Source organism: Boleophthalmus pectinirostris, unplaced genomic scaffold (assembly GCF_026225935.1).
Source record: "Boleophthalmus pectinirostris isolate CB_2022bp ecotype Guang Dong unplaced genomic scaffold, ASM2622593v1 HiC_scaffold_13, whole genome shotgun sequence".
NCBI lineage: Eukaryota > Metazoa > Chordata > Actinopteri > Gobiiformes > Gobiidae > Boleophthalmus > Boleophthalmus pectinirostris.
In genome coordinates, this window is record NW_026571036.1 from 2,806,122 (window position 1) to 2,878,210 (window position 72,089).

A 72,089-nucleotide genomic window follows, 5' to 3' on the forward strand; every position below is an offset into this window, starting at 1 on the left:
AGTCTGGTTTAAACCTGGTTTAGTCCTGGTTTAAACCTGGTTTAGTCCTGGTTTTAAACCTGGTTTAGTCCTGGTTTAGTCCTGGTTTAGTCCTGGTTTAGTCCTGGTTTAAACCTGGTTTAGTCCTGGTTTAGTCCTGGTTTAGTCCTGGTTTAGTCCTGGTTTAGTCCTGGTTTAGTCCTGGTTTAGACCTGGTTTAGACCTGGTTTAGTCCTGGTTTAGACCTGGTTTAGACCTGGTTTAGTCCTGGTTTAGACCTGGTTTAGACCTGGTCCTCTGTTCTGTTTCAGATTTATTGTTTCTTCTTGTGAGTCTGAAGTTCAGTTGCAGCTCGTTTCATTTTCAGACTCAACGGAAGGAAGGAAGTCGTTTCATTTACAACGTCGAGGGTTTTCAGACGCTCCAAGTCCTCCGGTTCAACTCAGGTCAGTCCGGTTCAGCTCAGGTCAGTCCAGTTCAGCTCAGGTCAGTCCGGTTCAGCTCAGGTCAGTCCGGTTCAGCTCAGGTCAGTCCAGTCCTTGGGTTCAGCTCAGGTCAGACCCAGACACTTTCCCTCATCTGGACTTCACATGGATTTAAAAAAACTAAAACAATAAAAAAAAAAAAAAACCTGAGATCATAAAAGTCCAAAATATTTCACCAGGGTCAGAAGAAATTTAAAAATAAGAATTTAAAAACATGTTTAAAAGTTTAGATTTAGACAAACTTTATTGACCCTTAATAAAAAAACAAAAAAAAACTTATTTGGACGCAGAAACATAAGGACGAGTGTACAGTTGTAGGGAGTATTATCTGTTACATAAGAGTGAGTTGTTGTACAGTTGTAGGGAGTATTATCTGTTACATAAGAGTGAGTTGTTGTACAGTTGTAGGGAGTATTATCCAAATGATTCTAGTGAAGAAGTAGAGACCAGGACTAAACTAAGACTCTAAACCAAAACTAAACCGGAGCTAGACCAGGTCTAAACCAGGACTGAACCAGGACTAAACCCGGACTAAACCCGGACTAAACCAGGACTAAACCAGGACTAAACCAGGACTAAACCAGGTCTAAACCAGGACTAAACCCGGACTAAACCTGGACTAAACCAGGACTAAACCAGGACTAAACCAGGGACTAAAACCAGGTCTAAACCAGGACTAAACCCGGACTAAAACCCGGACTAAACCAGGACTAAACCAGGACTAAACCAGGACTAAACCAGGTCTAAACCAGGACTAAACCCGGACTAAACCCGGACTAAACCAGGTCTAAACCAGGTCTGAACCAGGTCTAAAACCAGGTCTAAACCAGGACTAAACCCGGACTAAACCAGGACTAAACCGGACTAAACCAGGACTAAACCAGGTCCTAAACCAGGTCTAAACCAGGACTAAACCAGGACTAAACCAGGACTAAACCAGGACTAAACCCGGACTGTTCCTGAGACTCTTCAGGTGAATCAGAGACGAGACGTTGGATTTTAAGAGAATAAATAATTTAATATTAAAGTTTTAGTGTTTTCATGATTCAGAGGAATGTTTTTACACAAAGATCCTGAACGTGAAACAAACACGACACACGGAAATAAACCGCAGTCACACGACGAAGGCCTCGCGAGCAGGAGCCTGGAACAAAAACACAATATTTAAGAGTAAATTAAAAAATGCAATAAAAAAAAAAAGTCATCACTCATTAGAAAAAAACGACACAGAAGTTTTAAGAAGGACTGAAAAAAGAAAAAAAAGGATTTAAACAAAAACATTTAAATTTTCCTGTGATGAGTCTGAGCGTTTATGAAGACTAAACCAAGACTAAACCAGGACTAAACCAGGACTAAACCAGGACTAAACCAGGACTAAACCAGGACTAAACCAGGACTAAACCAGGACTAAACCAGGACTAAACCAGGACTAAACCAGGACTAAACCAGGACTAAACAGGACTAAACCAGGACTAAACCAAGGACTAAAACCAGGTCTAAACCAGGACTAAACCAGGACTAAACCAGGACTAAACCAGGACTAAACCAGACTAAACCAAGGACTAAACCAGGACTAAACCAGACTAAACCAGGACTAAACCAGGACTAAACAGGACTAAACCAAGACTAAACCAAGGACTAAACAGGACTAAACCAGGACTAAACCAGGTCTAACCAAGACTAAACCCAGGTCTAAACCAGGACTAAACCAGTCTAAACCAGGTCTAACCAGGTCTAAACCAGGTCTCTTGTGTTGATTTCATGTTCTGTGTCTGTGTGGTTGTGGCGCCCTCTTGTGGTCTTCAGGTGTTTTCACGTCTCCCTCACGCTCTCCTCGGGGTCACACTGATCTGAAGAAATGTTTTTTTTCCTTCCGCTCTCTGGGGCGGGTCAATCAAACCCAAAAATTTATTTTCAAAAAATTCTCGCCAGGTGAGAAAATACATTTTTGGGTCTGACCGAGAGAGGGGAAGGAAAAAATCATCAATCAAATCAGGACTAAACCAGGTCTAAACCAGGACTAAACCAGGTCTAAACCAGGACTAAACCAGGTCTAAACCAGGTCTAAACCAGGTCTAAACCAGTCTAAACCAGGACTGAACCAGGACTAAACCAGGTCTAAACCAGCACTAAACAGCACTAAACCAGTCTAAACCAGGTCTAAACCAGGACTAAACCAGGTCTAAACCAGGTCTAAACCAGGACTGAACCAGAATAAACCAGGACTAAACCAGGACTAAACCAGGTCTAAACCAGTAAACCAAGTCTAAACCAGGACTAAACCCGGACTGTTCCTGAGACTCTTCAGGTGAATCAGAGACGAGACGTTGGATTTAAGAGAATAAATAATTTAATATTAAAGTTTTAGTGTTTCATGATTCAGAGGAATGTTTTTACACAAAGATCCTGAACGTGAAACAAACACGACACACGGAAATAAACGCAGTCACACGACGAAGGCCTCGCGAGCAGGAGCCTGGAACAAAAACACAATATTTAAGATCAAATTAAAAAATGCAATAAAAAAAAAAAAGTCATCGCTCATTAGAAAAAACCACACAGAAGTTTTAAGAAAACTGAAAAAAGAAAAAAAAGGATTTAAACAAAAACATTTTAATTTTCCTGTGATGAGTCTGAGCGTTTATGAAGACTAACCAAGACTAACCAGGACTAAACAACAGACTAACCAGGACTAAACCAAGGACTAAACCAGGACTAACCAGGACTAAACCAGGACTAAACCAGGACTAAACCAGGACTAAACCAGGACTAAACCAGGTCTAAACCAGACCAAGACTAAACCAGGATAAACCAGGACTAAACCATAAAAAACCAGACTAAACCAAGACTAAACCAGACCTAAAACCAGGACTAAACCAAGGACTAAACCAGGACTAAACCAGGTCTAAACCAAGACTAAACCAACTAAACCAGGACTAACCAGGACTAAACCAGGACTAAACCAAGGACTAAACCAGGACTAAACCAAGGACCAAACCAAGGACTAAACCAGACTAAAACCAGGACTAAACCAGGACTAAACAAGGACTAAACCAGGGACTAAACCAAGGACTAAACCAGGACTAAACCAGGACTAAACCAAGACTAACCAGGACTAAACCAGGACAAACCAGGACTAAACCAAGGACTAAACCAGGACTAAACAAGGACTAAACCAAGACTAAACCAAACCAGGACAAAAACCAGACTAAACCAAGACTAAACCAACTAAACAAGACTAAACAAGGACTAAACCAGGACTAAACCAAGGACTAACCAAGACTAAACCAAGACAGGACTAAACCAGGACTAAGGACTAAACCAGGACTAAACCAGGACTAAACCAAGGACTAAACCAGGACTAAACCAGGACTAAACCAGACTAAACCAAGACTAAACCAGACTAAACCAAGGACTAAACCAGGACTAAACCAAGGACTAAAACCAGGACTAAACCAAGGACAAAACCAAGACTAAACCAAGACTAAACCAGGACTAAACCAGGACAAACCAAGACTAAACCAAACTGAACCAGACTAAACCAGGAGTAACCAGGACTAAACCAGGACTAAACCAGTAACCAGGACTAAACCAAGGACTGAACCAGGACTAACCAGGACTAAACCAGGACTAAACCAGGACTAAACAACTAACCAGACTAGACCAGGACTAAACTAAACCAGCTAAACAGACTAAACCACTTAAACCGACTAAACCAAGACTAAACCAGGACTAAACAGGACTAAAACCAGGACTAAACCAGACTAGACCAGGACAAACCAGACTAAACCAGGACTAAACCAAAGGACTAACCACCCAGGACTAAACCAGGACTAAACCAGGACTAACACTAAACCAACTAAACCAACTAAACCAAGACTAAACAAGACTAAACCAAGACCTAGACCAGGACTAAAACCAGGACTAAACCAAGACTAAACCAGACTAAACCAACCAACTAAACCAAGGACTAAACCAAAAAACCAAGACTAAACCAGGACTAAAAGACTAAACCAAGGACTCCAAGGACTAAACCAGGACTGGACCAGGACTGAAGGACTGAACCAAGACTAAACCAAGACTAAACCAGGGACTAAACAGACCAGGACTAAACCAAGACCGAACCAGGACTAAACCAAGACTAAAAGACTAAACCAGGACTAAACCAAGACTAAACCAGGACTAAACCAGGACTAAACCAGACTAACCAAGACTAAACCAAGGACTAAACCAGGACTAAACCAGGACTAAACCAGGTCTAAACCAGGTCTAAACCAAGGACCTAAACCAAGGACTGAACCAAGGACTAAACCAGGTCTAACCAGGACTAAACAGGCTAAACAGGACTAAACCAGGTCTAAACCAGGACTAAACCAGGTCTAAACCAGGTCTACACCAGGGTCAGACCGAGACCAGGATCAGGACTAAACCAGGGACTAAACCAGGTCTAAACCAGGTCTCTTGTGTTGAGTTTCATGTTCTGTGTCTGTGTGGTTGTGGCGCCCTCTTGTGGTCTTCAGGTGTTTTCACGTCTCCCTCACGCTCTCCTCGGGTCACACTGACCTGAAGAAATGTTTTTTTCCTTCCCGCTCTCTTGGTGGCGGGTCAATCAAACCCAAAAATTTATTTTCAAATAAATTTCTCGCCAGGTGAGAAAAATACATTTTTGGGTCTGACCCGAGAGAACGGGAAGGGAAAAAATCATCAATCAAATCAGGACTAAACCAGGTCTAAACCAGGACTAAACCAGGTCTAAACCAGGACTAAACCAGGTCTAAACCAGGTCTAAACCAGGACTAAACCAGGTCTAAACCAGGACTGAACCAGGTCTAAACTAGGTCTAAACCAGCACTAAACCAGCACTAAACCAGGTCTAAACCAGGTCTAAACCAGGACTAAACCAGGTCTAAACCAGGTCTAAACCAGGACTAAACCAGGAATAAACCAGGACTAAACCAGGACTAAACCAGGTCTAAACCAGGACTAAACCAGGTCTAAACCAGGACTAAACCTGGACTAAACCAGGACTAAACCCGGACTGTTCCTGAGACTCTTCAGGTGAATCAGAGACGAGACGTTGGATTTTAAGAGAATAAATAATTTAATATTAAAGTTTTAGTGTTTTCATGATTCAGAGGAATGTTTTTACACAAAGATCCTGAACGTGAAACAAACACGACACACCGCAGTCACACGACGAAGGCCTCGCGAGCAGGAGCCTGGAACAAAAACACAATATTTAAGAGTAAATTAAAAAATGCAATAAAAAAAAAAAGTCATCACTCATTAGAAAAAAACGACACAGAAGTTTTAAGAAGGACTGAAAAAAGAAAAAAAAGGATTTAAACAAAAACATTTAAATTTTCCTGTGATGAGTCTGAGCGTTTATGAAGACTAAACCAAGACTAAACCAAGGACTAAACCAAGGACTAAACCAGAACTAAACCAGGACTAAACCAAGGACTAAACCAAGGACTAAACCAGGACTAAACCAGACTAAACCAGGACTAAACCAGGACTAAACCAAGGACTAAACCAGGACTAAACCAGGTCTAAACCAAGACTAAACCAATAAACCAGGACTAAACCAGGACTAAACCAAGGACTAAACCAGACTAAACCAGGTCTAAAACCAAGACTAAACCAAGACTAAACCAGGACTAAACCAGGACTAAACCAAGGACTAAACCAGGACTAAACCAAAGGACTAAACCAGGACTAAACCAGGACTAAACCAGGACTAAACCAGACTAAACCAGGACTAAACCAGGACTAAACCAGGACTAAACCAGGACTAAACCAGGACTAAACCAAGGTAAACCAAGACTAAACCAAAACCAGGACTAAACCAGGACTAAACCAAGGACTAAACCAGGACTAAACCAGGACTAAACCAAGACTAAACCAGGACTAAACCAGGACTAAACCAAGACTAAACCAAGACTAAACCAGGACTAAACCAGGACTAAACCAGGACTAAACCAAGGACTAAACCAGACTAAACCAAGGACTAAACCAGGACTAAACCAGGACTAAACCAGGACTAAACCAAGGACCAGGACTAAACCAGACTAAACCAAGGACTAAACCAAGGACTAAACCAGGACTAAACCAAGGACTAAACCAAGACTAAACCAAGACTAAACCAGGACTAAACCAGGACTAAACCAGGACTAAACCAGACTAAACCAGGACTAAACCAGGACTAAACCCTAAGGACTAAACCAGGACTAAACCAAGGACTAAACCAGGACTAAACCAGGACTAAACCAAGGACTAAACCAGACTAAAACCAGGACTAAACCAGGACTAAACCAGGACTAAACCAGGACTAAACCAGGACTAAACAAGGACTAAACCAGGACTAAACCAGGACTAAACCAGGTCTAAACCAGGACTAAACCAAGGACTAAACCAAGACTAAACCAGGACTAAACCAGGACTAAACCAGGACTAAACCAGGACTAAACCAGGACTAAACCAGGACTAAACCAAGGACTAAACCAAGGACTAGACCAGGACTAAACCAGGACTAAACCAGGACTAAACCAACTAGGACTAAACCAGGACTAAACCAGGACTAAACCAGGAGGACTAAACCAAGGACTAAACCAGACTAAACAGGACTAAACCAGGACTAAACCAGGACTAAACCAGGACTAAACCAAGACTAAACCAGACTAAACTAAACCAGGACTAGACCAGGACTAAACCAGACTAAACCAAGACTAAACCAAGACTAAACCAGGACTAAACCAGGACTAAACCAGACTAAACCAAGACTAAACCAGGACTAAACCAGGACTAAACCAGGAACTAAACCAAGGACTAAACCAGGACTAAACCAGGACTGAACCAAGACTAAAACCAAGGACTAAACCAAGGACCAGGACTAAACCAGGTCTAAACCAAGGACTGAACCAGGACTAAACCAAGGACTGAAACCAGGACTAAACCAAGACTAAACCAGGACTAACCAGGACTAAACCAGGACTAAACCAAGGACTAAACCAGGACTAAACCAGGACTAAACCAGGACTAAACCAAGGACTAAACCAGGACTAAACCAAACCAGGACTAAACCAAGGACCCAAGGACTAAACCAGGACTAAACTAGGGTCAGACCAGACCAGGACCAGGACTAAAACCAGGACTAAACCAGGTCTAAACCAGGTCTACACCAGGGTCAGACCGAGACCAGGACCCAGGACTAAACCAGGGACTAAACCAGGACTAAACCAAGGACTAAACCAGGTCTAAACAGGACTAAACCAGGTAAACTAAACCAGGACTAAACCAGGTCTAAACCAGGTCTAAACCAGGTCTAAACCAGGGTCAGACCAGGACCAGGACTAAACCAGGGACTAAACCAGGTCTAAACCAGGTCTCTTGTGTTGAGTTTCATGTTCTGTGTCTGTGTGGTTGTGGCGCCCTCTTGTGGTCTTCAGGTGTTTTCACGTCTCCCTCACGCTCTCCTCGGGGTCACACTGATCTGAAGAAATGTTTTTTTTCCTTCCCGCTCTCTTGGGGCGGGTCAATCAAACCCAAAAATTTATTTTCAAATAAATTCTCGCCAGGTGAGAAAATACACATTTTTGGGTCTGACCCGAGAGAGCGGGAAGGGAAAAAATCATTTCCTTTGGGTCAGTGTGACCCTGAGGAGAGCGTGAGGGTTCAAACTGTGTCCATGTTTAAAATCATCAACATTTATGAAACGTGAGGACATCTTCTCTATCACCACCCGATGACATCACAGAGTGGAGCAGAGCGTTTGGGAGACTGACCTTACTGAGCTCGGGGAACAGCTCCTGCACGGCGATGTCCAACAGAACGTACGTCATCTGAAACGCACAGGGGCAGGAGTTAAAGCCGCACTGTGGAACTTTACAAACGCTTTTCTCCATGGAGATGTTACGGCTTCGTCTGGAATGTTTCTCAGTGTGGCTTTAAACATTTTTTATCTTCAAACCAGACCAAGTTACAGTCAGAACGTCCGTTTGTCGAGGTATTTTTAAGTTATAAAACCTCCTGTAATTGAATAAAAGTAAAGTAGAGCTGTTTAAAGTCACACTGCGGAACATTCCAGACAGAGCAATTTTCATTTGAATAAAAGACAAAACTGAAAGAGAAGAGTTTGTGGACCTGTTTGTTGAGGAGCGGCTGCTGGATCATGTCAAACAAAAGTCTCACTCCTTCGTACTTGGACTCGTCCCCGATGAGTTTAGACACAAAATCTGAAAAACAAAAGAACGAACGGAAGAAACATCAGGAAAATCTGACGGGGAAAATTAAAAAAGAAATACAAGAACTGAACCAGAACTGAACCAGGACCAAACCAGGACTAAACCAGGACTAAACCAGGACTGAACCAGGAACTGAAACCAGGACTAAACCAGGACTAAACCAGGACTGAACCAGGACTGAACCAGGAACCAGAACCAGGACCGACTGAAACCAGGACCGAACCAGGACCGAACCAGGACCGAACCAGGACTGAACCAGGACCGGACCGAACCAGGACTAAACCAGGACTAAACCAGGAAACCAGGACTAAACCAGGACTGAAAACCAGGACTGAAACCAGGACTGAACCAGGACTGAACCAGGACTAAACCAGGACTAAACCAGGACTGAAACCAGGACCAAACCAGGACCAAACCAGGACCAAACCAGGACTAAACCAGGACTGAACAGGAGCCTTGGATAAACGTCGGTCAGAACAGTTTGAGTTTGTTTGTAGGTGTAAAAGAAGAACACTTAAACTGTACTTAAAAGACTAAAAGTGGTTCTTCTTAAAAGTTTTGTAGGGAATCTTAATTTGACAGATGGTGTTGAAGATGACTGAGATTATCCTGTAGACCTTTTTTTATTTTTATTTATTTCTATTATATTTTTTTATGTATGTATATGTGTATACATCTTGTATTTTTATGGTGTGTATATATGTTTATATATATGTTTATATTTACTGATATTTGGGTTGGGAGAAAAAAATGTATGAATGTCTATAACTTAATTTTCTAACTGTTAGGTTGATCTGGATTTGTTTTTTATGTTTGTTTGTTTTTTATGTACATGACTGATAGATGGTCTGGTTGTGCTTTATAATGTACAAAACAAAATAAAAACATTGTTAAAAAAAAAAAGTATTTTTCAGATTTTGACGTCTGATAAAAGCTTCAGATTTTGAAAAAGGTTTTTTCTGTATATTTTTGTTTGCTCAAATATAAATGCAGTAAATCCCCGTGAGATTCCCGCTTCGCTGTAAAACGGAGAAGTTTACCGACACGAGTTTAAAGTCGGGTGGAGTTTAAACGAGTCGGACCTGGTAAATACTTCATCATCTCCTCAAACGTTTTCTTGGCTCTCAGCTGTTTGTCCTCAGAGCTTCTCTCCTCAGAATCTTCACAGAAAACAGCATCTGCAACAAAAACAGACAGAATCAACACGACCAAGAGGAGGAGGAGAGGAGAAGAGGAGGAGGAGGAGAAGAGAGAGAGAGGAGGAGAGAGAGAGAGAGAGAGAGGAGGAGAGACAGAGAGGAGGACAGAAGAGGAGAGACAGAGGAGGAGAGAGAGAGAGGAGAGGAGAGAGGAGGAGGAGGAGAGAGAGGAGAGAGAGAGGAGAGAGGAGGAGAGGACAGAGGAGGAGAGAGAGAGGAGAGAGAGACAGAGGAGAGAGAGGAGGAGAGACAGAGAGGAGAGAGAGAGGAGAGAGAGGAGAGAGGAGGAGAGGACAGAGGAGGAGGAGAGGAGAGGAGAGACAGAGGAGGAGAGGAGAGGAGAGAGGAGGAGGAGAGGAGGAGAGAGGAGGAGAGGAGAGAGAGGAGGAGAGGAGACAGAGGAGGAGAGAGGAGGAGAGGAGAGGAGAGAGAGAGAGAGGAGCAGAGGAGAGAGAGAGAGGAGAGGAGAGAGAGGAGAGAGGAGGAGAGAGGAGAGAGGAAGGAGAGAGGAGACAGAGGAGAGGAGGAGAGGAGAGAGGAGAGGAGCAGAGGAGGAGAGAGACAGAGGAGAGAGAGAGAGGAGAGAGAGAGGAGGAGAGAGAGGAGAGAGAGGAGGAGAGAGAGGAGAGACAGGAGGAAGAGACAGAGGAGGAGAGAAAGATGAAGAGAGGAGGAGAGAGAGGAGGAGGAGAGGAAGAGGAGAGAGAGAGAGAGAGGAGAGAGAGAGGAGAGAGGAGAGAGAGAGGAGAGGAGGAGAGAGAGGAGGAGAGAGACAGAGGAGGAGGAGAGGAGGAGGAGAGAGAGAGAGGAGGAGAGAGAGAGGAGAGAGGAGGAAGAGAGGACAAGAGGAGGAGGAGAGGAGAGAGAGAGAGAGGAAGAGAGACAGAAGAAGAGGAGAGAAGAGGAGGAGAGAGAGAGGAGAGGAGAGGAGGAGAGAGACAGAGAGGAGAGAGACAGAGGAGGAGAGAGACAGAGAGAAGAAGAGGAGGAGAAGACAGAAGAAAGAGAGGAGGAGGAGGAAGAGGAGGAAAGAGAAAGGAAAGACAGGAGAGAAAGAGGAGGAGGAGAGAGAGAAGAAAAGAGGAGACAGAGGAGAAGAGACAGAAGAGGAGGAAAGGAGGAGGAGAGAGAGGAGGAGAAACAGAGGAGAGGAGGAGAGACAGGAGAAAAGAGACAGAGGAGAAGAGACAGAAGAGGAGGAAAGGAGGAGGAGAGGAGGAAAGAGAAAGGAAAGACAGGAGAGAAAGAGGAGGAGGAGAGACAGAAGAAAAGAGGAGACAGAGGAGAAGAGGGAGAGAAGAAAGAGAAGAGGAGGAGGAGAGGAAGAGGACAGACAGAGGAGTACAGACAGGAGCACAGACAGGTGCAGCAGACAGGTGCAGACAGGTGCAGACAGGTGCAGACAGGTGCAGACAGGTGCACAGGTGCAGACAGGAGCAGACAGGAGCAGACAGGAGCAGACAGACAGGTGCAGACAGGAGCAGACAGGAGACAGGAGCAGACAGGTGCAGACAGGAGCAGACAGGAGCAGACAGGAGCAGACAGGTGCAGACAGGAGCAGACAGGTGCAGACAGGTGCAGACAGGTGCAGACCTCGGAGTTGTGTGATCAGGGACACGAGGCGATGTTCCTGGAGGATCTGTCCCAGCTTCAGGTGCATCAGCTGATCCACGTACGCCTCGAACGAACGCTTCGCCAAGATCCGCACGGCGCACAGGAAGTGATGTAAGGGGGCGGAGACTCGGAAAACCACGCGCGCTGGAACAAAAAAAAAAAAAAAACGGAAAAATTAAACGGAAAAAATAAACACAACTGGAATTTTACAGGAGAATCTCACGTAGCAGCCTCGGGGTTTTTAACTAACACGACACATTTTTAGATCAGCCTGTTCAAAAATCTATGTTCATCCCAAACAAAGTATTCACATGTTTAATTTAAGCTAAGTCGCTCCCCCTTCAGAGCACGAACACAACAAGTCCCACTAACGAAACTCCTGCACATCACATCAGGTTTGTCCAGTCGTTTTGTTCAGTTTTTGTGTCATGTTTTTGTTTATTTATGGAGAAATTTTGCGTGGGAGCAAGATCTAAACCAGGACTAAACCAGGACTAAACCAGGACTAAACCAGGGTTGAGCCAGGTTTGAACCAGGTCTAAACCAGGACTGAACAAGGTCTAAACCAGGACTAAACCAGGTCTAAACCAGGACTAAACCAGGACTAAACCAGGTTTGAACCAGGTCTGAGCCAGGTTTGAACCAGGTCTAAACCAGGACTGAACAAGGTCTAAACCAGGATTTAGGAAGGTTTGAACCAGGTCTGAACCAAGTCTGAACCAGGACTAAACCAAGTCTAAACCAGGACTAAACCAGGACTTAGGACGGTCTAAACCAGGACTAAATGAGGTCTAAACCAGGTCTGAACCAGGACTAAAACAAGACTAAATCAGGATTAAACCAGGACTAATCCAGGACTAAACCAGGGACAAAACTAGGTCTAAACCAGGACTGAACCAACTAAACCAGGACTAAACCAGGGACTAAACCAGGGACAAAACCAGGGACAAAACCAGGGACAAAACCAGGACTAAACCAGGACTAAACCAGGACTAAACCAGGACTGAACCAGGACTGAGTCAGTGTCATTAACATAAATATATACACACCGCAACCACCGAGCCAATCACCAGGACTGAACCAGGACTGAACCAGGACTGAACCAGGACTGAACCAGGACTGAACCAGGACTGCACCAGATCTAAACCCGCCCGCCTACCCACATTAAAACTTTCAAAAAACCTAAACGTAACAGCCGATAGACACTGAGGTACTAATGTTTACTTGTCCTCACCGCGTCCACAATTGATGGATTTTTATAGTTTTTTTTTTTGGTCGTCATAATCACAAAGCTGCAGCGTCTCTATAACACTATTCTCAACTTTCACTGACAATTTGAAACTAAAATAATCGTCCCTAAAACCTTTAAACGGTCTTTGGGCAGAAGGCCGGTGTCACACTCACCCACAAACATCATGTAGTCGAACATCCCGTGGAGACGCTGCTGCTCCACGAAGTAGTTGTGCGGGTTCTTCCTGTCCGAGACGTCACCCAGAGCGGCGTTGTTTTGGTACAGATCTGTGAACAGCTGAACAAAAAAAAAAAAAAAAAAAAACAGAAACGTGACGACAGACTCTACAGGATCAAACTTTCTCCTGTGCGTTTTTAAATAATCACAGTGGGCGGAGTCAGGGGGAAGGGGAGAACTGGAATTTTCTACATTCCAGCCTCAGTCTCAGTAGTAAAAGTACTTTGGAGTGTGTACATTTGTATACACTGTAGTACCTTCTCGTTGGTGTGTGCTGTGTCAAAGTACTTTGTAGTAGTAGTAGTAGTAGTAGTAGTAGTACTACCTTCTCGGTGTGGGCCGTGGGGCTGAGCGTGGTGCGTCCTCTGTAGTAAAAGTACTCTGGAGTGTATGTATTTGCAGTAGTAACAGTAGTAGTAACAGTAACAGGATTAACAGCAGTAGTAGTAACAGTAGTAGAAAAAACAGTTGTAGTAGTAGTAACAGTAGTAGTAAAAACAGTAATAGTAGTAACAGTAGTAACAGCAGTAGTAGTAGAAGTAGTAGTAACAGTAGTAGTAGTAAGAGTAGTGGTAGTAAAAACAGTAGTAGTAACAACAGTAGTAGCAGTAGTAGCAGCAGTAGTAGTAACAGTAGTAGTAGTAAAAACAGTAGTAGTAATAAAAAAGTAGTAGTAGTAGTAGTAACAGTAGTAGTAATAAAAACAGTAGTAGTAATAGTAACAGTAGTAGTAGTAGTAACAGTAGTAGTAGTAGTAACAGTAGTAGTAGTAGTAACAGTAGTAGTAAAAACAGTAGTAGTAGTAGTAACAGTAGTAGTAAAAACAGTAGTAGTAGTAAAAACAGTAGTAGTAGTAACAGTAGTACAGTAGTAGTAGTAGTAGTAGTAGTAGTAGTAGTAGTAGTAGTAGTAGTAGTAGTAGTAGTAGTAGTAGTATAGTAACAGTAGCAGTAGTAAGAGTAGTAGTAAAAACAGTAGTAGTAGTAGTAACAGTAGCAGTAGTATTCATAGTTTTCATAGTATTTGTACCTTCTTGGTGGGGCTGAGCATGGTGCATTCTCTGTAGTAAAAGTACTCTGGGGTGTGTGTGTTTGCAGTAGTGGTGATAGAGGTAGCAGTAGTATTAGTATTAGTAGCAGTGGTAGTATTCGTAGTATTTGTACCTTCTTGTCGGTGTGGGCCGTGGGGCTGAGTGTGGTGTGTTCTCTGTAGTAAAAGTACTCTGGAGTGTGTGTGTTTGCAGTAGTAGCAGTAGAGTCAGCAGCAGTAGCAGTATTAGTAGTATTAGCAGTATTAGCAGTATTCGTAGTACTCGTAGTATTTGTATTTGTACCTTCTTGTCGGTGTGGGCCGTGGGGCTGAGCACGGTGAGCTCGTTGCGACTCGGTTTGGGTTTGGGAGATTCACACGAGTTAAAAAACGACTGAATGAACGGCTCCAGGTTCTGCCCCTTCTGTGGGAACAAGAGGGAGGGCATCTGACGTAATCTGACACACACGGGGAGGAGGGTGGGAGGGCATCTGGTGTAAATGTCTCACCTCTTTCATGAGTTTTCCAGGGACAGACTTGAATATTTTTCCTGTGGAGGAGCAGACGGACGATTATTTCACAAAACACTTTCAGAGCGAATATTAAAACAGGAAATAAAAGAGTTTAAAATGTCACAAAGAGAGTAGTTTTTAAGCAGTAGTTTCATACCCAGGTTGACGTCGGGGATGATTTTGTCGGTGAACTGAGACTCGATGCTGTGAGGAGACAGGAAGTCTGCGAGGAGCTGACTGTTACTGAGCTCCGGGACACGCAGAAGGTTCTGACAAATACAAGAAGTATACAAGAAATGTACCAGAAATACACAAGAAATGTACTAGAAATATACCAGAAATTGTTTTTGAGCAGAAAAACACCTGTAATTGAATAAATGTAATGTACAGCTGTTTATTGTCACACTGTGGAACATTCCAGGCAGAACAATATCATCTCCATAGAAACCAGCAGGTGAAGTCTAATCCCAGTCACACTTCATGATGAAGTATGAGTTCATTTAAAGGTGCACTGTGGAGCTTTTCTGGTCTGGTTTCAGCTGTGTGTTTGTCTCCATGGAGATGTAACTGCTTGGCCTGGAATGGTCCAGGTTCCATGGAGACCGGCAGAAAGGTTCCACAGTGTAGCTTTAGAGGAGATTCTGGTGTAATTGATTGGTGATAAAGTTCACTGATATAAAAGATCCAGATGTTCTCACCTGGAGATACTCCTCAAACTCCGGCCTCTTCGACTCCAGGAACTCATAATTCTTTGGACCCAGGATCCGTTTGGACGGAAGCTGAGCGTCCGGGAACGGACCTGAACCAGGACCAAAAAAGTACTACAGTAAATGTACTACATAACAGTAAAGTACTTCAGTAAATGTACTACAGAACAGTAAAGTACCATACTAAATGTACTGCATACCAGTAAAGTACTTCAGTAAATGTACTACATAACAGTAAAGCACCACAGTAAATGTACTATGTAAGAATAAAGTACCACAGTAAATGTACTGCATACCAATAAAGTACTACAGTAAATGTACTACATAAGAGTAAATACACTACACAACAGTAAAGTACCATACTAAATGTACTACCACACATCCTCTATACAGTAAAAGTACTAAAGTACTATAATAAAAGTACTACAGGGTCAGTAAGATGGACAGAGACAAAGATAGATGGAGACACAACGATATAGAACAGAATAAAGTACTACAGTAAAAGTACTACAATAAAAGTAAAGTACCGTGAAACTCTGTGAGTTTGGATTCCAGAACGTAGAACTCCATGTACCTCCTGAGAACACACCAACTCTCAGCCTCATGGCCCACTGCAACACAAAGACCCAGTTAAGACCTGGACCTGGTTTAGTCCTGGTTTAGTCCTGGTTTAGTCCTGGTTTAGTCCTGGTTTAGTCCTGGTCTAGTCCTGGTCTAGTCCTAGTCCTGGTCTTGTCTAGTCCTGGTTTAGTCCTGGTTTAGTCCTTGTCTAGTCCTTGTCTAGTCCTTGTCTAGTCCTTGTCTAGTCCTTGTCTAGTCCTTGTCTAGTCCTGGGTCCAGTCCTGGGTCCAGTCCTGGGTCCAGTCCTGGGTCCAGTCCTGGGTCCAGTCCTGGGTCCAGTACCTCCTCTGCGGTCATTTCGTTGGACTTGGATGAGGAAGGCCGGGACTCTCTCTTTCCGGACCTCGTCTTCCATCACGTCAATGAACGGGATCCAGGCGCTCCACTCCGACAGGTTCCTCCCAGACCCAGAACTCGCCCCGGACCCAAGACTAGGACCGGACCCGGACCAGGCCTGAGGCTCTGACAGGTAGTCCCCTTCCTGGACCATCGTGGCCTCCTCCTGGGAGGGCATCAGGTGTAAAACAGCAGGGTTAGAGCAGAGTCTGAGTGGAGATAATGTAAAGCTAGAGGAACCATGGACACTGTTGTCATGACAACTGCGACGGCCATCTTGTGACTGGATGCAGAGAGAAACACTAATAAAGAATCACGTAAACATTCATCCATCCATTAGTTTTGGATCCATGTACCATTCATTCTTTTGAATTTCAATTAAGAACAAAAACAAAATAGGAAAATGGTTATTGTTATTTAATTTTTCAATTTTTGTATCAAACAAAAAAAAACAGATTTCGACTTCCATTTCCAATATTTAATATAAAGTTTATTTCAAATGCTTGTTTTATTTTGGTGTTCCACCTTGTGATGTCATGTGGTAATACAGGAAGTGCTCCACCGTGTTTTAAACTCCATAAACCTTCACTAGAATAATTTGGATCATTTCAGACCTGGAATTGCCAATATTTACTGAACTAAAGGTAAAAGGAGCTTTTCACTTGAAAAATACCGCTTCATGACATCACAAGGTGGAACAGAGCATTTTGAGCTTTGGAGATGTAAACACACTATTAATTAATTAAGTGTTACTCAAAGATGTGTGAAAGAAACAAAACATAAAATCCAGGTTTGTTTTTGAGGAGGGAACAACATTAGAACACAGATAAAAGTTCGTAAGAGTAGTCTCATATGTAACATTAGTCTCATATGTAACATTAGTCTCATATGTAACATTAGTCTCATATGTAACATTAGTCTCATATGTAACATTAGTCTCATATGTAACATTAGTCTCATATGTAACATTAGTCTCATATGTAACATTAGTCTCATACGTAACATTAGTCTCATATGTAACATTAGTCTCATATGTAACATTAGTCTCATATGTAACATTAGTCTCATATGGAACATTAGTCTCATATGGAACATTAGTCTCATATGTAACATTAGTCCATATGTAACATTAGTCTCATATGTAACATTAGTCTCATACGTAACATTAGTCTCATACGTAACATTAGTCTCATATGTAACATTAGTCTCATATGTAACATTAGTCTCATATGTAACATTAGTCTCATATGTAACATTAGTCTCATATGTAACATTAGTCTCATATGTAACATTTCTTTATGTATTTACTGTTCACTGTAATATTATCCCACAAACACTCCAACAAGACTTTCATTTAATTATGAAGTTTTAATATTTTGTGTAATATTGGATGTAATAGTAATATTTCACAATGACCGGGGGGCACTGACCAGGTCGTCGTCGGGGTCGGCCATGGCGCTGGGGGGCAGCATGGTGCCCTCTAGTGTGCTGCTCTTGAACACTCCTTTGATTTTGCTGCCGATGCGACTGATGCCCGACGCCTTCTCCACGCCGCGTCGCGTTTCTGCGGGAAAAAAAACCAAACATTTTAATAATTCCTCTGAGCATTTCTGTTTGTGTTAAACATCTGAGAAGAGTTAGATTTAAACCATAGACTGTGTAAAGAAGCGGACTGAGGGACTGTGACGTCAACTACAGAGTTCAGCTCCAAATGAAGCTCATCGAGGCCAGCAATTTTATCTGGAGTCCAGTTCCACTTTTTTATTGGCTTAACGAGGACTAGTGGAGTTAAGTAGAGCATTATTTTTTATATTCCTATTGTATATGTTTTATTTATTGTGCAGCACTTTGGAAACTGTGAAATAAAGTGGACTGGATTGGTTATCATATTGGAGTATCATAGCAACCAAAGAGCCAATCAGGAGCAACGCTGCCAATCAAAACTGCTGTCAACGCTAGGGAGTTCAGGGAAAGAAGCCGTCTGATTGGTCTGTTATAAATGTTCATGTCTTGATTTGGGGCAATATAGTGAAATAAAAACCCCAGGATCCTGTAGAGCGGGTTCAGACCAACATTTGAAGGTCGGAATGAGGAGCCTGTGAAGTGACCTGGAGCCGATGGAACCAAATCGGCCTCCGTGCAGTCAAACACAAACCCACACAAAAACTGTCAATCGTTTGTGCTGCAAGAAGTTTTGTTTGCGCTGCTTTACTTTTTGAGATATTAATGATACTTTTATAGGTCAAATTGTGGTCAGGAAGCTTCAAAATGCTTTAAAACGCACAAAATGGAGTCAATCATTTGTGCTTCGTTTGTGCTGCAAAAAGTTTCGTTTGTGCGACTCTGGTTCAGAATCACACAATTTTATTTTGGGCCGGTGACATCGTCCAGCCCCTCAAAATGTGAAACAGCCTCCAGACAGCAAGAAACAAAGGTTTGTATTTGGTTTGTGTTGTTTTGTGCTGTGACTGTTTTCATTTGTGTGAGTTTATTTCTAAAATTATTAATTATTATTTTTCTGGAAATTATATGAGCTCAGCTGACGTCAGTGGCTTTAACAAAACTCCACAAAACTAGTGAAGAGAAATGACCTGAGGCTGTGGAAAAGTCTGTATCAGTCTTTAATAACTCACTTTTGATTCATATTTTATAGAATAACACAGACTTTTCCACAGCTACAGATTGTTTCTCTTCACTAGTTTTGTGGAGTTTTGTTAAAGTCGCCGTCGTCAGCTGAACAGAAATGACCTCATGTAATTTATGCAAAAATAATAATGAATAATTTTAGAAATAAACTCGCACAAATGGAAACAGTCACAGCACAAAACAAATACAAACGTTTGTATAATTTTCTGTTGTTTTGAGGCTGTTTCACATTTTGAGGGGCTGGATCATCGACCCAAAATAAAACTGTTCATATCTCAAGAACCAGAATGACACAAACCAAATTTTTTGCAGCACAAACAAGGCACAAACGATTGACTCCATTTTGTGTCGTTTTATTTCATTCTGAATCTTCCTGGAGGCTTCTGAGCCCAATTTGACCTGTAAAAGAATCGTTAATATCTCCAAAACTAAAGCAGCACAAACGACTGATGTAGTTTTTGTGCAGGTTTGTGTTTGACGGGGGCCAACTTCACGGAGGCACCAAATCGTGCCCGTGCTCACTTCCTGTTTGGAACACAGCGGCTGGCGGATCAGCTCTGTCCATTTCTATAAACAGTCTACGGTTTAAACAAATAAACGTGGGCGAGCTCAGGCTAATTCAGACTAAACATGCCATGACGCTTTTCACATGCACATCACATGAGCTCCATACACATGCTCAAGGACACGGCTCAGAGTTTACACGCACATCACATGACCTTTACACATGTCACATACAGCAGTAGCAGATTCCACATTTTAGACACAAGCCTCTAGAGCTGAAATCTTCTCGTATCACAACTAAAATGACAAAAATCTCCAAACGAAAAGTCAGTTTGGTAATGATCGTGACAGGCCGTTTACACGCACATCACATGACCCTAAAGAAGTCACATACAGTAGTTTTTATATTCATACAGAGGTGGACATGCTTCATACAGTTTACACGACCTTAAACATGAGGAGCAGGAGAACATGCCCGAGGAGACACTCACCTGAAGCTCTCATCGAAACTGAAGCTTCTGAAACACCAGCCACAAAAACACATTTAAGCCTAAACTTTGCTGTCGCTCTCCCCCATGAACCAGGTCTGAGGAACCACAGGTCTGAGGAACCACAGCTCTGAGGAACCACAGGTCTGAGGAACCACAGCTCTGAGGAACCACAGGTCTGAGGAACCACAGCTCTGAGGAACCACAGCTCTGAGGAACCACAGCTCTGAGGAACCACAGCTCTGAGGAACCACAGCCCTCTGAGGAACCACAGCCCTGAGGAACCACAGCCCTGAGGAACCACAGCCCTGAGGAACCACAGCTCTGAGGAACCACAGCTCTGAGGAACCACAGCTCTGAGGAACCTCTGAGGAACCACAGATCTGAGGAACCACAGTCTCTGAGGAACCACAGCTCTGAGGAACCAAAGCTCTGAGGACCAAAGCTCTGAGGACCAAAGCTCTGAGGAACCACAGCTCTGAGGACCACAGCTCTGAGGAACCACAGCCCTGAGGAACCACAGCCCTGAGGAACCACAGCTCTGAGGAACCAAAGCCCTGAGGATCACAGATCTGAGGAACCACAGATCTGAGGAACCACAGCTCTGAGGAACCACAGCTCTGAGGAACCACAGCTCTGAGGAACCACAGCTCTGAGGAACCAAAGCCCTGAGGACCAAAGCTCTGAGGACCAAAGCCCTGAGGACCAAAGCTCTGAGGAACCACAGCTTTAAGGACCACAGCCAACTTGTGGGTGGAGAAAGAGCAAAATACTGATGTACAGTAATGTAAAAACAGGAATGGAAAAGTCCCTGATTAAACTGTCTAAATGCCAATTCTGGCTTAGTCCTGGTCCAGATCTGGTCCAGACTTAGTTCAGACCTGATCTAGTCTTTTATAAAAGATTAAAAGTTCAAACCTGCTGATTTTGGAGTTTCTCGTTGGAGACTCGACTCCTCGGAGCAGATGTCGGAAATACTGGAAAAAAAAAAACACAACAAAATACATTTAACGTTGCACTGTGTCAGACGCCCTCCCGTGTGTCAGATTGTGTCAGATGCCCTACCTCGTCGCTGTGGCAGAACATGGGGGTGAAGACGTTCTCCAGCAGAGACAGAACGTGCTCATAGGCCTCAAACAGACACGTCATCTTCTGCAAACGCACCACCTCCGTGTACGGGGACGTGGCAACTGGAGACAAAAGGAGGTTCATCATCATCATCATCATCATCATCATCTGATCATCACACATAACCGCAGATGATCGTCCTGGCTGTGAGGGGAGCCCCGTTAAACCTGCGTGTACACGAGGACTCACCGCTGCGGATCTCCTCGATGATGACCGGGTCGAAGCTGATCTTGTCGATGCTCTCGTCCAAGCAGTAGGTCTCGTACATGTGCTCCACCTCAGAGTGAAGCGCCAGGAGCTGAGAGTCGGAGAGCTCAGGCTGAAGGATCCGGTCATTAAACTCCTCTGAAACAAACGAACAAACAAATATGTAAACAAACAAACGACCACATGACCACAGGAGGGCGCCGCAGGGACGAGCTGAGGTTCTGTGTCAGTGTGACTGTTCATTTATTAAGGAAACAAACTCCAGCGTCCAGCAAAAATAAATGCAAAATAGGCTAGTAGTAGAAGTAGAAGCAGCAGTAGTAGTAGCAGCAGCTGTAATAGTAGCAGTAGAAGTAGCAGTATAAGAAGTAGTAGAAGTAGCAGTAGCAATAGAAGTAGTAGAAGTAGTAGTAGCAATAGAAGTAGTAGAAGTAGTAGTAGTAGTGGTAATAGAAGTAGTAGTAGAAGTAGCAGTAGCAGTAGCAGTAAAAGAAGTAGTAGAAGTAGCAGTAGTAGTAGACGAAGCAGTAGAAGTAGTAGAAGTAGCAGTAGTAGTAGTAGTAGCAGTAGTAGTAGTAGTAGCAGTAGTAGTAGAAGTAGCAGTATAAGAAGTAGTAGAAGTAGCAGTAGCAGTAGAAGTAGCAGTATAAGAAGTAGTAGAAGTAGCAGTAGCAGTAGAAGTAGCAGTATAAGAAGTAGTAGAAGTAGCAAGTAGTAGTAGAAGAAGCAGTAGCAATAGAAGTAGTAGAAATAGCAATAGAAGTAGTAGAAGTAGTAGTAGTAGTGGTAATAGAAGTAGCAGTAGAAGTAGTAGAAGTAGCAGTAACAGTAGAAGTAGCAGTAAAAGAAGTAGTAGAAGTAGCAGTAGTAGTAGAAGAAGCAGTAGAAGTAGTAGAAGTAGCAGTAGCAATAGAAGTAGCAGTAGTAGTAGTAGTAGTAGTAGCAGTAGTAGTAGAAGTAGCAGTAGAAGTAACAGTAGTAGAAGGAGCAGCAGCAGTAGTAGAAGTAGCAGTTGAAGCAGTGGAAGTAGCAGGAGAAGTAGCAATAGAAGTAGCAGTAGTAGTAGTAGTAGTAGTAGTAGTAGTAGCAGTAGTAGTAGAAGTAGCAGTAGAAGTAACAGTAGTAGAAGGAGCAGCAGCAGTAGTAGAAGTAGCAGTTGAAGCAGTGGAAGTAGCAGGAGAAGTAACAGAAGTAGCAGTAGAAGTTGCAATAGAAGTAGCAGTAGCACAGTAGAAGTAGTAGAAATGACAGTGGTAGTAGAAGTAGCAGTAGTAGTACTTCCAGTAGTTAATTAATAGTAGAAGAAGCTGTAGTTAGTAGTAGTAGAAGTAATAGCTGTAGCTGTAGTAGCAATAGTAGCAGTAGTAGTAGTAGTAGCACATGTAGTAATTAGTAGTAGTAGTAGTATACATACATACATACATACACAGAGTAGTACATACCGACAGTGAGGCAGAACTGCAGTACATGGACGGCTCCTTCTTGTTTGAGGAAGTTCATGAATCTGAAGAGAAGGTCCTGCTGCTCGCGGATGTGCTTCAGCTCCAGCTTCAGCACCTGAACAAAAAAACACCAGACGTCACCGCCACAGCTGCCCCGGGGCAAACAGACTCACGAGAGGCTGCCTTACGCCGCGTTCAGAGGGCGGCGGGTTTACGTTCAAAGTCTACGGGACTGGACCGACAAACTTTCGTCCTCAAATACAAATGCGCCCAACTGGAAACGCCACACACTACAGGATGTTTTGGTCTTAAACGAGAATCTTAAGAGAGTAGTAGTAGCAGTAAAAGTAGCAGCAGTAGTAGCAGTATTAGCAGTAGTAGTAGAAGAAGTAGTAGCAGTAGAAGTAACAGTAGCAGCAATAGAAGTAGTAGTAAAAGTAGCAGCAGCAGTAGCACTAGTAGTGGTAGCAGCAGTAGTAGTAGTAGAAGTAGCAGTAGTAGTAGCAGAAGTAGCAGTAGAAGTAACAGTAGCAGTAGTAGTAGCAGAAGTAGCAGTAGAAGTAACAGTAGCAGCAGCAGTAGCAGTATTAGCAGTAGTAGTAGAAGAAGTAGTAGAAGTAGTAGCAGTAGAAGTAACAGTAGCAGTAGTAGTAGTAGTAGTAGTAGTAGTAGTAGTAGTAGTAGCAGTAGAAGTAGTAGTAGTTGTAAAAGTAGCAGCAGCAGTAGCACTAGTAGTGGTAGCAGCAGTAGTAGTAGTAGAAGTAGCAGTAGTAGTAGCAGAAGTAGCAGTAGACGTAACAGTAGCAGTAGTAGTAGCAGAAGTAGCAGAAGTAGTAGTAGTAGTAGTAGTAGTAGTAGTAGTAGTAGTAGTATAGTAGTAGTAGTAGTAGTAGTAGTAGAAGTAGTAGTAGTAGTAAAAGTAGCAGCAGCAGTAGTAGTAGCAGCAGTAGTAGTAGTAGCAGTAGTAGCAGCAGTAGTAGTAGCAGTAGTAGAAGTAGCAGTAGCAGTAGTAGAAGTAGTAGTAGAAGTAGAAGTAGCAGTAGTATTAGTAGCAGTAGTAGAAGTGGCAGTAGCAGCAGTAGTAGTAGCAGTAGTAGAAGTAACAGTAGCAGTAGTAGTAGTAGCAGTAGAAGTAGCAGAAGTAACAGTAGCAGTAGCAGTAGCAGTGGCAGTAGCAGTAGTAGTAGTAGCAGTAGCAGTAGAAGTAGCAGAAGTAGTAGTAGTAGTAAAAGTAGCAGCAGCAGTAGCAGTAGTAGTAGCAGCAGTAGTAGTAGTAGTAGCAGTAGTAGCAGCAGTAGTAGCAGTAGTAGTAGTAGCAGTAGTAGCAGTAGTAGCAGTAGCAGTAGCAGTAGTAGAAGTAGCAGTAGTAGAAGTAGTAGTAGAAGTAGCAGTAGTATTAGTAGCAGTAGTAGAAGTGGCAGTAGCAGCAGTAGTAGTAGTAGTAGCAGTAGAAGTAACAGTAGCAGTAGTAAGTAGTAGCAGTAGCAGTAGCAGTAGCAGTAGCAGTAGCAGTAGCAGTAGTAGCAGTAGTAGTAGTAGTAGTAGTAGTAGTAGTAGTAGTAGTAGTAATAGTTCGATCTTCTTCCACTTTATTGAAAACTCGGACACCTGGACTTGGGGTACAAGTGTCAAAATATTGTTTACTTTCTGTAACTTGTATTATATTGAGCACCAGAGGAGAAAAGGTGAGGAGGCACAAAGATGGAGAGAGACACTGGACTTTTGGTCAAATTGTGCAGATTTAAGTAAAGCGCACAGGGTTTGGGTCGCACTCTCAGATTCAAACAGGGGAGGAGGGGAAGTGTGTTGCTCGAGGACACCACAGCAGCTCTCCGCACTGGGGCTTCAAACTGTTAAAAGAATCAAGACTCACGGAGGATTTCTTGTCTGTGGCGGTGGCGTATCTGTGCAGAAACGGGACCAGAGGAGAGGGGGGCTCCGAGGCCGCTTCAGGCTGAAACACAAACAGACGACAAGGTTCTAGGTTCTGTTTAAACGCAGATCCAGAAGTTTTAAAATAAGAACAAAGTGACATAAGAGACACGAAACTGACCGGAGTGTCGTCCACGAACAGAAGCACCATGAGGTTGACCGTGTCCTGGGGAAACGGGAGCAGAGTCAACAGAAAGACGATAAAAAATAAATTTAAAAAAGGGGGAAAAGGAATATAGAAGGAATATATAGGGGCTTTTATTGTGGAAGGATCACAGGAAGTCTTAGGCCTAGGATAAGTGGAGCCTTGACGTCTTAAAACAGCAGAACTTCGAGATGTTTTTGTAGTTTTGGAAGCTTTTTGTGTTGGATATTTAGAATGACGCCAGTGGATAGACCGCAGATTCTGTAAACGCGCTCTAGGATTTTCACAGAGATAAAATGACTCTGAGTTAACCTGAAAATAAAGCAATAAAATGAACAGCCCTAAAATCAACAAAAGGATTTCCTCACAGGATCGGCCATGAAGTCCATCGTGGGAAGAATGACAGATCCAGACATCACCTCCCTGAGCAGCAGAGACAGAGACCTGCACAGATGGAAAATAACAAGGCTTACACTTAATATTCAATCATTCATAATCATAAAATATTAATAAAAAGTGTAGGGATTTTGTCTTTGGTAGGTTTGGTAGCTGTAGGTTGAATAAACAACTACAGACTACAGACACAAACTAACGACTAAAGTATTTATTTAGATATTTACGTATGTTTGTTATCGATCCTGAACATTTAGAATAGTTTTGGGGGATAATTTTGCTCATGTTTTGGTTTCATTGTTATTGTTTATTGTCTATATTTATGTACTTTAATGATATAAGGAACTTCAGAATTTGTTTTTGTGACAGGAACTTGTTGAACCGGACTCGGCTCCAGTGCTGCTGCCTCGAAGTGTCCAATCTGACACATCTGACATCCAGGGAGGGCATCTGGTTCACCTGGGTCTGTTCTGGCTCACCTGCGGTCCGTGGGAGGGCATCTGACTCACCTGCAGTCCGTGGCCTTGGGGGGGAGGACGTGGGGGAGGAGCATCTCGGTGAGCGTCCGGAGGTACTGCAGTTCCTCTCTGCGACTGCGGAGGGCGACGTGGAGGTGAGAGCCGTACTCCACCAGAGCGGCTCTCTGCAGCTCCTCCACACGGCTCACTGTGTACAAAAGTACTATTAATACTACTACTACTGTGTACAAAAGTACTCTTAATACTATTACTACTACAGCATACAGTGGTACTACTGTACTGTTTGTTTATTTTATTCTTTGACAGTTCAAGCTACTCTCTGTACATAAGAAATGATGTGTAATTAGACCAATAGTCAAAGGTCTGGACACTCCCTCGTTTCCTCTCGCTCCCTCTCCTTCCCTCTCGCTCCCTCTCCTTCCCTCTCCTTCCCTCTCCTCTCTCCTTCCCTCTCCTCTCCCTCTCGCTCCCTCTTCTTCCCTCTCGCTCCCTCTCCTTCCCTCTCGCTCCCTCTCCTTCCCTCTTCTTCCCTCTCGCTCCCTCTCCTCCTCTCCCTCTCGCTCCCTCTCGCTCCCTCTCGCTCCCTCTCCTTCCCTCTCGCTCCCTCTCCTTCCCTCTCGCTCCCTCTCCTTCCCTCTCGCTCCCTCTCCTTCCCTCTCCTTCCCTCTCCTCTCCTTCTCCTCCCTCTCCTCCTCTCCCTCCCTCTCGCTCCCTCTCCTTCCCTCTCGCTCCCTCTCCTTCCCTCTCCCCCTCTCCTTCCCTCTCCTTCCTCTCCCTCTCCTTCTCCTCTCGCTCCCTCTCCTTCTCCCTCTCGCTCCCTCTCCTTCCCTCTCCTTCCCTCTCGCTCCCTCTCCTTCCCCTCTTCTCCTTCTTCCTCTTCCTTCCTTCTCCTTTCCTCTCTCCTTCTTCCTCATTTCCTCTCACTTCCTCTTGTTCCCTCTCATTCTCTCTCGCTCAGTTTTCATTTTCTAGAAGTTTACTCTTTTCTACATTTTCGACACAAACAGAAAACCTCACATAAATGAAGTAAGAAATGTGGAAATATGTGGCAAAGAGGAAAATATTTAACTTAAGATGTTTTGTTAAACCAAAGGAAGGATTTTAATGTAAAAGTTTAAAAGATAAAAAAAAATAAAAGTTGAAAGAAGAAAAGTGAAAAAAGTTGGCGTTGGTTATTTAACTTTAAAAACAAAATATATAATTAAATATATTTTACTTCATATATTTGGTGTCCTTTGTTTGGATAGAAAATGTAAAATCTAGTTTATAAAAAATAAATAAATAAAAATAAAAAGCGTGTGTCTAAACATTTGACTGGTAATGTGTCTCAGAAGACTGGGCCAGTAATGGTCCAGTCGTGGTCCAGTCGTGGTCCAGTCGTGGTCCAGTCCCGGTCCAGTCCCGGTCCAGTCCCGGTCCAGTGTCAGACCTCTGTTTCTGGCTGTGGTGACGACCTCGAGGTGCTTCATTGCAGCTTTCATCACTTTATCAGCGAACACGGCCGGAACATCCACCTGAAAAAACCAAACATCTGCTGAAAACACGAGGTACAGCTCAGATCTGTGGAGAGGCGACTCGTGCACACAAGTCCACAGAGGCTTATATTTGAGATTATATTTGTAATTCAAGTCTGGGATGGATTACTGGAACATTCAAGACAAAGCAGTCACATCTCCATGGAGATAAGTAGCAAAGTTCCACAGTGCAGCTTTAAAGTAAGTAAAGTATTTCACCTTCTGCGCTCTGCGAACCAGAACCGAGGCGAAGAATCTGAAGGTCATTCTGATCTCGTCCACACAGTCGTCATCAGAGGTGATGTCCCTGAAACACACAGGAGGTCGTGAGAGGAGCAGAGGAGGAGCAAAGGAGGAGGAGCAAAAAAGGAGGAGCAAAAAGGAGAAGTAAAAAAGGAGGAGCAAAGGAGGAGAAAAAAAGAAGAAGCAAAAAAGGAGGAGCAAAGAGGAGCAAAGAAGGAGGAGCAAAAAGGAGAAGCAAAAAAAGGAGGAGCAAAGGAGAAGCAAAGGAAGGAGGAGCAAAGGAAGCAGGAGCAAAAAAAGGAGAGCAAAGAAGGAGGAGCAAAGAGGAGGAGCAAAAAAGGAGGAGCAAAAAGGAGAAGAAAAGGAGGAGCAAAGGAGGAGAAGCAGAGGAGGAGAAGCAAAAAAGGAGGAGCAAAGGAAGAGGAGCAAAGGAGGAGCAAAAAAGGAGGAGGAGCAAAGAAGGAGGAGCAAAGAAGGAGAGAAGGAGCAAAGGAGGAGCAAAAAGGAGGAGCAAAGGAGGAGAAAAAAAGAAGAAGCAAAAAAGGAGGAGCAAAGAAGGAGGAGCAAAGGAGGAGGAGCAAAGAAGGAGGAGCAAAGAAGGAGGAGCAGAGGAGGAGCAAAAAAGTAGGAGCAAAGGAGGAGCAAAGAAGGAGGAAAAAAGGAGGAGCAAAGGAGGAGAAGCAAAAAAGGAGGAGCAAAGGAAGAGCAAAAAAGGAGGAGCAAAGAAGGAGGAGCAAAGAAGGAGAGAAGGAGCAAAGGAGGAGCAAAAAAGGAGGAGCAAAGAAGGAAGAGCAAAGGAGGAGCAAAGCAGAGGAGGAGCAAAAAAGTAGGAGCAAAGGAGGAGCAAAGAAGGAGGAGCAAAGGAGGAGCAAAAAAGGAGGAGCAAAGGAGGAGGAGCAAAGTGTGTGTGTGTCTCACCTGTACCAGGGGAAGACAAAGTTCTCCAACACCAACTCAAACACCTGCACAGAGACACAGAGACACAGAGACACAGAGACACAGAGACACAGAGACACAGAGGGACCAGGTTAAATCCCAGAGACGTCGACCCTGACCCTTCTGACCTCTGACCTCTGACCTCACCTCTGCGATGGAGGCGTCCACTTTAGAATGAACCTTCAGGTCTAACCAGGGCTGATGGTTCTCCAGGCGCAGAGTCGGCCTGAGGGAAAAAAAAACCCCAAACACCAGAATTAGAACTGATAAACGGGTCTTATAATGAGCTCAGAATAAAACACAGGTTCATTTGTGAGTGGAACATGACCAGTACCGGTGTCTCTTGCACTTGTTCTTCCCGCACACGGCGCAGCTGAGTCCAGACGGGAACAGCTCCTGCTCCTGACGCTGACCAGACACACACACACCAGAAAGAAGAAGAAGAAAGACTTTTATTTAACATTTATCATCACTCGTCCACGTTTATGGGTCTATAAAAGCTCTCGTCTTATCTGGGGGACGGAGCGTGTGTCACTGACCTGGCGGTGGGGCCTGGGGGAGGGCAGCACGCTCGGCAGCAGAGTGTCCGGACTCAGGGAGCAGTAAAACGTCACCAGTCCAGCCAGAAACGACCAGAAGAGCATGAGGACGTGCAGGTGTCTGAAGAGAACACAAACAAACAAACAAACAGGTTTAGACCTGGCGTTAGACCTGGCGTTAGACCTGGCGTTAGACCTGGCGTTAGACCTCGCGTTAGACCTGGCGTTAGACCTGGCGTTAGACCTGGCGTTAGACCTCGCGTTAGACCTCGCGTTAGACCTGGTTTAGACCTCGGGTTAGACCTGATTTAGACCTGGGTTAGACCTCGTTTTAGACCTCTGGTTAGACCTGGTTTTAGACCCTGGTTAGACCTGGGTTAGACCTGGTTTAGACCTCTGGATAGACCTGAGTTAGACCTGGGTTAGACCTCGGTTTAGACCTCGGTTTAGACCTGGTTTAGACCTGGTTTAGACCTGGTTTAGACCTCTGGTTAGACCTGGGTTAGACCTCGGGTTAGACCTCGGGTTAGACCTCGGGTTAGACCTCGGGTTAGACCTGGGTTAGACCTGGTTTAGACCTGGTTTAGACCTGGGTTAGACCTGGGTTAGACCTGGGTTAGACCTGGGTTAGACCTCACATTAGACCTGGTTTAGACCTGGGTTAGACCTGGGTTAGACCTCACAGTTAGACCTGGTTTAGACCTCTGGATAGACCTGGTTTAGACCTTGGTTAGACCTGGTTTAGACCTTGGTTAGACCTCGGGTTAGGCCTCGGGTTAGACCTAGACTTGCTTTAGGACAGCTTCCAGTTCAGACCTGGTTTAGACCTGGTTTAGTCCTGGTTTAGTCCTGGTTTAGACCTTAGTTTAGACGGGGGCTAGACCTGGTTATATTTACCGAATTATTCGCTTCACTCAAACATTTTAATATAGAAGTCACACCGGAGAATAAGTCACAGGAAACACAAACCAGGAAAAAAAAGTGACACTTATAGTCCGAAAAATACAGTAATTAACTTAAACTCCTTCTTCTACATTTTTCGCTATATTAATTTCTTTATATCTTTGTTTTAAACATTTTCATATTCACAAAGTTCAAAATTTTGACCCCACAAACTGAAATATAAAAACTTTTCCTTGTTGTACAGACTCTGGCCTTTCTCTTTCAATAAAATGTTCATGAATATTTTTGGCAGTTCTTCACTTTTTGCCTTAATTTTAGCTTTTTGTCTAAACACAATACAGTAAAATATAAATATACAGGAGCAGTAATCGCAGATCAGCAGTTAAATACTAATAAATCCACAGCCTTATTTTATTTTTTTAATCTAGAGATTGTAGAACAGCTGGATATATGGTTTATTTTGGATATGTTTATGTTTTTCTGTGCTTTATTTCACGTTCAAATTATTTTATTTGATTAATTTTATGTTTTATACATCGTAAAACTGTTCTAAGGTTCAGATTTTTAGCCTATATTTATTTTCAATTTGAAAGTTTTGCGTAAATTATTAATGACAAAGTGTTTTTTGAGAGAGAAATGCTGAATGAATGCATCGTGTGAATAATCGTGATTTCAATACTGATCAAAATAATTGTGATAATGATTTTTTTTCCATAATCGAGCAGCTCTATCAGTAACAGTAGTGTTATATTTCTCCAAAACCTGCCCGCGAGAGTCAATCCCCAAAGACTTTTTTTGTTTGCTTGTCAGTTCAGTTACTCCCGGACAAAAGTGATTAAGGCTTAAGGTGACTCAGATGTTTTTTAAAGGTGTGTGTGTACAGTGTTCTTCTGTTTTGTACGTTTAGTGTTGGATTACAGGGTCATTTTCTGATCTGTTCTAAAGTTGTTTCCTCGTCACAAACAGACCTGGAGTTGTGTTTTGTTTTATTCACATGTTTACCTCACAAACCTGCACATTTAGACTGAGTTCTTCTCCCAAACGGAAAACAATGCTCCACCTTGGGATGTCAAATTTTAATATTTGGTCAAATTTCAGCAGCAGGGCCGGACCTGACAAAAATCTAATGTTTGGCTATGTCAGACTTTGGCCCCAAGCTGCCTTCAAATGACAAACAGTGCTTTAAAACCCTCATGCTCTCCTCGGGGTCACATTGACCCGAAGAAATTTTTTTCCTTCCAGCTGTCTTAGCTGCTCTGCTCAATCAGACCCAACAATTTATTTTCTCGCCTGGCGAGAATTTATTTGAAAATTAATTTTTGGGTCTGATTGACCCTCCCCAAGAGAGTGTGAAAGAAAAAAATCATCTGCTGGGACAGGGGACACAGGACTCAAACCTGGGACTGTCCTGGTGTGGTACAGGATTTTGACCCCACAGTGAGGTGACCCGGGGTCAACATACTCTACAGTATTTTGACCCCGGAGTCAGAATCCTGTTATGGTACGTTGACCCCCCCATGAAAATCTATATTTTATTAATAAACAACTTGAATTCTATAGAAAAACTTTGAATATTAATACTATATCTGCAAATGAAAACATATTGACATATTTAAGTGTTTTCTGAAGAACTCAGATGCATTTTTTATGTCGATTATAACTTTTGAATGTTAGAAAAATTACTTAGTTGTTTAAACACATATTTTACTGAACATGAGATAAGTCGTTATTAATTCGTTAGGTAATCAAAGTGATGTATAATGATTTGGAATCTTGTTAAAATAGACAGGACTGATCAACTGAGTAGTTAAATAGGGGAAACCTCTGACTATGGTAATCTGACCCCCCAATGTGTTTATTATAACACAACATGACTAAATTCAAGGTCGTTATTCTTACAAACCATTGACTAAATTGACATTATGATGAAGGATTATCTGAACAGAGCAAACTAAAAACCATAACAATGTAAAATACAATATAAAAAGTGACAAGATTACTATGTATGTGCAATTTTAACAATACGTAACATTTACACAAAATACCAAGTCGTTATTCATCCAAACATTCCTTAAAATCCTTAAAAGAAAGTAAAGATGTAGCAAAATATAATAAAAGTAAATGACATAAGAAATAATGATCAGATAAGTAACTACTAAAGAAAAATGTAAGGGGAGTCATTTTACTATAGCGGTATGTTGACCCCGGGGTCAATTACTATGGGGGTCAAAATACTATCACACACCGGGTAAACTGGGACTGTCCCGGGTAAAGTGGGACAGCGTGTGGTCACCCTGTGCATGTCTCACCTGTTGAGCAGCACCGTGAGGGACAGCAGCGCCCCCAGCAGGAAGCAGAAGACCGGATACTGCCGCGTCACCTCCTTCAACAAGTCCAGCTTCAGTGCACTTCTCACGGGCTCCAGGTATCGCAGGAGCCCCGCCATGGCCCCACCGCCCTGGAGACACACGGAGAAACATGTCCCAAATCAAGGAGAAACATGTCCCAAAACCCGGTGAAACCACTCCCAAAACCCGCAGAAACATGTCCCAAAACCCGCAGAAACATGTCCCAAAACCCGCAGAAACATGTCCCAAAACCAGCAGAAACATGTCCCAAAACCCGCAGAAACATGTCCCAAAACCCGCAGAAACAAGTCCCAAAATCCAGAGAAACCAGCTCCAGAAACCCGGAGAAACCAGCCCCAAAACCTCCCAGGACATGGGTGAGACCGGACCAAGTTTAGTCCTGGTTTAGTTCTTAGTTAGACCTGGTTTAGTCCACTGTTAGACCTGGTTTAGTCCACTGTTAGACCTGGTTTAGTCCACTGTTAGACCTAGTTTAGTCCACTGTTAGACCTAGTTTAGTCCACTGTTAGACCTAGTTTAGTCCACTGTTAGACCTGTTTTAGTCCACTGTTAGACCTGGTCTAGTCCACTGTTAGACCTGGTCTAGTCCACTGTTAGACCTAGTTTAGTCCACTGTTAGACCTAGTTTAGTCCATTGTTAGACCTAGGTTTAGTCCATTGTTAGACCTAGTTTAGTCCATTGTTAGACCTGGTTTAGTCCATTGTTAGACCTGGTTTAGTCCATTGTTAGACCTGGTTTAGTCCACTGTTAGACCTGGTTTAGTCCATTGTTAGACCTAGTTTAGTCCATTGTTAGACCTAGTTTAGTCCATTGTTAGACCTAGTTTAGTCCACTGTTAGACCTGGTTTAGTCCATTGTTAGACCTAGTTTAGTCCAGAGTTAGACCTTGTTCAGTCCTGGTTTAGTCCTGAGTTAGACCTGGTTTAATCCAGATTTAGACCTGGTTTAGTTTGGAGTTAGACCTGGTTTAGTTCTTAGTTAGACCTAGTTTAGTCCAGAGTTAGACCTAGTTTAGTTCTTTAACTAAGAAGGCCTGGTTCACTCCCAAGTTAGACCAAGTTCAGTCCTGGTTTAGTCCTGACTTAGACCCAAGTTAGTTCTTAGTTAGGCCTGGTTCAGTCCTGGTTTAGTCCTTAGTTAGACCTACTTTAGACCTCAGTTAGGCCTGGTTCATTCCTGAGTTACACTTTGTTCAGTCCTAGTTCAGTCCCGAGTTAGACCTTGTTTACTTCTTAGTTTGTCCTGGTTTAGTCCGAAGTTAGACAAAGTTCAGTCCTGCTTTAGTCCTGAGTTAGACCTGGCTTAGTCCTGGTTTAAGTCCCAAATCCTGGACTCGGTTGACACTGGACCGGAGCCTAAAGCGCTTACCGAGCAGAAGCGGCTAACGGCGGTTCAGTCCCGTGTTTACGCCCGGCCGATGAGCTCCAGGGCCGGGCACATGCTGAGGGGAGAGCCGCGGGGGCTTCCGGGCAGAGAAAGTGCAGTTTTACAGACTTTGGTCCATGTTTGGGCGCAGTTTTACAGAGTTTGACGGATGTTTACGCGCCCGGGGCTGCGGCGCAAACTGACCCGAGACTGACAGGAGCGAAGTGTTTTTAATCCACACCGGAAACACCACACGCACACTTCCGGCAAAATAAAAAAAAAAAAAGTATATAATCTTTCATTCATTTATTTACTTTCTAAAAAACTATTCTGAACAGTTTCTGCATTTGTAAACGCGTTTTTAGTATTTTTGGATTTGTTTTAATTAACGCTCTGGTTTGAAAGTGACTTCTATTCTGAAACATAAACAAACAAACATATTTTTAACGCAGTGTTTTTAATCCACACCGGAAACACCACACGCACACTTCCGGCAAAAAAAAAAAAAAAAATCTTTCATTAATTTATTTACTTTTTGAAAATTATTCTAAACAATTTCTATATTTCTATATCGTTTTCATTTTTATTTATTTATTTTTATTAAATAATAATAATAATGAACTCTTTGGTTTGAAATTGACTTTTATTTTGAAAAATAAACAGATTTTTAGCAGTGTTTTTAATCCACATCGGAAACACCACACGCACACACAAAAAAACTTTCATTAATTAAGTTTCTGAAAATTATTCTAAACTATTTCTGTATAAGGCTTTTTTTTTTTCATTAACACTTTGGTTTGAAATGAACCTTTATTTTGAAAAATAAACCAATTTTTAACATCTTACTGATACTTAAAGGTGCATTGTGCAACTTTCATGGTGCTGGATACCAAACCAGACCAAGTTACGGGTCAGATCTGTGGAGAGGCGATCCCACTCAGTCAGAGCACCTGTTTTTCTAGGTATTTCTGAGCTATAAAACTACCTTTAATTGAATAAATATAAGTTAGAGAGGTTTAATGTCATACTGCGGAACATTCTATAGCAGTGACATCTCCATAGAAACAAGCAGGAACCTCAAACAAAAAAGTTATAGTGCAGCTTTAATCATGTGAAAATGCGTCACAAAACACATTTAAAGCAGGATTCAGTTAACTAAATACATTGTCATTGTTTTCTTTCATCACTACGTCTGCATATTTTAAAGCTTTTGTGTCAAGCCAAATTATATTTTAAGATAATTTATTAAATTAAAGGAGTTTTGACATTGTATTTCTAAAAAAAACATTTGGAAGAACCACCAGGACCACAGCTCATGTCAAAAACTTTATTAGAAAAATAACTTTTGTCTCTGTACAATATAAAACAGTCATTTGCGAGAATGCAAAAAACACACTTGTTATCAAAATAAAACATTTGACCCTTCAAAATAAAAGTCCATAAAAACTGTTAGAGTAAACAAAAGTACAAATATTCCTAAAGGAAAAACACGACACTTGAAAAATGAAGTTTAGAGACGTTCAGGTCTGAGTCGTGACTGAGCGGCTGCACAAAAGTCACAAACAGTAAAAAAAAAAAAAAAAAACAACAACATGGAGCTCAAGAGACATTTTGAGTTCATCGGGATTTTAAGCTCCTTTTTTACACAAAATTGACTCTTGTGAGCGTTTATAATGTTAGTGCATCAAAAACAGACCAGGAGTTGTGTTTTGTTTCAGTCACACGTTTGAGCAACACTTTATTATTAGTCAAAAAATGCTCAAAAGTGGTAATTTTTAAGTTGCTTTTCACTTTTAGTTTAGTAGAGATCGGCATTTCCAGGACCAAAATCATCTAAATTCAACCTCAAATCTGCAGGGTTTTTGTGTTAAACGTGTGTGAATGAAACAAAACACAACTCCAGGTCTGTTTACAAAAGAGGAACCAACATTATAAAAGATCAGCCAAAACATTATGACCACAGGGACACGCACTAGTCCTGGTTTAGACCCAGATCTAGACCCCAGTCCACATGAACAGGGTTTAGTCATAATGTTAGAGCTGATTTGTGAATGTAACTGGTCTAAACTTTCAAAACTGGGCCTGGTGCTGCTTTAATTCTTGAACTTTTTAGTGAGATGCATTTTCTTCTGAACTCAGAGGAAACGGCAAATAAGTGAAACCGTGTGTCGTTCGTTCCTTTGTTTTTCAAAATAAAACCAAAAATAAGAAAACAAAAAAATATATATACATTTTCTTCATTATTTGTCTCCAAAACCAAACCAAAAACAAAAACAAACAAAAAAACATGATTCATAACGATTCGTTTTTTTCGGTTTTCGATTTTGTTTTTAAATGAAAAATGGGAAAAAACAAATAACGACCGTTTCCCGTTTACGTGACTAAAACTGCGGTGCCGGACTTTTGCACCGCATACGGACTGAATCAGGACTAAACCAGGACTAAAACAGGTCCAGGAACAGACTGGAACCAGATCGGGACAGAGACCAGTATTTAGACCAGGAACAGGACCAGCACTGAGACCGGGACCAGACCAGAACTAAGACCAGGACTGAGACCTGGACCAAGACCGAGACCGGGAACAGGACTAGCACTGAGACCGGGACTGAGACTGGGACCAGGACCGGGAACAGGACTAGCACTGAGACCAGGACTGAGACTGGGACCAGACCAGAATTGAGACCAGGACTGAGACCTGGACCGAGACCAGGACTGAGACCTGGACCGAGACCAGGACTGAGACCTGGACCGAGACCAGGACTGAGACCTGGACCGGGAACAGGACTAGCACTGAGACCGGGACAGAGACTGGGACCAGACCAAAACTAAGACCAGGAATGAGACCGGGACCAGGACTAGGACTGAGACCGGGGACAGACCAGAACTGGGACCAAGACTGGGACTGAGGCCGGGAACAGGACAAGAACTGAGACCAGGAACAGGACCGGAAGTGAGACTGGGACCAAGACCAGGTCTGAAAATGTTTTGGTCCTGTTTTAGTCCCGTTTTAGTCCCGCATCGCAGTTTAAGTCACAAACAGGAAACAGTCGTTATTAGTTTTTTCCATTTTTCATTTAACCACAAAATCAAAAACTGAAAAAACAAATCGTTACCGTTTTTTTTTTCATTTTGGTTTTGGAGACAAATAATGAAGAAAATCGTTTCTTTAATTTTCTTATTTTTGGTTTTATTTTGAAAAACGAATGAAAGGTACGACACACGGATTTAAGTGCTTTCGCCAATTTAACTCTTTAATTTAACTTTTGCCTTTTCCTTCTGCATTTGGTACAAACTAAACTCTATATTTTTATTTTACTAAGTGACCTCTCGTTTGTCATAAGGTGCAGGGCCCGTTAAAGCCTTAAAGCTACACTGTCAAATCTGCCGTAAACTCAAACTGACGCGAAATGTTACGACCGCAGACCGTTTACGGAAATGGACATTGTCGGTTCGCCTTAAAATATCAACTCGCTCTGCACGATCTGTTTTTATTTCGCCATTTCATCACACTCTTCTCGTCCGCTTCTTTAAACGGTCTACGGCGATGACCTATAACTTACTTAAAATGTCGGTAATAAGTGCGTAAAAAATTAAAACACATTACGAACTGGAAGACGTTTGGATAATTCCATTTGTAGAGTTTTTTTTGTTTGTTTTTAAAATCAGTCATGGAACCTCGTGAACAGGTGAAGGCTCAAAGTGGAGTGAAGTGGTGGCCTGGGTTTAGAGTTTTAAAAAAACGGTGGCAGAGTGGTTAGCCCTTCCATCGCCAGTGCAGTGGCAGAGTGGTTAGCCCTCCGTTCTAGTTCAGGGATGCACCGATACGAGACCGATATACAACATTTTGATGGTTCAGCTGATCTTATTTCGCTCTATAAACTTGTGTACCGTATTTTTCGGACTATAAGTGTCACTTTTGTTCATGGTTTGTGTGTTTCCTGTGAGTTATTCTCCGGTGTGACTTCTATATTAAAATGTTTTTCATGAAGTGTGGAGAGGTTCTAGTCTTGTGTGTGAGGATCTGCTGCTCCTGTTCCTCCTGTACCACTGTCACTTGGCTCTACTGCGCATGTCTCCTGCAGAAAGAGCCTCTGTCCTGTCTGTATCATGTCAGTCGATCGCACCGTTGCTTCTGAACAATTTAACATTTAAACAACTTATAAAGACAAAGACTGAGAAGACTGAACACAAATGCCCCCGAAAACAAAATCTGATTTTTTGCAGATTACAAACTGCAAGTCGTGAAATCTGCAGCTGAAAACGGAAATCGAGCAGCAGAAAGAAAGTTTGGAGTGAGAGAGAAACTTGTGACAGCGGGAGGATGAACCATGAAACTTTCCTGAAGTCACTGGACGGACAAAGTCTGGACTTCAGTGACACAGAAACCATCCTGTCGGGATTCAGAAAGACCATAATAATTCGGTAAATATAACCAGGTCTAGTCCACGACTAAACCAGGTCTAAACCAAGGTCTGACCTGGAAGCTGTCCTAAACCAAGTTGAGGTCTAACTTGCATGCCATGATGAGAATCAGGACCTGGATTAAACCAAGTCAAAGACAGATCTAAACCAGGTCTAACCCAAGGTCCTTCAGTGACACCAAAACCATCCTGTCGGGATTCAGAAAGACCCGAATAATTCGGTTACTATAACAAAGTCTAGCCCCAGTCTAAACCAAGGTCTACCCAAGGTCTACCCCGAGGTCTAAACCAGGACTAAACTGGAAGCTGTCCTAAACCAAGACTAGGTCTTACTGGGGTCTAAACCAGGTCTAACCATAATCAGAATCAGGACCTGGATTAAATCAAGTCAAAGCCAGATCTAAACCAGGTCTAACCAAGATCTAACCCGAGGTCTAACCAGGTCTAACCAAGATCTAACCCAGGTCTAACCCAGGTCTAACCCAGGTCTAACAAGAGGTCCTTCAGTGACACTGAAACCATCCTGTCGGGATTCAGAAAGACCAGAATAATTCTAACTGAACTGATGCTGAGTCTGACGACAGCGACACAGAAGAGTTTGTGTCGCTCTGTTTACCTCCGGAGGTCGAGGTCGAGTTGTTCAGAAGTGACACGAGGATGAAGAATTGAATGGATTTAGTGATTTGGAGTGAGATGGAGAGTTTGATAAACTTGTTCTGTTGTTTATGTTCTAGTTTATCTGAAGAACTGTTCATATGTGACGTTAACAGTCTGTTGTTTTTACTACAACTTCACTTTACACAGGAAATGTCTGCTCCTGCTCTCTCATTTTATAAAATAAACTTCCCCAAGAAAGTGCGACTTAATTTTTTTTTCTTCATTAAGCTTTTTTTGGCTGGTGTGACTTATACTCCAGAGCGACTTACAGTCCGAAAAATCCGGTCTCACAAGTCTCATATTTCTCTAAATTTAAGTTCAGAACACACATTGGATTTCGTTTTTACTTCATGCTGTTTGTGTTTAACAAAAATTATACTTTCAGTTTGTGCCCTGGGATCAGCAGATACTTAAATAGGCAAAGTATCGACATCGGTATCAACGGAAAAACGTGGAGCGGTGCATCCCTGCTTCTATCACCTGTGGCAGAGTGGTTAGCCTTTCAGCCTCTCAGTGAAGATTCCAACTAGTTTTCTCCGTTTTGTGTCACGAAATTTGTTTTATGAAACCGCCGAAAATGAAAATTCAACTCTACTTCGAAACTCGTCGTGTAGAGCTGGCTCCTGTTCGCTTTCGGGACGGGCGTTTCCAGTTTAGAAGCTCAGAATGTCGTCTTTGATTTGTGAAGCCCTTAAACGCTGAAAGAACAAAGTGCCAACGACTCTGCAATATGGACTCTACTCGCGTTTACGTCACAAACCGAGACGACGTTCGGAAACATTCGATGACAACTTCCGGTGGGCTGTTTGCCGTAGTAAGTCTGACAAAAATGAGAAAATGTCAGTTCTCTTCATCTCCATGTCATTGTAGTGTTCAGTTATGTTTCGATAATAATTCCAACCACACCTCAGTTTTCGTCATTTCCCCACAGACACAAAACTCCGGTCAGAGTCAGTCGGCGAGTCGAGTCGGGAATTACACCGGGAGTTTCATCGCGTGTTTCCAAACGTCCTAAACGGGAGTAGAGTTTACAGAACAGCAGCTACAGCGGGTCTGATATTAAAGTTTCTTCGAAGATTCTCACAGGACGACGACGACTAGAAGATGTAACCTGCTTTATTATTATTTTTTTAAGTTTAAAGAGGATATTTTAGTTCTACGTCGTACTAGTATTATTTAGATCACCGTGTTTTCGTTTCATGGTTTTGAAAATGCTATCGTCGCACAAAAATGCGTATTAACATAAAAAAAATTAAATATACGTTTAGTCTCACTTTTGTTTTGACGCTCTGAGTTCCTCTTCCTTTTGCTCTCCACGCTAAGTCACTCCCCCTTCGGAATGCCATCACAACACAACAAATCCGCGTACCATTCGTTTAGTCATTTTTTAAAAAAAAAAAAAAACTTTTCTTCCTTTTTTGTCTCCAAAACCAAAATGAAAAAACGGTAACGATTTGTTTTTTTCAGATTTCGATTTTGTGTTTAAATGCATAATGGAAAAAACAGGTAAGATAACGGTAAGTGTAAGCTGTACATATACACTTTTCATGTAAATATTTTTTTGGAAATAGTGTTATTTTGTTCACACGATTGTCTAAAATGTTAAACAAGTGCAGTTCAAGTCACGGAAACGAGAAACTGCAGTTATCAATTTTTTCCATAAATCATTTAAAAAACAAAATCGAAAACTGAAAAAACGAATCAGTTTTTTTATTTACAAGTAATGAAGAAAATGGTTGAACGAATGATCATCAGTCCGTGTACCATTTGTTCTTTTGAATTTCAGTTAACAAAAAATAAAAAGAACAGTTTTTCATTTTTCCATTTTAGTGTCCAACAAAAAAAAACAACAACAGATTTTAACCTCTATTTCCACCATTTAAAGTTTATTTCAAATAACACCAATCAAAAAAAGTCTGTGCAAGTTTCAGTTTTGATATTTTATTCCCTCTGGTTTATTTGCCCTGGAAGTTCTGCTGGTAGAAGGATTTAACAGAAAAATCATTGCAGTTTTATGGAGAAACTTGTCTCTTCTTTTATAGCGACACATTTACTTTGAGGTCGTAGAAAGTCATTGAACTCCATGAAGAGAAACAGAAAGCAGCGATAAACTTTGTTCACTTGTCTCCATAGAACTATAATAAAAATAGTTTATTATAAATCCGGAGCAAATAAACCAGAGAGAATAAAATATCAAAATTGAAACAGGCACAGAGACCGTTTTTAATTGGTGTTATTTGAAATTAACTTTAAATTAAATATTGAAAATTGGTCGAAATCAGTTTTTGTTTGACATTAAAACGGAAAAATGAAATAAACCGTTTCCCCATTTTATTGATTTTCGTTCTTAATTGAAATTCAAAAGAAATGGAACACTGAGCTCACGGAAACGAGAAACATACGTTATCCATTTTTTCATTTTGGTTTTGGAGACAAATAACGAAGAATTGTTTTTTCATTTTATTATTTTTGGTTTTATTTTGAAAAATGAAAGAAAGATAAACGAATTCGCATCAGGTTTGTGAAGTTTTGTGTCACGTTTTTGTATATTTATGGAGAATTCTCGTGAGGGAACATGAGGCGGATCCTTCTTTATTTTACTGAGATCCAAATTCAGCAACTATGATTTTGGGGGGAGACAAACTGGAGCAGGCAGAACGTGCAAACTCCCGCGCGGGAATCAAACTCAGGACCCTCTTGCTGTGAGGCGAACGGGCTAACCACTCTGCCACAGATCACCACAGCGGCTGCCTCACCCGGACAGCGCCGCGTTGGGGCCTGACTGCACTTCACTGAGGTAGACCGACCATAGGACAGCTTTTCTAAAATGGCCGACAACGTCTGAGTCCGCCGTTTCACTCCAACTTTCAAACTCGTGCGTGGGCCGACGCTCGCTTCCCATTGGCCCACGGAGTCAGGTGACCTTACCCCTGGTCCAATGGCGTGCCGGTGCTAGAGGGCGCCACGCAGAGGGAGCTTCATAAGCAGTCCTCAGGGCAGGAGGGCACGGCTGAGTCCTGCTAGCCAGTGACAAAACACACAATTAGAACAACATTCAACACCAGGACACAGACAGGAGCAGAGCATGCAGGAGAAGCAGATCAGCTACAGCTACAGACGTGGAGATGTTCTCAGACGGCTCGAGGAAAACCAAATGTCATCGTTTTAATCCGTCAGGTTGTCACCATCGGCATGAGTCATGTTTGAAACTAAAATCAGGAGAAACTTTTGGATTCAGAATGAGACTCTTCTGGAGATGAATGGACCAAATGTGTCGGGACTTTTAGTGAAAATGAGCAGAACGTGTGATCGTGTCTCAAAGTGTTTCCGTGTAAAACGGCGTTCGACAGACCCCTTACAGAGGACGGTCTGACCCTCTGAGAACAGCTGCACAGATGAGATGAGCAAATGAAACGGGTTCATGCACATTAGTCCTGAGGCGCAGGCTCTTCGGGGACTAAGATTATCGTCTGTTTGGACCAATCTCACATGTTTTGGACGACACATGGATGCACGCTGCAGTGGACACATGCAGGACACTCCAGGAGAATTTGAGGAATTTGAAGAAGCCAAACAGGAATTTGAACACAATTTGAGTTTTGTACACGTGTGCGTGTAGTTTATTTAAGCAACAGACAGCAGAGAATACAAGCCAATGTAAAGCCCAAAGGACCTAAAGGTCCGGTTTAAAACATCACACTTTTTTTTTTAAATACATAAGGACAATGTTGTTACTACTCAACATGAAGAATGTAAAAACAGACACCTAGAGCCGACACACAGCCAGCACAGAATCAGCTAAAAATTGAACTTGTGGAAAATGCAATTTTAAAAAAGCAAAGTAAAATGAGGAGCAGTTCGGCAGGTGGAGTCCATATTAAAATATGTACAGAGGGGCCTAGCCCCATCACTTCCACTGCTGCCCAAACGAGTCCTGATAGAACTCCTGGTTGTCGGATTTGTATCCGGAATAGTTAGCGTGCTCGCCCTGCAGCGGCTGCTGAGCGATGGGCTGAGAGCCCCAGTTCTGAGTATTGGTCTGCCGCCGTTTGGAATCTGGCTGGTTGTAGCCATCGGCTTTGCGTTTTCCGCCAACATTCGCACCGCGAGCGCCGCGCACACCACGTACCGCGCCTCGGCCTCTGGGGGGCGCTCCGCGCGGGGCTCCTCTGCCCCGTGGCCCCGCCCCTCGCTGCTGGAAGCCCGCCCTGGCTCTGGGCGCTCCCGTGGCGACGCCGCGCCCCCTGGCGGGAGAGGCTCCGACCCTGGCGCGTGCTCCGCGGCCTCTGGGCGGAGCCTGGAAGTCTTCGTAGCCGTAGTAGTCGTCGTAGCCACGGTAACCTCCGTGGTAATCGCCGTAGTAATAATCGTAGTCATCATAGCCATAAAAGTCCTGAGGGTAACCGTAGCCACCGCGGCTGCCAACGCGGCCACGCCCCCTGGAGGGAGGAGCCATGTGGTGAGGAGGGGGGTAGTAATAGAAGTCATCGTACCTGAGGGAGAGAGGACGCGTTAAAACTGGAAACAAAATGCACTGGTCTGTAACAGACACATGGAGGCGCTCATCTGGGTTTTTGTGAGTCCATGTCGTACACTTTGTTCTGGTGCACGACTCGTGTGAGTCAGTGTGAATGTGTGAGTGGTTTCTTGATGTAAAGCACTTTGAGTGTCTTGATGGTGAAAAGCGCTGCATAAATGTGGATCTTCTGTTAAGTCATACACTTGGACAGTTCAGTTTTAGCAGGACTCACATGTGGGTCTTGGCCGCCTGCCTCTGGGCCTTGCGTTCCTTCCTTTTCTGATCTGGAGGTTTGGCGAACACGATCTCGATCTGCTCTCCCTCCAACTCCTTCCCGTTCATCTCCTCCAGCGCCTGAAGACACACCACACTGTTAAACTGAGCCAGAGCCGTGAGAAACAGCAGGACACTGGCACAAACACACGGAGGCGCCGTACCTTCACCGCCCCCTCGCGCTCCTCGAAGTGGATGAAGGCGTAGTCTTTGAGCTTTTTGACGCGCTCCAGTTTCCCGAATTCGCCAAACGCCGTCTCCAAGGCCTCCTCCGTCACGCCATTTGCCAGGTTCCTCACGAAAAGCACCTTCACCTGGAATCACAGTTCAAAAGGTAAATATTAAATATAATCGAGAAGTGTAAAATGACAAGTCCAACCATAAGTCATAAGAACTTCTCTCCTACAGCTACGTGTTTGACTCTTGTAGATGTTTTGAGCGTCTGACCTTCGCCATGACCTCGGGGTCCGGGTCTTCGATGGGATCCGCCCACTCCACGGTGACTGTGACGTTGTTCCACACTTTGACCTTTCCGCTCATGAGGCGCCGTCGAGCCTGAGCGGCAGATTTGTGATCCTCGAACTCCAGGAAGCAGAAGCCGCGGTTCTTCTTCTTGTCGTCGGGCTGGTGGTACAAGATCACGTCTGTGAGCCCCTCTGGAGGAAAAACACAAACACAATTTAGTATTTTTGAAGACACTGAAAAGGAGCTGCAAGATTCAACACAATGATTTAAAAGAGGTCCTAGATTACAAAAAAAATTGACTTTGTGAGTTTTAAGCCATGTTAAAATGCAGTTACTTCATCAAAAACAGATCTGGAGCTGTACAAGTCTGTCGAATTTTGATCTCAATTTCGATTTGTGGTTCAACGATTTCCAAACTCAATCAAGTTCAAACTATTTAAAGCTTAACAAGTTTAGTTTGGGATATGTTTTATATAATTAAGTATATTTAATTTACTTTTTAACTATAGAGATTGTGGAAAAGCTGGATACATGGTTTATTTTGGATACATTTATGATTTTCTGTGCCTTATTCCATGTTCAAAGTATTTTATTTTATTCATTTTATGTTTTAAAAATCGCAATAGTTCATATTTGTAGCCAATATTTATTTTCAGTTGAAAGTTTTGCATAAATCATCAATTAAGTGTATTTTTTTAGAACTATTGAATAAATGCATCTAAAAAATAATCAGAATAATCTTGATAGTGATTTTTATTTATTTTTTTTCCCATAATCGAGTCGTTTTGTTTCATTCACACGTTTGAGTAACTTGATTATTCGTCCGTCTGCATCTGCAAAGCTCAAAATATTCCGTTTTTAAGTTAACAGCTACTTTAGTTTAGTTCCTTTAGTTCAGTAGAGATTGGAAATACAAAAGCTGAAATTATCCAAATGATTCTCGTCAAAATGTGAGTGTTTTCGATGAGGAAACAAAACAGATCAGAAAATAGTCCAATATTGGCCCTTTAAAAATCAGACCCATTGTGCTTGCGTCAGCTCTATAGTCATAATCTGTGACACCCGTGGATCATTCTGTTATAATTTGGACATTTTAAAATCATAATATTCATCTAAAAAGACTTAACAAAAGAAACAAACGCGCTGATTTTCACATTAGAAAACTGCGGTGCCCAATGGGAGCAATGACGTCTCCGTAAGCACGACAACAAAACGAGATCCTCCTCCACCTCCTACTAGAGCAGAGCGTTGTAATTTTTTATTTTTTTTTTTAATTCAAACTAAAACTACTTCGACACTACACTCCAAATAAAACTTCAGAGGGTCAATGAGGAGAAACTTTTATAACATGGTAAAAAAGCTCTGAAAAATCCAGTTTGATTTAACGTCGCAACTGGTAAATTACACACGAATTACACACAAATTACACACAAATTACACACAAATTACACACAAATTACACACAAATTACACACAAATTACCTGTGACTTTGGCAAACTCCTCCTGGATCTGCTCCTTGGTTTTGCTCTTGGGAATCGAACCGACAAACAGGCGGTTGTTTGCCACGGAGATGCAGACGCCGATGTGCTTCCCCGGGCGGATCTCGTAGTTGTTGTACTGGAATAAAACAAGGAAAGTCTGTTAGAAAGTAAAAGTTTCCCCCCCCTCCCTCAGAGTTTGAACAGTCTAGCGTTTCCTTTGCCTTGGTAACTCCCCCTTCAGAGCGTCATCACAACAAATTCAGCGTGCGTCCCTCTAATGAAACTCCCGCACGTTTCACCAATTTCTGTGTAGTTTCGTATCATGTTTTTGTTTATTTATGGAGAATTGTCGTGTGGGAGAGCGTGGGTGATAACGTAGGCTTGTGGGCGGAGCCTCGTACAGACTCGTACTAGGCGCGTTTCAGATGCACGCAGCCAAAACCTAGAACAGTTTTCCTGAACGTGTGACACAGGCCTCTGCTTCATTTTTCATTTATTTTCTCTCTCATTTAATGTCTCTTTTTAAAATGTATATTGATAATTTATGTTTTGATGTGTTCGTTTTGTGATTTTAATGCATTTCTTATTCTGTAAAGTACTTTGAATTACTTTCTGTATGAATTGTGCTGTACAAATAAACTTGTCTTGCCTACTTCTCACTGTAAGGACATTATGAATAGGCCCCACTAATTCAGTATAAAACTTAAACATACTGTTCCCTCATTAAGAACACGCCTGAAGAGGTTTTAGACGTCATCCAGGCATAACAGGGTAAAAAGGTAAAAAAAAAAATAATAATAATCCTCCCTCTTTAAAAGGTTCATAGATGCACTGTCCTCGTCTTTCAGCACTTCGCGGCTGTGGGTTTAGTTCTGCTGTAGTATTATACTGCTTTAGGATCGTATTAGGTCTGGGCGATATGGATCAAAAAATATATCGATATATTTTGCTATATCTCGATATACGATATATATCTCGATATATGTTCAAGAAAAAATAATCCCCTAAAACTGAAAACTGCAAAAACAAATCTGCCAAATTCCACAAGGTCCTTTTTTTTTAATTAAAGTGTAAGAGGTCGGCAGTTCATATAGGAACATTTAAGATTACAAAAAACCTAATTACATAAATAATAATTTAACTGTAAAATAAAATAAACATATTTCCTTCTTTTCATTCATAGATAAAACTCAAGACAAGCTCATCTTTGCATTAACTCTGTTCTCCAGACCAGAACCAGAACCATGAGCTCCTTCAGCAGAAGAAACTCAGGATGTTCCTTATTTTTAATAGCTCCATGTTCCAGCAGTGAGGAGCTGTGAGGTTTAATCCCACAATCCACTGCAGATCAAACCCAACGTTTCCAAACACTTATTGTACAAGTGACACTGCAGCAGATTATTCATTAAAATCTTCTCCATAAATAAACTTTACATTACTAAACTTTACAATATATAAAGCACAACGACTCTAGAGCCACATCAGCCATTTTGACATTATAATGTGTTTAATGCAGTTTTGCGCACGTGCGTTTACGTTTTACAGAAACGAAACTTAAGCGCATGGCTCATTTGCATAAACAGCACTTCTCATGCAGCTCAGCTCGTTTAGCTTCTTTCGGGCTAAAGGACGCGTTCAAGGCGATAGTGAGGAGCGAAGGAGACACTAACGAACAAAATCAGGGAGGCGGAGGCGCGCGGAGGCGACGAGAGAGAAGGTAAACAAGCGAAGCGGCGAATTCTAAATTTAATATAAGCATTATATCGATATATACGATATGTCAGAATTCATATCGAGTTTAAAAACTATCTCGATATATTTAAAATATCGATATATCGCCCACCCCTAGATCGTATTACATATTGTACTAGAGCAGGATTCTCTAACCTGGAGCTCAGGAGCTACCAGCAAATCACCACCACCTTCAAAAGTAGCTCGTCCAGAGATTTCTGAATTACACCACTGCACTGAACAACAATACTGTGGTTAATTACAGGTCTATTTCCATTGTAAACAGTATTTTTTTGGTATATTTTACCAAATTATTTTGTCACAGTGCTACAATTATTTTTTTTTAAATTTTGAGCATGGGTGTCAAACATACGGCTCGGGGGCCGGATCTGGCCCTCCAAGACCTTTAGTCTGGCCCTCGGCTGATTTTCTACCAAAATATTTAAATTATATTTTCTCTTAAAATATTGGTAATTTTCTGCGCCGCTTATCATAGCGAGACTTGGCTCTTTACAAAACGCTCTTAAAGGACGATCGTTTTGACTGTTGACCGTGACAGTCAACAAAATGTCAAAAATGAGAAAAGTGGACACCGAGTGCAGGATTGACTTATTCCTATTTACAAACAAGTTAATGTTAAAACATCGTGTTCAAATTGCATTTTTTTCTTAAAGTTTCAGGTTTGTAAATATAATATTTAGTCAAAGAGTTCATCAATTAACAAAGATTTCTGTAATAGATTTGTGTTTCTCTGCACAAATATTTGAACTTATTGTTATTTTGCGGGTTTATATGACATGAGTTTTCTGATCCGGACACTTTGGGATCAAAGTCGTTTGGATACGGCCCCCGGAACAAAATGAGTGACACCCCTGATTTAGAGGAAGGAAACTTGTTTATGCGACACTTTTGTCATTTCCACAGCTTTGATTAAATGGGTGTCCCTTGTATGAACTTTACATAAGTGGTTTGACAAAGACCATGGTTTAGTTTTTTTTAATTGAACTGTACTGAATCTAAAGCGCGCTGCATCGAGGTATGTATCGTATCTGCAACTTCTTAATGATACCCAGAACTAACTGTAAATCTATTATTTTGAAACCCAGCTCTGTGCACTAAGAAAAGTACAACGTTTTGATTTATGATTTGATGTCTAACTGACTCCTGGACTAGATTTCACCCTCCCCAGTGTGTGGTCTGTCTCTTGTCGAGTATTATTTGAGCTCCTCACCAGTTTGACGGCCTCCATGGCGGCTTCTTTGGAGCAGAAGGTGACGAAGGCGTAGCCGCGGTTGATGCCGCTCAGAGGCATCATCATGAGCCTCATGTCCCAGATCAGCCCGGCCTTCTCGAACAGAGGAACCAGCTCGTCCTCAAACAGGTCCCGAGGGATCTTACCCACAAAGATCTGCAGAAATAGACACAAAATATGAAGTTAAATATGTGGTGAAAAGAACTGGACGATGTGGCCAAAAGGGGAAAAAAAAATCTTGACTTTTTGCACACACTGGATGATTATAATCTATTTACATCAAAGTCAGGCTGCTAGGGAAGCTCCAGATCCTGATTAAAAAAATATAAGCTCTAATTACACTGGTAGAAAGTTTTTTTTTTGTTTTTTTTAAACAATGCACCATAACCCGGCTCTGCAAGTAAGAAGTTCAGGACTAAACTGTTCCGCTAATCCACGACTTTTGATTCAATGTTATTCAAAGTTTATGTCACGCTGATCAGATATTTTTTGTTGTCCCAAGAGTCAAAAAAACAAATAGGAAAACACGCGCTTTAGCTTCTGTCCCTTCATTTAAAAATGCTCTGGTTCAATATTTACAGAACCTGTATCATTGTTTTTGATCATTTTGTTGAATTTTGTTGTATTCTGTGATTATCTTTGAACTCTGCTTTATTTTTATCATTATTATTATTATTATTATTATTATTCCATCCATCCATCCATTTTCGTCCGCTTATCCGGGGCCGGGTCGCGGGGGGAGCAGCCTAAGCAGGGACTCCCAGACTTCCTTCACCCCAGACACGTCCTCCAGCTCCTCCAGGGGGACCCCGAGGCGTTCCCAGGCCAGCCGAGAGACATAGTCCCTCCAGCGTGTCCTGGGTCTTCCCCGTGGCCTCCTCCGGCGGGACATGCCCGGAACACCTCCCGAGGGAGGCGCCCAGGAGGCATCCGGAACAGATGCCCGAGCCACCTCAGCTGGCTCCTCTCGACGTGGAGGAGCAGCGGCTCTACTCCGAGCTCCTCCCGTGTGACTGAGCTCCTCACCCTGTCTCTAAGGGAGCGCCCAGCCACCCTGCGGAGGAAACTCATTTCGAGTGCTTGTATCCGCGATCTCGTCCTTTCGGTCACTACCCAGAGCTCATGACCATAGGTGAGAGTAGGAACGAAGACTGACCGGTAAATCGAGAGCTTCGCCTTTCGACTCAGCTCCTCTTCACCACAACGACCGATACAGCGACCGCATCACTGCCGAAGCTGCACCGATCCGCCTGTCAATCTCACGTTCCGTCCTTCCCTCACTCGTGAACAAGACCCCGAGATACTTGAACTCCTCCACTTGAGGCAAAGACTCCCCACCCAGGGTAGTATTTATTTTTCATTATTAGTAGTATTTATTTTTATCATTATTAGTAGTATTTATTTTTATCATTATTAGTATTTATTTTTATTATTTATTAGTAGTATTTATTTTTATCATTATAGTAGTATTATTTGTATTTTTTTTATTATATATTATTTTTTTTCAAATTTGTTTTGTGTGTCAAACAGTCAAGTGTGAGTGAGTGTGTGTGCTGATTTTGATGTTTTGATGCTTATTTGAATTGATGTATTCTGCTGTCTGCCCTACTGTATCTGTCTTTTGTCATTGTATTTATGAGGACTCCCTCAAAAACAACAAACGAGATGGCGAGGCTCATCCTCCAAACAAATAAATTCTAATTCAATGAGCTGCCCAGCCCCAGTACTGAGGGAAAATAATCCGTTATTCCCAAGTGTGGAGTGAAGGAATAATGCTTTAACACAACTTCTCTCACCTCTGTGCCTACGGGCGGCTGGGGGCAGGAGTAGACGCTCTCGGGCGGCGGGCCTCCGTACTTCCTCTGGCCCGTGGTCACGTCCAGAGTGTAGCCCGTGCGCTCCAGCAGCTCCTTGATCTTGGCCTCGTCCGGACCTTTGTTCGTGTCCGAGACTTTGGCGCCGCTCTTCTCCCTCTGCCTGTACGTCTTCATCACGCCGCAGAGGAACGCGCTTTTGTTCTACGCGAGAACCAAAACAGAAAACACTGAGAACATCGTCCGCGCAAACACGCGGCCTGTGCTCTGAAGAGACGCAGCAGTAGTAGTAGTAGTAGTAGTAACGGTACACGTGCAGCTGCAGTAGTAGCAGTAACGGTACACGTGCAGACGCAGTAGTAGTAGTAGTAGTAGTAGTAACGGTACACGTGCAGCTGTAGTAGTAGTACTACACGTGCAGATGTAGTAGTAGTATTAACGGTACACGTGCAAATGCAGTAGTAGTAACGGTACACGTGCAGACGCAGTAGTAGTAGCAGTAACGGTACACGTGCAGACGCAGTAGTAGTAGTAACGGTACACGAGCAGACGCAGTAGTAGCAGTAACGGTACACGTGCAGACGCAGTAGTAGCAGTAACGGTACACGTGCAGACGCAGTAGTAGCAGTAACGGTACACGTGCAGATGCAGTAGTAGTAACGGTACACGTGCAGATAGTAGTAGTAGTAGTAACGGTACACGTGCAGACGCAGTAGTAGTAGTAGTAACAGTACACGTGCAGACGCAGTAGCAGTAACGGTACACGTGCAGATGCAGTAGTAGTAACGGTACACGTGCAGACGCAGTAGTAGTAACGGTACACGTGGAGATAGCAGTAGCAGTAACGGTACACGTGCAACGTAGTAGCAGTAACGTACACGTAACGCAGTACAGAAGTACAGTGCAGAGTAGTAGTAACGGTACACGTGCAGACGCAGTAGTAGTAGTAACGGTACACGTGCAGACGCAGTAGTAGTAACGGTACACGTGCAGACGCAGTAGTAGTAACGGTACACGTGCAGATGCAGTAGAAGTACAACGGTACACGTGCAGCGCAAGTAGTAGTTACGGTACACGTGCAGACGCAGTAGTTGTGTTACGTGTGTGTGTTTTTGGTTCAGACCTGGACATGAGACAGGTCGCTCTCCTTAAACTGCAGCAGAACTTGCAGCGCTCCATCTTCGTTAAACTCCTTCAGAGCCTCGATGGCCCTTTCGTCCAGGTCGCTGTGGGCCACCATACCTAAACACAAACAACAGGAGACTGAACCAGAACTCGATACTGCACATAAAATCCTGCATGTTCTGCCATTTTCAAGAATCAAATACATCATTGTTTCCCAAAGACTGAGTCGTGACTATTAGGTGGGTCTCATGACTTTTTTTTGGGGTCGCCTAATCTGCTGCTGCACTTTTCTCCTGCACCCGGACTTGGAACGAGCTACAAAAACTCAGACAAGCCCAACTATCTCGTTAGAAATGTTGAAACGTTAAGACATGTTTTGTATATTTTCGTTCCAATATTGACCATTTTTGTTCCAATATTACTGGTACAATCGAATGTTGAAAAGAAAAAGAAATTGGCCACATTTCATTTCCAAATAGGCAACTTGCGCATAAATTTTTATTGCTGGTTCAAGGACTGTTTTTCATTGTTTAAAACTTGAGTAATACTTCATTTACGATCTGAAGAAAAGACGGCATTCTCTCAGTCATTACAAAGACTTCTCACGACACGATATTGTCACGGTACGAACCTCACAGTACGATATTTATTGCGATATCATGGGAAAGCTCACGATTAGGGATGTAACAATATCCAAATCTCTGTACGATATTTTCACGATACACATTTTGTGAAGCTTAACAAAACTTGATATTCTACTTTTTCCTCTTAAAATGCCTTGACAAGACTTAACCCAAAGAACTAAGAGTTAAGTGTTAGAACTGTCATTTCTTCTTGTCGTCTGCACTGAAATGGAGCAAAGGATCATGGTCTTTGTAGTTCCCTCTGTCTTTTTTTTAGCTGTTGCTGCACCATAACTCTTCATTTACGCCAGGGGTGTCAAACTCATTTTGGTCTGGGGGCCATATTGAACCTACTTTGATCCCAAAGGGGCCGGATCAGAAAACTCATAGCATATATACCCCAAAAATAGCAAGTTCAAATATTTGTGCAGAGAAACACAAATCTATTACACAAATCTTTTTTTAATTGATGAACTCTTTGCATGCAATTTCAACACAATGTTTTAACATTAACTTGTATGCAAATTGGAACAAGTCCATTTTTTCTTGGAAAATCCTGCACTCGGCGTCCACTTTTCTCATTTTTGTCATTTTGCTGATGAGGGTGTCACGATCTACAGTCAAAACAATCATCCTTTAAGAGCGTTTGGAAAGAGGCAAGTCTTCATTTGTGCAGCTCTGTTGGGAGGGGCCACGCACAGAGGCTCTGGAGACGCAGGTATGCTAAGTGGTGCAGAAAATTACCAATATTTTAATAGAAAATTTAATATATTTTAGTAGAAAATCAGCCGAGGGCCAGATTAAAGGTCTTGGAGGGCCAGATCTGGCCCCCGGGCCTTATGCTTGACACCTGTGATTTACGCAAACAGACCTGTGATTCGATATATTGTGATGGTCCACAATATTACTGTGACAACTTTGACGATACGATATCAAGATATTTTGTTTATTGTTACATTCCTGCTCATTAATGCTCAAATCCACCTTTATTTTGTGATTTATGAATAAAGTCAATCGACTTGGGTCACGAAGGTTTGTGACTTTTAAAATATCCGTATTTTCTGCGCACTATTAGGCGCACTGTCATTGAACGGTCCATTTTCGAACTTTTCACAAATAAACTGCACCGGACTTTAAAGGAAACAACAATTGGATGGGTCAGTAGTAGGGTTGGGTATCATTAAGAAGTTGCCGATATGATACATACCTCGATACGATACATCTCAATACAGTACATTTTCAGTTCAATGAGATATATTTCAAATCGATTCGATACGGTTCCCCAAAATTAAAAGGCTAAATCATGTCTGCGATACGAAAAGTCTTTGTTAAATCACTTCTTGTGCAAAGTTAATATGAAAACGCAAACATTTGATATTTTCACTGTTTTGATAATAAAAAGTGCTGCATAAACAAGTTTCCTTCCACTAAACAAGCAAAAAAACTGTAGCTCTGTAACATAATTTTTGAGTAAAATATACCAAAAATACTCTTGCCTACAGATCGATACAGCAGCCCACAATATCAATACTGTATCACCACATTAAACAATACGATTTATCAATATTTTGATATTTCTGCACACCCCTAGTCAGTGGTTTTGTTTGTTCGTTCACGGTGACTCTGGGCTTTGTTCAGTTGTGGCGTGTAGGGAGGGTGTGTCTGGGACCAACGGATTGTCGGCGTGTTCGCAGTGACTCAGTTGTTCAGTCGTGTCTAGAAGTGGCACATTGCGCTCGCTTTTTCGGTTCGTTCCTCATCGGTGTGGAGTGATGAGTGTGGCTATCGGTGTTTTTCGCCGCGCGGTCGCTGTCTGTTTCCGTGTGTGTTTGCGCGCGCTGTGGCTTTGTAGTTTACTGAAGTCGTGCTGGGACATTTGAGTGGATTCGTGTATGGGGCGCTCTGGATTGTGGGGCACGCAGTCGTTTTTTGATGGGGTTGGAGGCTTTTGAGCGCGCCCTATATCCCCGAAAATACGTATGTGTCCCCAGAAAGTTTGGGAAACACTGAAATACATGATTAAAACAGCATTTCTTTGTTAAACCACTACTTGTTCACAGTTAATACGGAATAAACCAGTTGTAACCATAAACAGTGAATATATCAAGTGTTTTGCGTCAAGACATTTCCTTTCTCTGAACCAACATCAAAATTGTAGCACCGTCAAAAAATTAATTTAGTAAAAAGACATGATAAATACTTTGTTGATATAATCGATACAGTATTGTCATCATGGACTGTTGTATCAGAAAATTAACGTCAATATTTTAGCACAGCCCTAATTTACACGGAAGCCGAGAGATGTCACAACAAACGCCACAACAAACCAAAAAAGGCCACGACGAAAGTGACCGCTGGCCTCTATTTTCCAACAGACCAATGAAGCGGCAAGTGAAGAAGAAGAACGTGAAAAGTAAAGGAACAGAGAAGTTGGAAACGTAAGTTAAAGTAATTTATTGTTTTATCATTATTTGTTTCACGTTGTACTTCACTTGCCGCTTGATCGGTCCGTTGGAAAATAGAGTCCCGTGGTCACTTTCGTTGTGGCTTTTTGCTGTTGTCGCATTTGTATTTGTTGCGGCGTTTGCGTTTGTTGTGACCCCTCTCGGCTTCCGTAAATTTATTTACCCACGACACAAACGGGTACAACAACTGCGTAAACGTATTAAAATATGCAAATCCACGAGCTGCAGTCCTACAGTGAAGGTGGAATCCCTCATACATCCGCCCCGTGTTATTGATCCTGTATCCGCCAAACAGCTCTTCACCTGTCGGAGCACCTGCCAGGGGGCCCGGGTTGCTCCTTTGTCCCTTTGTGCGAGTCCCGGAGCAGATGCACCCCGCGGCCCTCTCCACAGACATCTGCATCGGAACAAAAGGCTCTGGAGCGAAGCCTGATCTGCGAGGAGATAACACCAGGAGGCCCCATTCAACGGAGACCCGCCCCCCCACAGACCTGCTCCCAAAGCAAACAGCCGCCGCCCAGGTCTGTTCTAAACTCCGCTCCTGCCGCTGGAGTAAAAAAAAAAAAAAAAAAAAAAAGGTGCACCGAGCAACTTTTCTGGTGGAGGGTCCGCTGAGATGTTATCGCTTTTCCCTGGAATGTTCCATCTACTATATTTATTTACAGAACCCATGGAATTTTTTTTGATCATTTTGTTCAAATTCTGTTGTGATTATCTTTGAACTTTGTTTTTAGCTTCTTTTTTTCCCCCCCTTTCCTCAAACTTGTGTTATTATATGTCAAACAAGTCAAGTGTGAGTGTGTATGGTGTTGATTTTGTTGTTTTGATGCTTTTTTTGAATTTATGTACCCTACTGTATCTGTCTTTTGTTGTGAGGACCCCCTCGAAAACAAAATGGCAAGACATCTCAAGGGGCTTGTCCTCTAAATAAATAAATTCTAAATATAAATTCAAAATTCTAGCGTTTAGCGGGTGTTTTTGTTGCTCAAAACTACACAGTGTCCCCAAAAAATATGATATTTCGCAGGCAATTCTTGTTGAAATAACCACAAATTTTCACAGAATGTACAGAAACAGATCAAGATTTTGCAATTAATGTTTTATTTTTGTTCCAGTTTGAGCCTTTCACACCCAAAGACGTCATTTTTGAGTTTTGGAATCTGCTCGTACACACCCAAGACGGTGAAGCATGCAAAATTTGGAAAAACTTCACCAAATGGCAAACAAAACGACGTTCAGCACCTAAACTGTTCACTTTCATTGAGCTAGACTTGGTAGTTTAAGATAATTGCTTTTAAAATTATGTCAATTTTTGGGACATCCTATACAATAATTTCTTCTGTGAATAGGAGTCTCTCCACAGATCTGAACCGTAATGTTGTACTGTAACCCGCTCGTTTCCCTCATGATAGATGTAATGTTACGAAGCGCATCTTTAAAAATCACAGACCTGCTCTTGCTGCTTTGGTTTAACTCCAAAAATCACTGCTACTGTCCCGACTACTCCCCCCGTTACGTGATTTAAATTTCAAAAAGGCGCTCTGTGTTTCCCGTAGATTCTGAGAAGACTGGTGGCACAAATAATTTGAATTTAAATCATTTAATTTTATGCAATTTGAAGTGTAATTTAAGTGTATTTCCTATATTTACCACCATAGAACCACAGACTTAAAAACTATTATTGCATTAGGGACGTCAAGATTATTAGATTAATTGACAATCGTGATGATTCAGGTCATAATACAAGCGTAAAGACTAAAATGTAATAATTGTGAAAATGTTAAGAAGCAAAAATAAGTAATTTCAGTTCAAACAATTCTCCACAAAAGGACAATTAATGTAAAGCTGCTTGATTTAACAAACTAGAAGTCACTAGAGACATGCTGCGAGTAAAGGATTACATCGTTGTCCGGTTTCATTAATCGTGAGTAATCGTTAAATCGCGACAGACTAAAATGTGAAATTGCGAGAGTCTTGGTTGTAGAGTTTGAGGTCTGGGTTGTACCTGCCACGTAGAGCTCGTCCAGCTTCTCGGCCACGGTCTGAGGGAGTCCGGCCTCCAGCAGCGCGGGGAAACTCTCCGACCGCTCTGCCGACGCCGCCGTGTCCATGGGCTCCTCTGTGCCGTTCCCGTTCACATGATCAGTGGCCATCTCTGAAGAACACCAGAACATCACGTTAGAGGAGAGGATGATGAGAACGGATGCAGGAGATGTTTATAAAAAGGCACAACCATAACAAAATCCACAAACGCACCATCTCCCATATGACTAACAAACACCAGGTGCATGGGAGGGCATCTGATACACAGGGTACACACAATACCCTCATGAATACCAACGCAGTATCAGCATTTCTACTGATTTGAACAAAAACACTTGCACAAGTCCTGCTGCAGAAAGTCAATAACCAGTTTAATCAAGATATTAAGTCATTTTATGTGGTATTTTATGAAGTCTGCAGAGCTTTAACTCCTAAACCAACTACTAAACTATTCAGTGTTCCACTAAATCAGAGGGAACACCAGCACAGTCTTCACTTTCATCCAGTGCAACTCTAATAAACCCTTTATCTAAGAGCCCGCGCTAACAGAAGAAGCAAAGTCTGATTACGAAACTCAGCCAGGACCAAAACACAAACAGTGTCGTGGTGAAGCTGCAGGAGCACGGGACGCGCCGCTGAAACGCGAGCTCAGGCCGATCACAATGAGCCTGTGCACGGGCTTTGGCGCCATCGCGCACGGAGCTGCAGAGCCGCGGCTGTGCATGCAAATGAAAGGGAAAGTGCACCTATTCACACGCATTTATCAGTCTTCCACGAGAAATCGGTTTCGAGTGAAACATGCTGCAGCTCGACAGACTCGTGCGGATTTAAACGCTCGCATTTGGGATGTTTTTGGTGTTTCCATGTCCACCGCGCGCTAACACCACGCCTCTGAACAGGCTCTGCACAGGCTGTGCACGGCACAGGCCGCAGCGCGCACCACATGGGTACGGACAAGACTAACGTGGGAAATACGAGCACAAAACACTTAATTCTATGGTGCGTCGCGGATCGGGGTCAGACCGGTGCGGTTCTGTGCCGGAGGAGCGGGTTCGGAGCGGGTTCGGAGCCTGTGAGGCCCGGTCTCTCCAGAAAGCCGGGTACAAAGCGCACACGGCGCGCTCCCCACAGTCTGCGGCTCCCGGCGACCCGAACCCGCCGGATAAACCCCGGTCCCCGGACCCAAAGCACGTACGTACCAGCGCGAAGAGGTGGTGAGCGTGGGGTCCCGGTTGGCCGCGGCGGAGGAGTGTAAATAAAAGAAAAGGAAAGAAAAGCGGCTGCTGCTGCTGCGCTCTGCGGACTCAGGCCGGACACAAAATGGCGGCTCGTGACGTACTGCGGCCGCGGGGTCTCCGGCGCCGCTTTTCAGGGGCCGCTCGGTTTACGGAAGCGGAAGTGACGCAGGCTGAAGTAATATAAACAAACGAACCGAAAACAAAAATTGACTTTATGGCCTGAACTTTTTTCTTATCTACGACGGAGTAAAAGGGTCAGATAAAAAAATAAAAAAAAATGCTGGCGCTACAAGAATAAAGTCGTAACATTTCGACATTAAAGTCGTAATATTATGAGAATAAAGTCGAAGCCAGAAAAAGTCGTAATTTTACGAGAATAAAGTCATATTTTTACGAGAATAAAGTCGTAAACTTACAAGAATAAAGTAGTAATTTTATGAGAATAAAGTCGTAGTCAAAATAAAGTCTTAATTTTTTCCAGTTTTAATTAAGCAGTTAGAATTATACCTTCTTCTATCTCTAAAAGTGTAAACAAAAAAGCTGTATTGACATTTGAAAGTTGTATGTCCATGAATATTTTTGTATAATGTAACAGTGGCAGTGATTAAGCTTTTCTTCCATGTGTATGCCTCCCCCTGGCATTCTGTTTGTTATGTTGTGTGTATGTTGTCATGTTATTTTCTCTATTACCATTTGTCATTTAATAAATAAATTTTTTATATAAAAAAAAAAAATCGAACTTCAATCGGTATCAACATTTTCGGTAAAGAAATTAGAATCACACAACTTGCAGACGATACAGCCTTATTTTTACAAGATAAAAATCAGGTTGACTCTGCCATTTCTCTTGTCGAGCGGTTCTCTGTCGCCTCTGGACTCAAACTTAACGAGTCCAAATGTGAAATACTGTGTTTGTACAATACTCCTGTCACCTCCATGTGCAACAACATCTCTGTGGAAAATTCTGTCAAGTATCTTGGCATTAACTTGTGTAAAGACATGGCAGATAGACAAGAGCAAAACTTCCCTTTAAAACTGAAAAAAACAAAACAAAAAACATACAATATTAAACATGGCTGCAAAGGGACATTTCTATTTTTGGACGTGCTCTGTTAATTGAGTTTGAAGGTATTTCCGGGCTGATTTATCCTGCGCTCTCACTTTATGTGAAGGACTCAACTGCCATAGAAATTAATAAGACCTTAACAAATTTCATGTGGAAAAATAAAACACTATCACCTAAGAAATCTGTCCTAACAAATTCTAAAAGTGAAGGATGTTGGATTTAGAAATTTTAAATTACACTTTTAAAATCAAATGGCTTCAGGAGTGCTTAAAAAAACAGACTCTCTATGGTACTTTATTCCTTGCAATATTTTTAAGAAAATCTGAGGTCTACATTTTATATTGAAATGCAATTTTAATGTAGCCAAAATTCCCAATTAAATTATCTTATTTCTATCAGCAAGCTCTAACTGCATGGAAGCTTTGTTATAAACATAATTTCCCCCCTCACACAAGTATTATATGGAACAATGAATACATTCTAAAATGTAAAAAATCTATCTTTTTTCAAACCTGGGTGGACAAAAATATCATTTACGTTTCAGATCTCTTTGATGATTCAGGCCAAATTTAAAATTATGAGTCATTTTTGCAAAAGTATCAATTTCCAATCCCTTTTATAGAATTTAAATTAGTCACTGAATGTTTGCCAAAGGGCGTAGTACAAGTGATGAAGGGTCAGATTTAACTGCTACAATTTATACATAAACGGAATAGAATTTCTTAATAAAAATTGCAATAACAAACACATTCGGATCAATTTACTCAGCAACAATAAAACTCAACCTAGAGGAAAATTTTACTGACAAACACAATTTCAAGATATTCAATGGTATAAAACCTGGACACTCTCTTTTCAATACCCAATCATCAATAAAACACGAGAACTCCACTTTAAAATCTGACACACATTTTACCCCACAAACTTTTTTTTTTTTAAATCCAGATTTCTCCTAATTGACCCAGTTTGCAACTTCTGCTCGTCACACCCTGAAAACATTCTTCATTTATTTCTCTCATGCCCCATTAGCTCCACCTACTGGAAATAAATAGAAATATTTCTTTCCCAGAATTTACATGTCCCAATAACCTTGAATGAAGAAAACATCATTACCCATTTTACACATCAAAATACAAAAATTGAAAAATTAATTAATCTATTTATTCTTCTCAGGCAAATACCACACACACAGAGCAAAATTCTCAAGAACAAAACCTTATGTTCCATTACTACTAACAGAAATAAATCATTACTTTCAATTGATCCAACATTTATTCTGCAAAAAGGCAACGTCAATAACCAGCATCTACAGAGACTTAATCCATAGTTACATATTCTCATCCTTCAATTCAGTCGCTGACACCTCTTTCATTTTTCCAATTAGTTTTTCTTATTAGGTTTGATTTATTGTCATATGTTAAGTTATGTTTACATTCTGTCTGTCTTTTTATTTCGTTTAGCTTTTTAATGAATCTGAATGTCTCCGTTGCGTGTGTGTAGTGGATATATGTATATATGTATAATAATACAATAAAAATAAATAAATAAATACATTTTAAAAATCGACTTCATAAAAAAATAAAATAAATAAATAAAAAATATATATAAATATATATAAATATATATATAATAATATATATATATATATATATATATATATATATATATATATATAAAACAAATAATAATCAAATGTACCAAATCGTGGATCTATAATAAAAAACATCCACTTGTCCTCCAGTTCCAAAGTGATTAAAACACAGAACATTTTTGAACAATTTAATGTACTTTTTTAATTTATTTATATATTTTTTAATTATTATTATTTTAATGTAACTGTAAATTTTGGTTATGTGTGACCTTTGGCTACCCTACCCCTCCCCTGTTGTCACCTCTGCCTCCCCCTGTCCAGTATTGTTTGTTATTTTATGCATAATTTGTATTTATTTATTTTATTAAAAAAAAAAAAAAAAAGTTAATTATTAAAAAAGAACTTCATATTTAAGGAGAAATAGTTCACAGATTGCCTTCATAAATGAACCAGTCTCCATATCTACTGCGACTATATTTATTAGGTGACCAGAATTTCAAAATCAGAAACTGGGACACTCTCGGTTTTGGGGTGTTTGGTAATAATAAAACTGTGTAGTAAGCAAGGAAAATTGCAGTTGGAAAATTGCACTGAATCAGTATCGTCACATTTTCTTTGAGTTTTGGTCATTTTTAAGCAGCTTTTCTGCATTTTACCTAAAAAAAAAATTGGTCAAAAATAAAAATAGAGACACCAGGGACACTTCTTGTATAAAACTGGGACAAATCACTGGTTCTGGATAAATCAGGGGACACAGGGCTCAAAACTGGGACTGTCCCGGGTAAATAGAGACGTCTGGTCACCCTACACATACAGTAATTATAGATTTGTACAGAGATACTACAAAAAAATCATAATATTGAAACTGCTTCATGCCACTGATACAATAACAATAAAACAAGATCATCCCAGTAAACCGTTTTTAAATACACAAAAGAAACACACGGAGCTGCAAAAGAAAATAACAGAACTCCTCTAAATGTGTTTTCCCTCAGAGGAGTTGGTCCAAAAAGAAGAAACTGCACGACACGAGGAAAAGCGACAATGTGCACGTGTGTCCAGAAGAGGGCGACAAAATCTCAGACTACCATCAGGACCATTTATTTGGGTTAAAGGTGCAATGTGGAACCTTTTTTGGTGGCTGAGGCGTCACCTGCTGCGTGTCTGGTGATGGTGAGTTGTCTGAAATGTGTCACAGTGTGGAATTAAACTGATCTACCTTGAATTTAATGAACNCACTTTTAAAATCAAATGGCTTCAGGAGTGCTTAAAAAAACTGACTCTCTATGTGGTACTTTATTCCTTTGCAATATTTTTAAGAAAATCTGAGGTCTACATTTTATATTGAAATGCAATTTTAATGTAGCCAAAATTCCCAATTAAATTATCTTATTTCTATCAGCAAGCTCTAACTGCATGGAAGCTTTGTTATAAACATAATTTCCCCCCTCACACAAGTATTATATGGACAGTGTTGGGAAGGTTACTTTTAAAATGTAATCCCCTACAGATTACAGATTACACACCCCAAAATGTAGTTTGTAACGTAATCCATTAAATTACTTAAAGTGAGTAACGTAATCTGATTACTTTGGATTACTTGATATTGTCATGTTTTTTTAAACGACATGAATGTAGCAACCACATCCTGAAAATTCTTGTTTGTTGTCTTCAAATTGTCTGAGCCCAAGTCTCCATGAATAAACAACTGTTTTCTGTAGAGAAACAAAGACCACGAGATCTGAATATAAGAGGTTTTGTCTGTTAAAAGACAAGAACAAGATCAGCTTTTCCTTCACCAGATTAAAAAATATTATTGACAGAGAAATTATTTTTTATATGAGATCACCTTAAATTATGTCAACCTACTGTTAGGTGTCATGTTGTTTAGACCTGGTTTAGTCCTGATTTTAGACCTGGTTTAGACCAGGTCTAGACCAGGTCTTTAGTTCTGGTTTAGTCGTGGTTTAGTCCTAGTTTAAACCTGGTTCAGTCCTGCTTTAGTCCTGGTTTAGTCCTGGTGTTAGTTCTGGTTTAGAGGCGCACAGGAGGAAGTGCGGTTTACGCGAGAAAACACGGTCCACACGCGGCGCACGAGACGGCGGTGTCCGCGCAGTAACTACGGAAGGAGACGTGCTCCGCGGGTTCTCAGGTTGATGACGATGATGAAGGTGTGTGTTTGCGTGGGTTTGTGTGTGTGTGTGTGTGTGTGTGTGTGTGTGTGTGTGTGTGTGTGTATAGGACAGTAGTGCAGATATTATGAGTCTATGCAGGTTGTTTTCACCGGTGCCAGTAGCTCTTGTTTCACATTTAAGTTGTAGGCGATTTTATATTTGTTTTTTTTATATTTCTCTCACATCGGGAGAAGAATTTCCAAGAAACAAATGCGTTTTTACCAATGCACTGCTGCTTCCACTGTGTTGACTGACACCGCCAACTTTAACATGACGTTTACATCGCTCTTATTGCGCGCGTTCTGTTTGGGCTTCCGGCAATGAGTGAAATTACCGAAATAAAAAAAATAAATAAATGGGATGTAGCACAAAATGTGAAAACAGGAAAATACCGCCTTGTAATCCACTTATTTCAGCAAAGTAACTGTAATCCAGTTACCACTCATTAAAACAGTAACTGTAACGGAATACAGTTACTCATAATTTGTACTCTGATTACGTAACGGCGGTACATGTAATCCGTTACTCCCCAACACTGTATATGGAACAATGAATACATTCTAAAATGTAAAAAATCTATCTTTTTTCAAACCTGGGTGGACAAAAATATCATTTACGTTTCAGATCTCTTTGATGATTCAGGCCAAATTTAAAATTATGAGTCATTTTTGCAAAAGTATCAATTTCCAATCCCTTTTATAGAATTCAAATTAGTCACTGAATGTTTGCCAAAGGGCGTAGTACAAGTGATGAAGGGTCAGATTTAACTGCTACAATTTATACATAAACGGAATAGAATTTCTTAATAAAAATTGCAATAACAAACACATTCGGATCAATTTACTCAGCAACAATAAAACTCAACCTAGAGGAAAATTTTACTGACAAACACAATTTCAAGATATTCAATGGTATATAAAACCTGGACACTCTCTTTTCAATACCCAATCATCAATAAAACACGAGAACTCCACTTTAAAATCTGACACACATTTTACCCCACAAACTTTTTTTTTTTTTAAATCCAGATTTCTCCTAATTGACCCAGTTTTGCAACTTCTGTCTGTCACACCCTGAAAACATTCTTCATTTATTTCTCTCATGCCCCATTAGCTCCACCTACTGGAAATAAATAGAAATATTTCTTTCCCAGAATTTACATGTCCCAATAACCTTGAATGAAGAAAACATCATTACCCATTTTACACATCAAAATACAAAAATTGAAAAATTAATTAATCTATTTATTCTTCTCAGCAAATACCACACACACAGAGCAAAATTCTCAAGAACAAAACCTTATGTTCCATTACTACTAACAGAAATAAATCATTACTTTCAATTGATCCAACATTTATTCTGCAAAAAGGCAACGTCAATAACCAGCATCTACAGAGACTTAATCCATAGTTACATATTCTCATCCTTCAATTCAGTCGCTGACACCTCTTTCATTTTTCCAATTAGTTTTTCTTATTAGGTTTGATTTATTGTCATATGTTAAGTTATGTTTACATTCTGTCTGTCTTTTTATTTCGTTTAGCTTTTTAATGAATCTGAATGTCTCCGTTGCGTGTGTGTAGTGGATATATGTATATATGTATAATAATATAATAAAAATAAATAAATAAATACATTTTAAAAATCGACTTCATAAAAAAAATATATATATATATATACATAAAAAAAAAAAAAAAAAAATATATATAAATATAATATATATATATATATATATAATATATATAATATATATAAAACAAAATAATAATCAAATGTACCAAATCGTGGATCTATAATAAAAAACATCCACTTGTCCTCCAGTTCCAAAGTGATTAAAACACAGAACATTTTTGAACAATTTAATGTACTTTTTAATTTATTTATATATTTTTTAATTATTATTATTTTAATGTAACTGTAAATTTTGGTTATGTGTGACCTTTGGCTACCCTACCCCTCCCCTGTTGTCACCTCTGCCTCCCCCTGTCCAGTATTGTTTGTTATTTTATGCATAATTTGTATTTATTTATTTTATTAAAAAAAAAAAAAAAAACGTTAATTATTAAAAAAGAACTTCATATTTAAGGAGAAATAGTTCACAGATTGCCTTCATAAATGAACCAGTCTCCATATCTACTGCGACTATATTTATTAGGTGACCAGAATTTCAAAATCAGAAACTGGGACACTCTCGGTTTGGGGTGTTTGGTAATAATAAAACTGTGTAGTAAGCAAGGAAAATTGCAGTTGGAAAATTGCACTGAATCAGTATCGTCACATTTTCTTTGAGTTTTGGTCATTTTTAAGCAGCTTTTCTGCATTTTACCTAAAAAAAAATTGGTCAAAAATAGAGACACCAGGGACACTTCTTGTATAAAACTGGGACAAATCACTGGTTCTGGATAAATCAGGGGACACAGGGCTCAAAACTGGGACTGTCCCGGATAAATAGAGACGTCTCACTGTAAACCCAAATTTTCTTTTACATATTAAGCCATGCTAATATTACTAATCTTTTTAATATTTTGCAAAAGGCGGGACCATTACTAAACAAAGTGTGAATTGTAAACTATTTTAAACTAGTATTTGCTGTACTAATGGCTCTGAGTGGAGACGCTCACACTTGTATGTTTTGACCGGTGAAGGGAGGGGCTTAGCACCTGAACTCTCCCAAACTGCACCAAACCACATTTGACTTCTGCTCGGACTGTTGGCTGCAATTCAGCGTCAATCTGCTTTATCATCGTGTGGTAAGTGAATAAATATGGTTTATGTTCCCGTGAGACTGAATAGTTGGTGACATTGGTTGACGCTTGCAGCCAAATAAGACTAAAGTGAAGTGAACTTGTGGTCACGATGCGCTCGTTATCATCTGTTAGCCGCTAACAGAGAACAGCTAATGCTAACAGTTAACGGTGTGGGAGCCGGTACTACCGGCATCTCTACCGGCCCGGTAGAGATGAACGGAGGGCGGACTCCGGGGCTAAACCGCGGCTCGGGCGGATGACGCGACGAAAAATACTATTTTAATCAAACTCGGGCGGGTGGCGGTTTAACGACGCATGGACCCATAGAACTTCTCACGTACACCGTGTGCACCGCGCCTTTTTAAAAAAATCGAGACTCGTTTTCGTTGTTTGCTATATGATTGTTCTAAAATCTAAAATCGTGGGTGCAAATGGAGAGTTTGGAGTTCAAGTTTTCAGATTATCACCACAAAATTGCATATAAGCTTTGGCTGGAATTAAACATTAAAACATATTTTGTGTTTTACAGGTGACTACCCAACATGCTGTGGAGCTGTAAATACTGTGAGTTCAGCTGTGATAAGAGAGGTTACTACCTCAGACACTACAGAACACTAATTTCTTTCTTTTCTTTTTTTTGTTTTTGTTTAGATTTGTCTGGAATTCAAAAGGATTGTGGGAAAAGACCTGCACCAGGAATTTTATTCTGCCCTTGATAACCACACTACCCATTTTATTGAAGGTTTTAAAGCTGAGAGGGGCAACGTGGGTGACAGTTGGCACAGCTTTTGCAGCAAATACAGGTAAAACTTTTGTAACCCGGATAAAAATACATGTGCAGTAAAAGCATAAGTTCATAACATAGTTTATCTAAAATGGATAAAAAGATAATTAATTTTTATTAAAATACATAGTTCATGTTAATGGTTAAATGTATATTTACAAAAGTGTTTGCGTCTCTGTATATTTCTTTTAACTTATCATACAGTATCCATTTTCTGTCTTACAGTCACTGGATTCTACTGAAAAAAGGACAGTCACACTCAGAGGGCTTCCTTACTCACTCGGAGACAATCCCACTGAATTCTTCAAATCTAGAAGCTTTGTAAGTGTACATTTTATTTGTAATGTGAAACTTTTAGAATGTGACATTTATTGTATAATTTGAATATGCCAAAACTGACAAATAGTCTATACATTACGAGCTCCAGCCATTCCATGAATATTATTTATCTTAAAGTCAGATTATTATTGATTTTCAAATATTTGTTTGAACATTTGAAAATGCTTGACCAAATAGTTATCATGTCAGCATAAATTGAATTTCATACAATTTATGTTTTGTCATTCTTATTGAGTCTGTTGTAGTTCAGTAATTTCATTCACTAATGGTAATGTTTCTGGCATTAATTTTTTTGTTTTTCTTTAGGATGGTGATGAATCCTTTCGCCAAATGGACTTTGGGATCTTGTTAGTAAATCTGAAGGTGTCTCTCTTCCAACACCAGATCTTCCCCCAGCTGCCTGAAAATCATCATTGAGGGTGAAATTGTTATGGACAAGCTGACAACCCTTATAACCCCTTGTTTGAATTGTGAAATGTAAAACACAAAAGCAAATGCTGTTACAGGGAACAAACAGAAGACTGCACTTTATTCAGGTTTAAGCATGTTATTATTGCACAATTTTGCAATAAATTTGTGAGAAAAAAAAAATCATTTTATGTCAATTATAAAAAAAATAATATGACGTATAATTTGCATCTAATTATTATAATTAATAAACATATTCAATAAATACTCATAAATATCACAAATACATACTGATAAAAATAAGTAATGATTATTGTAATACACAAGTAATGGTTAGTTAATTACTTGTAAACATTAGTTTTAGAAACTTAAGTTCTTTAGTAATGGGTTATCTTGGACAGAAGACTTTATGTAAACAGAGCTTGATTTGTTTAGTTTTTGATATTGTAAAAACTAGACATCCCAGTGCAATCACTTACCACGCGCGGTTTTAGTAATGATTACTAATTTGGGTTTACAGTGTGGTCACCCTACACATACAGTTATTTATAGATTTGTACAGAGATACTACAAAAAAATCATTATATTGAAACTGCTTCATGCCACTGATACAATAACAATAAAACAAGATCATCCCAGTAAACCGTTTTTAAATACACAAAAGAAACACACAGAGCTGCAAAAGAAAATAACAGAACTCCTCTAAATGTGTTTTCCCTCAGAGGAGTTGGTCCAAAAAGAAGAAACTGCACGACACGAGGAAAAGCGACAATGTGCACGTGTGTCCAGAAGAGGGCGACAAAATCTCAGACTACCATCAGGACCATTTATTTGGGTTAAAGGTGCAGTGTGGAACCTTTTTTGGTGGCTGAGGCGTCACCTGCTGCGTGTCTGGTGATGGTGAGTTGTCTGAAATGTGTCACAGTGTGGAATTAAACTGATCTACCTTGAATTTAATGAACCTCCTACTGTTTAAAATACCTTCGAAATTACACATCTGACCTGAAATTTCGATGAACTCAGAAAAAACAGAAGTGGTCAGCTCCTCCTCTGCAATACCCAGTTTTGCCACTTCTGCTTTCAAATTAACTCTGGTGCAATGATGAGAAGTATGGTGACACCCTGTTTCTCAGGTTTGAGAAGAAAAAAAAAAAAAAGAGGGGAAAAAAAAAGTTTCTTCACAACAAAAAATGATGATACGGTCTTTGTCAAGATCTCAACATTTGACGTTTTACTAGTTCTTCAAATCTATGTTACTTATACTTACTTTGATATTTTGAATCGTGTCGATATGCACGAGTCCCTCCATGTGCACGGTGTTGTCATTTATTTTGGTCCAAAAGGTAAACAGTTCTCTTGGCGTCCTCCACAGATGCAGCAAGAAAACAGCTCCATAGGGACTTTGGAGCCAAAACCAATTCTGCTTTGGTCTTGATTCAGAGCTGGGATAGTCCTGGTTTCGTCCTGGTTCAGTCCTGATTTAGTCCTGATTTAGCCCTGGTTCAGTCCGGCTTCAGTCCCGTTTCAGTCCCAGTTTAGCCCCGGTTTAGTCCTGGTTCAGTCCTGGTTTAGTCCTGGTTCAGTCCTGGTTTAGTTTAGTCCTGGTTTCAGTTTAGTTAGTCCAGTCCTGGTTTAGTCCTGGTTCAGTCCTCAGTAGTTTAGTCCTGGTTTCAGTCCTAGTTTAGTCCTGGTTTAGTCCTGGTTTAGTCCTGGTTTAGTCCTGGTTTCAGTCCTGATTTAGTCCTGATTTAGACCTGGTTCAGTCCAGCTTCAGTCCTGTTTCAGTCCCGGTTTAGTCCTGGTTTAGTCCTGGTTTAGTCCTAGTATAGTCCTGGTTCAGTCCTGGTTCAGCCCTGGTTTAGTCCTAGTTTAGTCCTGGTTTAGTCCTGATTTATCCCTGGTTCAGTCCCGTTTCAGTCCCATTTCAGTCCGGTTTAGTACCAGTTTAGTTCTGGTTCAGTCTTAGTTTAGTCCTAGTTTAGCCCTGGTTCAGTCCCGTTTCAGTCCTAGTTTAGCCCTGGTTCAGTCCCGTTTCAGTCCTGGTTTAGTCCTAGTTTAGCCCTGGTTCAGTCCGGCTTCAGTAAACTGGAATTCTCAGTGACGACCAAATGCTAACCTAAAACACTCTCCATAACGTGTTAAGAGGCTCCACTGCACTCGTATTTACTCTCATGTGGGATGTATTCTGCACTAGGCGCTGCTACTATTTCACGTAGTGATGTTACGAGATGTGCCGAGGCTTCGAGGCCTGTGTCGAGTAATGAAGTAGGTGTTTCGGCGAAGCGCGTATCGAGGCTTGTTTCATTTGCTTCAGGAAGTGGTCCGCGGATTTGGCGCGATTTGAAACAGCGGCAAGTGAAAAGCAACGGATTCCCCCAAAATTGCGAGTTTGGTACATTCTATTTGAGATTTTTATTTATTTATTTATTTATTTTTTAAAGCAGGGGAAATTCTCCGTAAAAAAGAAACCGTCTGAGTCCAAATACTGTGGAGAAATTGATATTTTTAAATAAAAATGAATAAATTGACCCTATCTTGCCGTCCTTATTGTGGCATAAGCGCAGATGTAAAGTAGTAACACAAGCACAGTCACATTACATCCTGATCTCCAATTTGTTCCTACTTTTTCTTTTAACCCGACCTTTTTATCATGAACACAGACTCCAGGTTTATACATTCACACTTTATGCTGAAATCACAAACATTCATATATTTAATCGTTCATTTATTCAGTATAAATCTTTCCATCAGAACCTCGATGATCATGTTGATTGTTCTATTGTCACTCTGCCTGTTATATATTTTTTGGGACACTTGATGGCGCAGTGGAGCAAACGAAGCACCTTGAAGCATCGGCTCAAGAGTCGAGCAAATGGCTGGAACACTTCAGTGCTTCATGGGGCTTCATCTCGACATCACTAAGGCTGCGTTCAGACTGCAGCCTGAAGTGACCCAAATCCGACTTTTTGGCCTCTATGTTCCTGTATCTGATCTTTTATTGACAGTCTGAACGACACAGATCCGATTTTTCAAATGCGACCCAGGCCACTTGGATATGTGCTCCTGAAACTGATACATATCTGATCTTTTGACATGTGACTTCAGTGTGAACGGCCAAAGTGCATTCATCCACCTACACGTCATCAACAAGACACAAACGTCACTATTCTGCACTGAAGTAGGTGAAAATTGTTAATGAACTCCGTGTCACTGAAGTGAAGCACATCTCCACTCACCACAAAACACCACGACCAAAAAACCTCGTCCTTCTCCTTCTCAATCTCCTCCTTAAAACAAGTAAGTTGTTCATGTTCTGGCTCCGGTACGAGAGGAACTTTAAAATCTCCAGGTGCTCGATGCTGCGTCCATGTTTGGACAACTTCCTGTAAACACAGAGACGCTCGCTGCGGTTGACGTCGTCGTGTCTCCAGTGTCACATGTGGGACACTTTTGGGCCGTTTAATGTTCACACTGGAGTCACATACAAGTCACATTTAATTGGAAATGTGAACGACCTCGAAAAAACATCGGATTTCACAAAAAAATCGGAATTGAGCGTTAAGCCCTGCAGTCTGAACGTAGCCTAATTTCACACCTAAGTTTCAGAATGCATGGGAAGTAACTGATGTCTGTTTCACTGCACGCCATAGGTGACCGTCTATCCTTCGCGCGTAGACCTCATTGAGTGTGTTTACATGCACATCAATAACCCGGTTATGATCGGGTTTTTTGAGTATCCCGGTTTCTTGATGGTGCATGTAAACGCAGTAACCCGGTTATGGCAGTAGTCCGGTTATTAGAAACCGGTGTTACTGTAGCTGGTTTATTCCGATAGTAACCGGGATACTTGTGGCATGTAAACGCAGTACCCGGTTACTGCAACATAAAGTTGAGTGCGCATGCGTCCAAAAGACACTTTCCAGCCTTTCACCACAACAAAGTAGCGACATAAATAAATTGACCAACATAAATAAAGTGACCAAAACGAGTAAAATAAAGAGCTGCGCTAAACCTGCACACGTACAATCTGCACTCGTGTGATCACTGAAAAGCTAAAACATGAACTATCTCCTATACTCTATACGCACGGAACACACTTACCATCATTAGCGCCTCTTCTGTCACAGAAATAACACACATAATCCACAGAGTCGTGTCATTTAGTCCAAAAGAAACTGATCGCATCAGCGGCGCAAGGAGCGAGTTGTTTTTATCGCCGCTAACAGTTTATGCTAATTAGCCAAACGGTCTTAAGTTTCGTTTCTGTAAAACGTAAACAAATGTGATCACAGCTGAATTATCTGATCATTGGGCTGATGTGGCTCTATAGTGTTTATGGTTTATATGTTGTAAAGTTGAGTTTATTTATGCAGAAGATTTTAATGAAGAATCTGCGCAGTGGATTGTGGGAGATCTCGTAGCTCCTTAGCTTCTTATGCTAAAGGAGCTCACGGTTTGTATTTTTCCTGGTTTATGAAATTGATTTAAGTTAATTTTTGCGCCTGCGCACATTTGTAAGATTATGTCAAGAAACCGGGACACTCCATTTGATCATGTACACGTGGATATGAGTGTCCCGGTTTCTCAGTGCTCATGTAAACGCAGTAACACGAACACTGACATAACCGGGATATGGCTAATAACCGGGTTATTGATGTGCATGTATACGCACTGATTGTATTGCATGTAGCAGTTTTCTGTACATAAACACTGACAAGTATGATAACACCAGGCATTGAAATAGTTCCATATGTTCAACTTGTTAATGCATAATATCATAATCTCAACTTCACATTTAACCAATTTATGATGAAAACAGTGCAGCCTTATGTGTTGAACACTTCTACCTCACTCATGGTTCGAATACGCCGCCCAAAAATTACTCCTGTCATTACTTTCCCATAAAGCATTGCAGCCAACTGAAGACGCCGCACCTCAATGTATATATATATGTGCGCCATCTACTGGGAAACGCCGGAAATGCAGGAAAAATAAAACATGAACAAGGTTTATTATTATAATTTATTCCAGTTCGGCGAGCCGGATTAAACGGGCCGTAGTTTGCCCACCCCTGCTCTAAACATACATTATAAAAAGAGTACTGCAGTATTTTTTACGTGAGTAGATTTTTATGAGATATGTTCTCTTGACTTGCTCCTCGCTTTGCTCACTCCCCCTTCAGAGCACTATCACAACACACTACTGCACATCACATCAGGTTTGTCCAGTCGCTGTGTTCAGTTTTATATCATGTGTTTATATATTTATGGAGAATTGTCGTGTGGGAGCATGGGTATGTTATGGGCACAGAGATCACTAGATTACTCAAAGATGCATGGATGACTCTTAAAAACCACTTACCATCCACCTGCCCACCGGCGGGCGATTTTCCAATAAAAAATGTTCACTCTGTATATTCACCTTCATTATTGTTTTCACTACTGG

At 41.4% G+C, this 72,089-nt stretch overlaps 2 protein-coding genes across 4 annotated transcripts; both read right to left on the reverse strand.

The window, feature by feature from the left end:
• Positions 1-1,461: 1,461 nt before the first annotated feature.
• Positions 1,462-33,654, reverse strand: LOC110166744 (sorting nexin-14-like). The gene is given in 30 exon segments (XM_055149572.1): positions 1,462-1,608; positions 8,249-8,305; positions 8,607-8,698; positions 9,790-9,885; positions 11,500-11,664; positions 12,925-13,048; positions 14,322-14,441; positions 14,527-14,567; positions 14,687-14,798; positions 15,228-15,328; positions 15,764-15,847; positions 16,140-16,359; positions 17,624-17,734; positions 17,736-17,757; positions 20,750-20,808; positions 20,897-21,021; positions 21,149-21,304; positions 22,609-22,723; positions 24,482-24,562; positions 24,662-24,706; positions 25,054-25,129; positions 25,588-25,744; positions 26,987-27,071; positions 27,291-27,378; positions 28,233-28,276; positions 28,398-28,476; positions 28,585-28,658; positions 28,790-28,910; positions 32,002-32,150; positions 33,431-33,654. Coding segments are annotated over 29 exon segments (2,817 nt in total). The 5' UTR covers positions 32,139-32,150; positions 33,431-33,654; the 3' UTR covers positions 1,462-1,578.
• A 6,304-nt stretch (positions 33,655-39,958) lies between these two features.
• LOC110166741 (heterogeneous nuclear ribonucleoprotein Q-like) lies at positions 39,959-57,650 on the reverse strand. Of its 3 annotated transcripts, none has more exons than XM_055149575.1 (11): positions 57,497-57,650; positions 56,260-56,409; positions 51,165-51,283; positions 50,024-50,245; positions 48,207-48,383; positions 45,245-45,380; positions 43,745-43,953; positions 43,462-43,611; positions 43,257-43,378; positions 42,635-42,998; positions 39,959-41,522 (listed from the first exon to the last, which is right to left on the reverse strand). In XM_055149575.1, the coding sequence occupies exons 2-11, from the start codon at positions 56,405-56,407 to the stop codon at positions 41,484-41,486; spliced, it is 1,686 nt and encodes a 561-aa protein (XP_055005550.1). In that variant the 5' UTR covers positions 56,408-56,409; positions 57,497-57,650; the 3' UTR covers positions 39,959-41,483. The 3 variants fall into 3 exon arrangements, with proteins under 3 accessions (XP_055005550.1, XP_055005549.1, XP_055005548.1); XM_055149574.1 differs by having other exon boundaries at positions 39,959-41,525; XM_055149573.1 differs by lacking the exon at positions 39,959-41,522 and having other exon boundaries at positions 42,097-42,998.
• Positions 57,651-72,089: the final 14,439 nt, after the last annotated feature.

Coding starts and splice junctions, on each gene's coding strand:
- LOC110166741 (XM_055149573.1), bottom strand. CDS start 56,407: ATGGCCACTGATCATGTGAACGGGAACGGCACAGAGGAGCCCATGGAC. Junction 43,954..45,244: donor GGAGTTTGCCAAAGTCACAG/GTAATTTGTGTG, acceptor TTTTTCCTCCAG/AGGGGCTCACAGACGTGATC. Junction 43,612..43,744: donor ACCCCGAGGTCATGGCGAAG/GTCAGACGCTCA, acceptor CTGTGATTCCAG/GTGAAGGTGCTTTTCGTGAG.